The following is a 57,253-nucleotide window of genomic DNA, read 5'->3' as shown; positions in this document are numbered from 1 at the left end:
TCATTCACAACACCGACGTGACCCATCACATTTCTTGCCCACGTTGCTCGAGCCATTCAGTCTCCTTAGATGCTGTTCCTTAAATATCATTTCAATTCTACCATTCTGTTTTTCAGACCTACTCACCTCCTCCTCGTCACCACTATGACCTCCGTGATGTCCAAGGAGACTCATCCAAAGGTTTCCATCAACCTCCTGCCGGCTCCGCTCCACCACCATCAGCATCTAGACCCCAGGGGGATCCTGACCTCTCTGCTATCTTCATAACAGCCTTCGCTTTATGAAGATGATTCACATCGATGGGGTCTTTCTGTCACTAACATCAATAAATGTTATACACTTCCAATTGATCTCTCCCGATTGAAATTTGTACACATGTAACCTTTATTTAATTAGGTAATCTCTCTGAGATCAAGACACACAGCCAGACGATCTAAAGCACATTCAGCATCATTTATTCAAGTACTGCACTTAAACCCTGAAAGCATGTGAGAAGTTTAGAGGGAAAAATCACTATTTGGTGGAGCTGTTAACAGCTCATAGACATGTGAAATGTGACCCCGACTACGCACTGCTTTTTGTAAGACGTCAAAAACCAAAAAAAGGTTGGAAACCACTGGTTTCATCTTTAACAATGTGTTGTATTTATAAAGCTTGTTATATTATCCATTGTGTCAAATCTTCATCTGAAAAGTAACTAAAGCTGTCAAATAAATGTAGTGGAGTGGAAGTATAAAGTAGCATCACATGGAAATACTCAAGTACAAGTCACTCAACATTGTACTTAAGTACAGTACTTGAATAAATGTACTTAGTTACAAATATGTAATATGTAATAATATATACAAATCGTGGGTTTTATACGAATATTTGTTTCATACAAATATTTTTAAAATTATTTGTTTTCCGAAAGAAAAAAAAAACATGTTAAATACCAGCACACAGGTTGGTTACATCACTATCTCTCCTCTCTGACGTCTATCAGCAGGTCTCAACGAGGGGAGTCACATCCACCTGCTACATGACGCACATTTCCTTATTTGGACATCACTCCCAGAGTTGGGGGTGTTCCCCTGAGATAAAGCTGAACTACTGACACACATGAAGTGCTCCCAAAAGACTCCCCATAACCTGTTGTTCCCCTTCTCCTTTCCACAAAGTTAGGTTGTAAAAAATAGCAGTTGTCTATGATCTGGGAGACTCCAGTTCAAGACCCAGTGTGGGGACCTCCTTCATAAGGTAGTTTATTCATGAACACTTGTAACATTGTAACACTTTAATTTTCTAAAATTAAAAGTCTAATTAAAACAAAAACAGGATTTTTAAGCCTCTTTCCACTTTTATTCGAATACAAATACGGATACAAATAATTTTACTGCCTCAACAAATACAGATACAAATACAAATACTGGGATCTCTGTACATCCCTATTAGTTACTTTCCACCACTGTTTGCTCCTCTGTTCCTGTTTGAGATGCTCAGAATCAGGTTCATCGCTAAATGATGAAAGCGTTTGAAGCACTTTGCATTTTGAGAAGTTACTTTAAAAAACACAGAAATCATGCTGAAAACCTCGGAGTCCATTTAGGGTCAAGATCTATCGACGAGGTAGAAGTAGCCTGTCTTATTATGCAGCTGAAGACGCCTCAGATCTGACTCACTTGTGTCTGCTGCAGGATTCAATACAACTCAAAGCTGTGGAGTCTCTTTATATTCAGCACAGCAACTCTCTGCTACATTTTGTTTCTGTTAGAAAGCAAAGTGGTTGTTGTTTATTTATTCATTGCTACACACCTGCAAATCCAGAAGATACACATGTTTAGTCAATCTATGGTTGCAGGGCTGAAGAAAAGTAACATTTTAAAACAAAATCTTCAGAGATGATATATTATGACATATATTTTAGAGCTGCAACTAACTATTATCTTCATTATCTATAAATCTGTTGATTAGTATCCATAAAATGTCAGAAAATGGTGAAAAATGTGGATCAGTGTTTCCCAAAGCCCAACATGACATCCTCAAATGTCTTGTTTTGTCCACAACACTAAGATATTAAGTTTACTGTCATAGAGACTAAAGAAACCAGAAAATATTCACATTTAAGAAGCTGGAATCAGAGAATTTGGACTCATTTTTTCTGACTCAAAAAATGACTCAAAATGATTAATTATCAAAATAGCTGGCAATTAATTTAATAGTTAATCAATTAATTATTGCAGCTCTAATATGGTGATTTGTTGTTGTGGAAAACTGAAGAGTTGTGTTTTAATAAATAAATATTATATTTTCAATTTTATGTGAATAACCTTTATCAATGGATATAGCTATAGTTCAGATTTTAATATTCTGAGATGATCGTTACTGTTTGTTATATGAAAATCGAACAAATGTCAAAGACTGACAGCGAGCATCTCTCTCTCGGTATGTTCGGTGACCTAAATCTGCAGCTATGAGGCTGAGTTCAGGTCTGTTGTGCATTAAAAGGTGTCGACACAGAACGACGAGCTGCTGCTGTTAACGTCGCTGTGGTTTGCGGCGTGTAAAAGGTCACAGGGAGCAGTGATTTATGGGAGTCTGAGAAACGTCGATGTTGTTGTCACCGTGTTCTGTCACCTCACCGCTCGTCTCGTAAGAGTCTGTCACTGTTTTTACATAACCAGAATCATCTTTAACCAACATGTTTCAAAGACGATGTTCCTGGTTTATATGGAGCTATGTGTTACATGCTTCACTGTCAGTTTATCTGTTAGGACAAAAGCACTTCATAATCGATTTTAAAGAGGCTTTTATGTAGATCCAATGTGTTCAATTGTAATTTAAATGAATAAATACGATATTAACATACACTACATTTATTTGACAGCTTTAGTTACTTTTCAGATGAAGATTTGACACAATGGATAATATAACAAGCTTTTAAAATACAACACATTGTTAAAGATGAAACCAGTGGTTTCCAACCTTTTTGGCTTTTGACGTCTTACAAAAAGCAGTGTGTAGTCGGGGTCACATTTCACATGTCTATGAGTTGTTAACAGCTCCACCAAATAGTGATTTTTCCCTCTAAACTTCTCACATGCTCTCAGGGTTTAAGTGCAGTACTTGACACTGAGTCAATAATTTAAATTACTGGATTTAATGATCCACAGTAGCGAGCCTGGAGATTTCTTCTTATTCCTTTTGTTCACCTGTGGCAGCAACTTAAGATTTTAACAAAGGTGTCTAATGTTACTCGATGTCTCATAAGAATGTTAACCATGAAACCACCCACAGAGGAGATGTGAAGACCATGTAAACACGCTGAGAGCTTTGACATCAGTATATCAGAGCAGGAAGTGTTTGTATGTGGCGCCCTCTGCTGGTAGGAGCTCAACAGTGACGTTCACTGGTTCACAGATGAAGGAAGATATACTAAAATGATGTCTGGTGATATTCTAAAATGTTCTTCATGTTTGGATCCAAACCAACAATGAACTGATCTACTAACAAGTATTGTGTGTGTATCCAAAGCCTGATATATCTTATTCCTCCGTTGTTGTTCAGAAACTATTAAAAACACGTCAGTGAGTCACACCACTGCATTGGATGACATGTTCCTTCATCACCATGAACACACACTGTAGTCTCTGCTTTCAGCTTCTTAAATGTGAATATTTGAATATCTATGAAGGTAAACTAAACGTCTTTGGGTTTTATACTGTTGGTTAGATAAATCAAGTCATTTGAATATGTTATTAAAGTCATTTTTTAATCATTTTCTTACATTTTTATCCTAAATGATTAATAAAAATGGAGGAAATACTCGTCAGAGTGATAAATAGATCATGAAAATAATTGTACTACTATTCTGGAATAATAACACCTCGCCCCAGGTTTCCTGTGTGTCGGGTACTTTCAGGAATCAGGAATCATCATCATTTGATAAAACATGAAATATAAACACACATGACCACAACATACAATAAAATATTAAAGGTCTTAAAACCAAAAGAACCTTTCATACACTGTCCCTCTACTACCAGCTGATGGGAGCATTTGATCCAGCCTTGTGGAAGTGGATTCATCTGCTGCTGAAAATAGTCCCCAAAAAACGCATTATTTACTGTTTGTTTGCTAAAAAACTACAGTTACCAGCTGGAAGTTACTGACACTTTTTTAAACATGAAACTACATATTTGTGAGCTGTGTTTAAAGATCTTCAGCAGAACATTTTCAAATTTACACATTTTATAGCAAACATCACTTAAAGAACAACTGTGTTCATGATAAGATTATAGACTTAAAAATGAAGAAAAAACAATGAAAACTTGTAGTTTTTGGTTCCTTCTGCAGCTTCTTAAGATGCTCTGAACCTCCTACGAGTGTTTAGGAGTCACTCGTTAATCTACCATCATTTCAAAGAGTCTTCAGTTATGCTTTTGGGAAACATCTCTTAAGTTTAAAATGGATTTTACTGTCATCTTAACCTTAAAGGACGGGTTCACAACTTTTCAAGTCTGCCTTAAAAACAGCAGTCAGGAGTTTTTCTTGCTGTAATGATTCCTCCTGTACACACTGATGATCTATTAATATCCAGTATGAACAGGAGGAATCATTACAGCGATGAAAACCTCTTTCACTGTTCACATGGACACCTGACTGCTGGTTTAATACACACTTGTAAAATCATGAACCCGTCACATTCAGCTAAAATATTTTTATAAGATGTTACCAACAAGAAAAATGCTAGATATGCAAGATATGGAGAATAACCGATGATAACATCTGTAGATTTTGTGGTGATGAGGAGGAGGATATTATGCATTTATTTTGGTATTGTCCAGTGGTTTCATCCTTTTGGCAGCAGGTAGCAAATTGGTTATCTGAACAAGCAATCCTTTTACCCTGATCAAGATGAAAAAAATATGTTATTGGATATTATTGTGTTGCTTGGCAAGCTTTATATATTTGATTCTCCAAAAAAGCTGGTTTTGACTTCCTTCATATTATTTTGAAAACATTACTATTTGCAGGTCAAAGATTTGTAGGTCAAAGTCTCGTGACTCATTTAAAGTTCAAATGAAGTTCGTATCTAAAACTATGTGGAAGCAGTAAATGTTCAAAAAGGTGTGGGTTTGCTCACACTCTCCATTCAAATATATGAGTATTTTTCTGTGTCCAGCTGCAGTTACTTATTGTCTCTGACAGTACACATGTCAATCAAACTTTCAAAATAATCATGAACCCGTCTTTTAAGATGCTTTTAGGAACTGAAGCCCTGATCTCTGCCGTGCTGCAGATATTCTCTGGATTCAATCTTACTGCCGACCAGACAGACGAGTATCGGTAAGTAAAACCCACTGACAGCAGATACATTTCAGTTAAAGACTTTATTATTTCAATAAGAGGAGTAAGTGGACCGAGTGTAACGTTGTACAGTACATACTACAATGTAAACTGCAGCTGAATGGAAATGTTTCAAAATGTTGTGTCCCAAACCACATCTGTTCCCCGTGTAAATGTAACCAACAGGTCACGTAAAGCAAAGACTGATGAGGTTAGCAGGTAGATCAAGTATACTGACACAGAACAAGACGAAGAACAATCAGACGTTTAAGCTAAGACCAGGAAGTAGACTGATCCCGTGATAAATAATCTTCCCGGAGACTGAAAAGATAAACATGGCGGTCTGATCCTTCTTCAGCTGGTTCTGAAGGAATATTTCATAGAGAAGCTGACAGAGTGCAGACGCACAGCGGTGTGACAGATGTCTGGAATAACAGGAGGGATGTAGGAGTTAGTGGGGGAGCTCATGGTGCACCAGTTTGTAGTGGGAACCACAGGACGGGCAGCGCTGGGCCTCGCCCTCATGAAGCCAGAACCAAACCACGGCTGTGTTGTCTTCTTCACCTGCACGGAGGAGAGAAGACGATCAGTCCATTTTGTCATTTTTCAAAGTAAAAAAAAGTGAACATTTTACGTTTTTCATTTTCATATTTGACAGTTTAATTGAACATCTCAACATTTTAGACCGTCAGTCAGACAAAACAAGCAAATTAAAGACATCACTATAACCTCTGAGAACTTGTGAACACCATTTTTTTAACATCTCATAGACTAAACAGTTAATCAATTATCCAGAAAATAACTGAGAGATTAATAGATAATGAAAGTAATCGTTAGTAGCAGCTTTACAAACAACCTCTGAGATAACTGGACAGAAATGAAACAATTAAAACAAACCAGGCGTTAAATTAAAGATAAAACTGTGTGTGAAACCCAGACTGGATCTTTGAGGCTCTTACTGATGTTGATGCTTTAATTTGACGAGGTTCCCTTAAATTAGTTTATTGAACTGTTGGACGCAGTGAAATATAAACTATAAACTAAACAATCAGGACGTATTTGTCTTCATATGTATTAACAAGATTATGTTTCATTTTAAACAACTATATAGACAACAGAGTTGAACTGAATACACTCTTTGTTCTGTGTATTTTGTTACTGAATGTATTTCTAATTGACTTTATTTATCTCTAAATATGAATGACTGTTAAAATGACTCAAATACTGTAGAAACAAGTGTGTCATTAATATCTGACGCTGCTGCTGTGATCGTGTGCTGATGAAGCTGAAGAGAAAGATAAATGTAAATGATTACTGTTAAGATGATGAAGCATTAAGTAGAAGTGTGTTGAATTGATCACTGTATTGAATATATACTTCACAGAAAACTTGTGATCACTATATGAACACAGAGTATGTTAAAGGTAATCACACTCAGAGCACCAGACAAAAGTACAAGTGTGTTTATATTAAACTTCACTTTTTAAAAAAAAAAAAACTTTGAGAAAGGATCAAGAAATAAAGGTGTAAAATGTCAAAGCCAGGAGAAGAGTCGCCCTGAACAGCTGTAAAAAAAAATAAAAGAGCATAACTGGATGAAACTGGATGTGCCAAAAATATCCAGTTCTGTCCAAAACCTATTCCTGATGATGTAAAGAAATGATAACGGTGTAACTGGCTGGTATAAAAGAGGTCGGACAAAAGGTGTGACCTCTGTAGACCCAGATGGTATAAAAGACGACGTCCTGAGCCGAGAAACTCTCCTCTGCTCTCTTTAAAGTACAGTTTGCTGCTCAGACCTCTGACTCCTGATGATTCTTTTATTTTTTGAACATCAAAGAGAAGTTTTGTCCCTGAGCTGGTCTGAAACTTTTTTCCCAACTGGGACCCAAAGATTTACACGATATCACATCGCAACAAACAGCCAAATGTTGTTAAACAGGTAACTTACAGACGCATCCCACAATCCTCTTGTTTGTGATGGAGGGAACCAGATGGGGGTCGGCCTTGGAGCCGGTGTACTCCTTCGGCTTCATCATGTTGTAGGGATCCTGAAACACACAGAGAGAAGAACCGGGTCAGAAATGATCATCTTCTGTGTGAACAACACAAGTCGATATAAAACTGAATCTGTTTCATATATTTATATTATGTGATGCATCTTTTTATTCAGGCAGCTGGGAGAGACCTCAGATTACATCATTATTATGCTGTTTAGATACTGAACATATAACACAAGTTTACACTGTTATTGTTGCAATATTTCACTTTATTTACATGTTATTTCATTATTAGTGACATCATGTTACTGACTAACAGTAAAAAAAACAACAATATTTGTCGTTTGTCAATCGATTCAGAAGCGAAGATGATAAAAATCAGCTGGAATTATCTAAAATTTGGCATTTTTGCTGCAAAAACAACTGAAAACAATTAATCAAATTATTAAAATAGTTGGCAGGTTTCTCCTGCAGAGAGGAAGAGGTTTTATTCGGCTCCAAAATAATAAGAATTGAGAATAAAAACAGTAATTCAAATCCTCTCCAAATGTGTTTAACAGCAATTTATCAAACAAGTGTTGAAGAAACTTCCAGCAGTAACTCGGCTCTCATCTACAGCAGCTGCTGGATAAACGTTGTTTTGTCTGAACGCTCCGCCGTGAAGCTAATGCTAACGCTAACGCTAACAGGAGAGAGGACTTCCTGTCATTTCTCATAAAATAAAAGCGTTTTTTATTTCTGGTAAAAAAAACATCTTAAAAACGTTGAATTACAACCGCAGCGTACTTTTTTTGCGTCATGTCAGTGTTTCCAGTTTGTGAGAGACCTGATTCTCTTCTTCTTCTTCTTCTGGATTTCATGTAAAAACGACTGCGGACGTCTGTCAGAAAGCCTTAAAATCTGATCACCTCAGTTTCAGATAACATTCAGCTTATTTTCTATGTATTAATATGAGTAGATGTATACAGTTTTGTTAAGTACAGTTTCATTTATTGAAGCAATAATAGACATTTTTGTTTATCAAATGTTTAAAACAGGAAAATAAGGTAACAGACTCTTTGCCTCGATCACGCTCGCTGTCGAGCGTAGTCGCCCCCCAAAGATCCATCCTGAGCCACAAAACACTCGATTAATCAACTAATCATTGCAGCTCTGGTCCAGTATAACTGCTGGTCTCCAGTACAAACAAAGCATTAATTAACACATGACCTGCTAATACTACTTCCTGCTTTCATACAGCGCGGACGCTTTTCTGCTTGCTCTCACCTCTGCTTACATTTTTCTGCTGATATTCTTGTTTTCTTCTGGAGACTTATAAATCACTGGGACTCCATTTTTTTTTTTTTTTTTAGATATAGCAGGCTATTAGCTATGTTTCAACATTTTTATAACCTCCTCAGTACGACGTGAGTGAGGCCTACCAGTGACTGGAAACGTGGCACTTAGCTAAAGCTAATTAGCAGCAAGATGCCTTCCTTCTCCACGGACGACCACCACTAACTTCTACAGAAGATTGATTGCAGTGCTGGAAAACAAAATATACCGTTTAGAAGTGAACGTGGAAGTGAATGACACCACCTTAACATGGACTCAAAGCAGTGGACAAGAGCACGCTAATACACGGCTGTATCACTATTAAACAACATTTTCTTGCAACCAACAGTCAGAAATGTTTTTCTTTTAAAAATTTTAGACATTTAAACTTGTGGAGGTTTTTTTGAACAGAGTTACCAGATACGTGAGGAGGAAACTTTCTTTTATCCGGTTCAATCTGGATTAACCTCTTATTGTAATTAATACAACAGTAAAGCAGAGAGAGACCGTCACCACGGCGACAATCCAAGTTCATTATGTGCTCAGAGACCTCCCGCTGAAAACACTATTATTAAAACACCAAACATCTGAGATAACCGAGTTCATTTCCCAGTTTGTCCCACACCAAGCCTGCTGGGAGCAGATAACAGAGTCTGATTTAAGGATGTTTCTTATCTACTCAAAGACTAATTACTTAAAACTGGAGATGCTGCCGTTCGATCTCTCGGCTGAAGAATAGCGAAGCAAGAGATTTTTATCAGCACGTTGTTTCTACAGGCGACCGTGAGGGAGTCCTTCCATCTGTTTATCTGCAGCCTGTCTGAGTCCAGGTCGCTGAAGGGGGCTCAGGAGGAAGAGCCCACTAGTTGGAAGATCGGCGGTTCGATCCCCGGCTCCTCCAAGTGTCCTTGAGCAAATGACTGAACCCCAACCTGCCCCTGATGGCTGCAGCAGCGATGTGTGAATGTGTGTGTGAGACTATTCCGCACTCCCATAGAGCTGCAACAATTAATCAATTAGTTGTCAACTATTTTGATAATCAATTAATCGTTTTGTCATTTTTTTAAGAGGAAAAAAGTCAGAATTCTCTGATTTCAGCTTCTTAAATGTGAATATTTTCTGGTTTCTTTAGTCTTCTATGACAGTAAACTGAATATTTTTCTGTTGTGGTCAAAACAAGACATTTGAGCTGCAACTTAAGTTTATTTAATTATCAATTAATCAGCAGATTATTAGAAAACAAGTCTTCAGATATCTTCAAATTAAAGCCAAAAATATTCAGTTTCTGAGGATATAAAACAGAAGATCTCAGCAGCTTTTAATTGATAAATGTCACAAGTTATTCAACAATTATTTAAATAGCTGCAGATTAATTTACAATCCGCTGATTAGTCAAGTAAATGTTTCAGCTCTAATTATGTCTGACATTCAATTTACTGTCATATGAAACAAAGACAAGCATCAAATATCCACATTTGAGAAGCTGGAATCAGCCAATGACTAAAATTATTGATCAGTTATTGCCGATTTATTTTCTTTCAACCAACTATTTACTTCCAATAATCGACTAATCACTGTAGTTGTAAGTCTTTCTGCATATATTGCCCTTATCAGCTGTGATCGATATAATCAAAGGACACCACCCAAACACACACACTATCATTGCAGACAAATGCTTATTGATAGAAATGATCGGTACCGTTCCCTCCTTCATGGCCTTCATGATGATCTTCTCCAGGCCTGTGGCTTGTTCCTCGTCAGTGGGAATCCCTGCAAACAAAACAACCAAATCAAGTCAGAGAAAAAGGACAAAAGCAGCAGGTGAGACGTCATTTTCAGTCGCCTTTACTAATCATAGAAGTGACCACAGCTGCACATTAGACAGATTAGAAAAGACTGACTCTATAAAGATATTGAGTGATTGAATTTCAGAAGGTAAAAATAACTTCTCTACCTTTATTTTAAAGCGAGAAAGAGAAGCTCTACATGGACATGACCGACTAAAATGGAGAAATGTAGAATTTCTAACCACAAGATCAGAGAAGTCGTGTGTTAAATGAGTCTCTGCGGTCTCCTTGGTAACCTAGTCCAGATTCGACAGGTCTAAATATAACATTAGCTGGAGATATATCAGTGAAATCGCCCTTTTTCCGGTTTCAAGTGGGTTTAAACAATGTTAAGGATTTTGCTACGATGTCTAACACTTTTACATAATTGTGAGTGGTGAAACATCAGAGATTCAGTCGATAAATATATTTATTCTTCTTAATGTTTCCCTTAAACTCCGTATCGGAAGCTAACGTTATCTTCAGATAGGTTGTGCTTGGTCCCGCTAACATTAGCAGAGCGATTTTTCATGAATATATCTCATTTACGTGAGATGTCCTCTACTGTACGACATCAAATAACAACAGAAACACACTTGAATTGAGCTTGTTTATAGGAACCATCAACTTTTTGATTTAAATAGTTGAAAATAACGTTTGACCTCTTACAGATAGCGGTGCGTCGCTGCTAATGCTAACATTAACCGGCTAACGCGCTGCGGTCAAACCGCCTCTTTTAGCTCATATTTCAGCGGTGTTTCTGTCTTTCTGTCTCGGTATAAATGTCGTCCTCACCTCCAGCAGCCATGCCGCGGGTCAGGGCGGGGACCCGGGCAGCCCGGCAGGTTGTTGCGGCTCTGTACGCCGAGCGGAGCAGTAACCTTGCAGCCATTCTTCCTCCTTCACTGTCAAGAATTGGTCGCGCGGTGATGACGTGGCGGGTTTGTTGACCTGTCGCTCGTTTTTGACGTCAAATATAGTTTTAGTACAAAGTTCAAACACTTAAATAGAAAAGTCCCGAAAGGTGATACACTTTATTTATACATTGTGCGAGCAAGATAATTTACTATAAATCCATGTGTGAAACATTTAACCCTTTATTAACAGTTCATAATCATTTATAACTGCAGGACTCATCAGTAAATGTGACTATTAAGAAATTATTTACTATTTACAACACGGGAACTTACTAGAATTTACTAAATCTTCTTTTGGGTGAAGCTAGAAGACGAGAAGGCAAAACAGCACACTGGATATTTCAGTAGGATTAAGTAAAACATCTGTAATAGTACCAGTTTAGTATTTAGTATATATTTATTTAGTATAGTATATATAGTATATATTTAGTATAGAGTTTTTTTAAACAGGCTACATTCACACTGGAGGCTTTGTGTTTGTCCCTGAACACACGACCACGTAGACCATCAGGATGTTTAGAGCCGATCCAAAACTTTAATGATTATGAATCATTAATAGAGGATTCATCAGGTCTGCAGTTATACTTATTAGGTAATTAATTAAAATAATTAAAGTCTGCAGTTCTAAATGTGTCTTTCTTTCTTCCTTTATGTGCAAGAGCAGCAAGAATTTCATTGTATGACATTCTGATGTGAAAATAAAACTTGATTATGTGCACAAGATAATAACTTGTGTACACAAAATAAAATGTAGTAATAAAAAATACAGTCAATTAATAAATTGCTGTACGACTTTTTGAGGAGTTAAAGGTTGATTAAATTACGTTCATAAATAAGCTTCCAGTATCGCCGTACTTCTCCATGAAAACAAGAACGTTTGACTGGTAACTTTCAAAAATCACAACTATATTTGAGTGTCTGTGATCTAATGTTTACTCTCATTGATCTAAAGGGTGGAGAAAATATTAGAGCTGCAACGATTAGTTGATTAGTTATCAAATCAATCGCTAACTATTTCGATAATCGATTAATCATTTTAATTAATTTTTTCAGAAAGAACGCCTGAATTCTCTGATTCCAGCTTCTTAAATGTGAATATTTTCTGGTTTCTTTAGTCTCTATGACAGTAAACTGAATATCTTTGAGTTGTGGACATTTTATAGACCAAATGACTAATCCATCAATCGAGAAAATAAACAACAGATTAATCAATAATGAAAATAATCCTACAAAACATCACAAACATACAACAGCAGCACAAACTACAGCCTGTAAAACGACTGTAAACTTGTATCAACAGCACTCAGTTTAAACAAAAACCTTCTTGAAGCCTCCAAAAATGAGCTCAATTACTATAGTGTGTAAAATATTAATATTTTCTCTCTGTTAATGAATAAAACCATCATCCAACCTCTTCTCCCGTGTTGTAGATTTCAATTTCAACAAACCCAACTAAATAAATAAAGCTTCTAAGATGTTTAGGTGAGGCATGAAAGAAAGAGTCCAAAGAGTCAAAGACGTCAATAAATAGGAGTTCAGGAAGTTTATTATTTCAATAAGAGGAGTAAGTGGACCGAGTGTAACGTTGTACAGTACATACTACAATGTAAACTGCAGCTGAATGGAAATGTTTCAAAATGTTGTGTCCCAAACCACATCTGTTCCCCGTGTAAATGTAACCAACAGGTCACGTAAAGCAAAGACTGATGAGGTTAGCAGGTAGATCAAGTATACTGACACAGAACAAGACGAAGAACAATCAGACGTTTAAGCTAAGACCAGGAAGTAGACTGATCCCGTGATAAATAATCTTCCCGGAGACTGAAAAGATAAACATGGCGGTCTGATCCTTCTTCAGCCGGTTCTGAAGGAATATTTCATAGAGAAGCTGACAGAGTGCAGACGCACAGCGGTGTGACAGATGTCTGGAATAACAGGAGGGATGTAGGAGTTAGTGGGGGAGCTCATGGTGCACCAGTTTGTAGTGGGAACCACAGGACGGGCAGCGCTGGGCCTCGCCCTCATGAAGCCAGAACCAAACCACGGCTGTGTTGTCTTCTTCACCTGCACGGAGGAGAGAGAGCAGTTTAGAAAGAATAAACTGACAAATTAACCTTTTAAACTTACAGGACTGTTGTTTTAAGACTCGAAACGCTGTGAACGTTTCCTTCATATTTATGCTGCTTCAGACGTTTTGTAATAGTCACGAAAAAACAGTCTGACTTTCTTCACAAGGGGAGAAACACTGCAGCGATTAGCTGATTAGTCAATCGACAGAAAATTCATCAGCAATCATCTTGATAACTGATTAATTATTATAGTTATTTCTCAAGAAAAAAAGCCACATACTCACTAGTACAAACTTCTTAAATGTGATGATTTTATGCTTTTCTTTGTCATATATGATAGTAAACTGAACATTTTGGGGTTTTGAACTGTTGGTTGAATGGAACAAGCTGTTTGAATGCATTACTTTTACACATTTTTCACTATTTTCTGACATTTTAAAGACAATTTATTGATAAAATTACTTGCAGATTGACCGATAATGAAAATAACTGTTTGTCTGAATAACTTTGGAGTTTGGAACATGTCATCCAGTGCAGTGTTGTGGCTCACCGATGTGTTTTTAATAGTTTTTGAACAACAACGGAGGAATAAGATATATCAGGCTTTGGATACGCACACAATACTTGTCAGTAGATCAGTTCATTGTTCTGATTCATTGACAATAATAAAAATATAGAAAAATCACCAGTTTGATCCTTTAAGAATCACTGTTTTAAAGGGTCAGTTCACCTCTCATAGTGATACTGGTTGTAGTCTAACAAGTTCAAGTTACTCCTAAGCAGACTGTAGTTTGCCAAATTTGACGATAAATAGATTAAACTTTTATCTTAAAAAGGTTTAAAAAGTGAACTTTTTTAGGCCACATTAACTTACAGACACATCCCACAATCCTCTTGTTTGTGATGGAGGGAACCAGATGGGGGTCGGCCTTGGAGCCGGTGTACTCCTTTGGCTTCATCATGTTGTAGGGATCCTGAAAACACAGAGAGAAGGATTTGGTCGGGTTTACCACTCATTAAAACAGGTTCATTAATCTGTTTTTAAAATCATTTTCATACATAGAAGACCGCCTGACTTAAGCTTCATAATCTACTGACTTATGTTAAAGGGTAAAGTTTATCATGGATGTCGTCCAGCCAGTTATTTTTAGATTCATACCGTTCCTTCCTTCATGGCCTTCATAATGATCTTCTCCAGTCCTGTAGCTTGCTCCTCATCGGTGGGAATCCCTGCCGTCAAACCAACAACGTTAAGTCATAAATAAACTGACAACATCATCAATACAAAGCAAAAACAAATCTGCAAACTTGTTAACGGTAGTGCGGTGGTATCACTTTATCAGAAAACTAATAAATCACATTAGAGAAGGAAGTTACAAGAGACATTAAAGATGATGACACGTCATTTGGCTGCAACTATTAACTGACAATTACTTTCATTATTGATTTTTTTAGTTGTTTCGTCAAAAAAAAAATAGTGAAAAATGTTGATCAGTGTTTCCCAAAGTCAAAGTTCACGTCCTCAAATGTCTTGTTTTGTCTACAACTCAAAGACATTCAGTTTACTGTCATAGAGACTAAAGAACCCAGAAAATATTCACATTTAAGAAGCTGGAATCAGAGAATTTAGACTTTTTTTTCTTAAAAACATCGGGGATTCAGCCTTACGCTCCCAAAATCTGGAAAACCTTACCAGCAAAAATGAAAGAGGTGACCTCAGTGAGCTTTTAAAAGCAAAGTAAAAACTTAGATATACAAACTGGCCTTTAATTCACTTCCTCACCAACATCTACCTGTATGTTTATTCTACTTTAATGTCTAATTGTTAATATATTTTCATATTTTATTCTTTTATCTTTTGTTAGTTTTAAAATGTATTTTCATGTTTTTTCTTATGAGCACGGCACACTGAGTTACAACTAATGTATGAAAAGTTCTATACAAATAAATAAACTTAAAACTTTAAAATGACACAAAACGATTAATCGATTATCTAAATAGTTGGCGATTAATTTACTAGTTGGATTAAACATGGTTGCACATGGTTATTTCAGTCTTAAGTCTGGTGAGAACATGAAGAACAGAAGAAGAAAAAATATGAACATTTATTTAAATTAAAATAGTTTTTCGTACTTTCAATTTGAGCCGAATTCAAGAACATTTGAGTCTAAATCTACTGTGTAAAATTTCTTTCAGTTTTACGAAATATAATTTACACGATACACGATTTCTTAATAAATTGTTATATTTTTAAACGACGTCCGGCCTGACTCATCAGCAGCATTATCTGCCCTTGTCGCGGATATTTCAGCGGTGTTTCTGTCGTCATGTCTCGGTGTAGATGTCGTCCTCACCTCCAGCCGCCATGCCGCGGGTCAGAGCGGGGACCGGGGCAGAGACCCGGGCAGAAACCGGGGCAGCCCGGCAGGTTGTTGCGGCTCTGAAAGCCGAGCGGAGCAGTAACCTTGCAGCCATTCTTCCTCCTTCACTGATCACACGTCTGGTCGCAAGGTAATGATGACGTAATGACGTAAGGTACCTTCTTCTTCTTCTTCGTTTTTGGGGTGTGACGGCAGCTTGGTGTTGCATTACCGCCATCTCCTGGAGGCAGTCAACTACTACAGTTTGTCAGATTTTTCCTATCAATCCTGTTCTCTTAAGAAGGCTAGAGGTAACAAATGCGTGAACTAGTTTTTCTGCATCTTTTTGGGACAGGATGTGCCTGATTTTTGCGATATTACATAAGTGAAAAAAGGCAGTCCTTGAGATTTGATTTATGTGGGAGTTAAAGGACATATCCTGATCAAAGATAACTCCCAGATTCCTTACGGTGGTGCTGGAGGCCAGGGTAATGCCATCCAGAGTAGCTATATCATTAGATAATGTGTTTCTAAGGTGTTTAGGGCCAAGCACAATAACTTCAGTTTTATCTGAATTTAGTAGTAGAAAATTGCAGGTCATCCAGGTCTTTATGTCCTTAAGGCATGCTTGGAGTTTGTTTAACTGATTGGGTTCATCTGGCTTCATTGATAAATATAATTGGGTGTCATCTGCATAACAATGGAAATTTATGGAGTGTTTCCTAATAATATTACCTAAAGGAAGCATATACAAGGTGAATAGAATTGGTCCAAATACAGAACCTTGTGGAACTCCGTGTCTAACCCTTGCCTTCATGGAGGATTCACCATTAACATGTACAAACTGAAATCGGTCTGATAAATAGGACTTAAACCAGCTTAATGCAGTTCCTTTAATGCCAATTAAATGTTCCAGTCTCTGCAAAAGGATTTGATGGTTGAAATAAACCGAACAAGTGTTAGCAGCAGCTCAGCTAACAGCCCGTACCAGACGTCCGGTGGTCACCGTACATCGTCGGAGAAACACTGATTTTTTAGGTGAAACAGCTTTATTCAGTGTTTTTACCTGTAATCTCCGGGTCCGTTTGTTCTGGAGAGGAGGAGACCTCTGCGGGTAATTCGGCTCCCGGTAAAAACATCCCGAATGATTAACATTGGGGTAATCCTATCCCGGTGAAGCTGGTTATTTAACGATGAAGACAACAACTCCCATGATCCCTTGCTACTTCACACTGTCATCACACTCCGTCTTTTGTTATTGTTTTGATTGAGAGAGCCCTAGGCTGAAATTACACATCGTGTGTTTAAGTAAAGGTATAGAAGTAACTCCAGCTAAATATACTTAAAAGTACTATAGTAAAAGTATTTGTTTTGCACAAAATTGGGTTGTGACTGATATATTAAATATATTTAACAGTTAATGTACAAGCAACAATTTATTATCATAGCTGGTCCAGGTGGAGCTAGTTTGAACTGCTATAAGGGTCACAAGATAAATCTGAGGGGTGTTAAGTTGATAGATTTGGTAGGAAAGAAGAAAAAACATAGCTCTGCTACATAAATTTGGATTCATTTATTAAAAATGTTTCTTTAATCTTTATGTTTTTGAGAAATATTGGAGAGTTTTACCTCTTTGGGCCTCAAATTGTTATTTATTTGAAACCATGTGAACTGCTAACAACTCTGACATCTGAAAAACGACAAGATATATCTACACAATGATTTTTTTGTAAGGGGCTACCATTCAAGAAGTTTGGGAACTAATCTTCAACAATGCAGTGTAATTTATAAGCTCATCATTATGTTATTTTATGTAATTTTTTAATCTAAGTAACTAGTAACTAAAGCTGTCAATAAATGTAGTGGAGTAGAAAGTATAATATTTCCCTCTGAAATGTAGTGGAGTGGAAGTATAAAGTAGCATCACATGGAAATACTCAAGTAAAGTACAAGTACCTCAAAATTGTATTTAAGTACAGTACTTGAGTAAATGTGCTTAGTTACTTCATGGGGGAATTAGGAATTATTATTGTGTACAACTTCCACATGAAATTATTCATCCAGTGACATATTAGAGTAGGTATAATAATAGGTAAATAGTCCTCCTTGTTGGCCACACAAGAGAGGTCAATGAGAATTATGATTGTTATTGATCTTAATTATGATTTTGCAAGGGTACAGGTCTTTTAAGGTTAAATGACTGAGATGCAAGCACAAGAACACACAAACAAGTCCACTTTACACATACACATTTTTTAATAATACTACAGCTACAAGTACTAAAAACTACATTTTACAGACAAGACACAAAAGGGAAAGGGAAACCGGTACACAAGGTTGTGGCTAGTGAATGATTGAAATGCATGATGCAGAGTTATCTGTTGTGCAGTTGACCTGATAAACGGATGAGATGACTGTTACCGGAGAAGCAGCGAGTCAAATCAACGGTACAACAGCTTCATTCTGAATTGCCAATTGAAATTACAAATCATGAAAGCACCAGGGTTCAAGCAGTTTGATGAAGGTTTTGTACAAATACTTGCTTGCTCCCTGGGGTGGCTTCTTGTGGAGAATGGAGGAGCTGGAGTCTGGATCTTGTAATGATGAGTGAGTTGGCCTGCCCGGACTTGAAAAGTTTCCATCGTAAGAGAGCTCCTGATTTATGCTCTCCTAGGCTTGATCCTCAACTCATGACTCTAGACTTCACCTCCTGTTGCTCTGAGTCACATCTTCAGACTAGCCAAATGCAAGCTTTCCACCGTCATGGCAGAGAGTAAGAAAACAAAGTCAAAAGCAAGAAGAACCAGCAAACCTTGCCAATCCCAGGGGTTGCAGAGTTCTGGGGGAGCAGAGTCAGTCCTTTCCTGATCATGGACAGGCGGGTTCAACTCCTGAATACGGTTTCTCCATTAATCAAAGTATTTACAATTTAGCAATTGCGTGATTCTTAATTTTGCATTTTTGATAGTAGCTTTAGAGTTCTCACAGTGAAACAAGCAGAATGGTACTAAACATCATAGTGTTATCATGGATGATGGGATCATGTTAGTGGTACACTTCTTGACTTAAAGGCAGTAGAATAAAAGTCCAAAGTACATAACACACATACTAACATACAATATTATTGTCCTTAGACAAAATCTAAAACTACATTTGTAAGTCCATGGGTTTGGGTCAGTGGTCTGGTTTGGTGACTATGCTGGAGATGGGGGTTCCCTATCTGATTCTCTCTGTTTGCAGCAGGTTGTTTAGATGGTCTGGTCAGAGAGAAGTTTGGGACTCTCACTTATATATTATTGGCCAGCATTCCTGGAGTGTTGAAGAAAGAGCTGTTGTTTGAGGCTTGTGCTGTCTGCCTTCAAAACATGCAGGGACCACACAGGTTACTGTGTCCTATTCGTAGTCTGGTCATTATTTCCTTCTCTTTTCTATTTCCTCCCCTGTTTCTCTCCACGTTTGTATGTAGTTGTCTTCGTCTTGTCTCCTGATCTCAGTGCTGCTGCCGCTCTTTAATGTTTTTTCCACACACAATACCCTTTCCCTCTGATTTTGAAAGTGTAATTCGGGCGTCTACGTTTTCTTTTTTTTACAGCTTGTTTGGCTATCTTGTCCACTCTCTCATTACCCATAATGCCCATGTGCACAGCAACCCAAATGAGTATGACCATAGCGCACGTGAGTTACTTATTATGTCACTCAGTTTTAACGTTGTTTTTCCCTCTATTATCTGGATGCTTATGTGTGCGCAAATAAAGTAAAAATGAATAGAAAATTAAATAAAATAATAGAATTACTAATTTTATGTTTTTATCATGAAAAATGTATTTAATAATGTGTGTTACTGAGACAAGGATTTGATATTTATTGTGATTTTTCCAACAGTGTATTAATCCAGTCAGTGATGTTAAACAGTGAGAGATTTTGACAGAAACAAACCTTTAATATGACAAAGACAAGACAAACAGGTCCATGTAAAAGAAGTCATCTTCATCCATTCCCTGCAATGGAAACAAATCTAGAGAAGCTCAACGTAATTGGCGGGAAACATGCCGTAGTGTCCGTCAGGTCCGTAACCTCTCCACCAGCCCTCGTCCACCATGTCTATCTGTGTGATGATGTCATCGGGGTCAAAGGTGATCTCAGTGTCATCAGCTGTGGAAGACAGGTGATGGTGAGGTCATCAGCATACAGTAATATGTGTGTGTGTGTGTGTGTGTGTGTGTGTGTACGTACCAGCCTGGTAGTCATACAGAGCTCTGGCAGAGATGTTCTGTCCACTGCTCTCTGTGTTAACGTCTCCAGTCTGAAATTTTAAAGCAGATATAAAAACATTTCACTGTTATTTTTGTCCTTTTGAGCTCCTCTAAACTCCTCCTGCATCCCATTTATGTTTAAAGGGATAGTTTGACACTTTTGGCAGCAAACTGGTTAGCCAGGTTTCCATCCAAACACAAATTTTAACCAAATTAATGCATGTTTCTACTCCTGTTGTGTGAATATTAGCAGATAAACTTATTCTCCAGTCGGTGCCATGAAACCACACAACGAGATGACATCATTGAGAGAGCGACAGTCAAAGCTCTAATGGTGGAAAACATGATGGAAATATGACATTCCTGTTAGTTTCATGTATTGATGTGAGGAAGGTTACGGTCTCCTCATCATCGCTCCACACAGATCTGATGTTTTCAGCTCTTCATTGACGTTTAAGTCACATGATTCACGTACGTCATCATTTATTCACTCAGTCTGTTTATATTTTTATCCACAGAGCTGCTGTTACATCTCAGACAGGAAAGACTTTCTTAAAATTTGACTTTTCCTTCTTGAATTTCTGAAGTTTTTTAGGCACAGATTGAAAATATGTGTAAAAACAAGTGGATGGAAACACACTTTGTAATGATACAAACGTAAGATGATTATTAAATGTCTGAAATCTTAATTTACTCCTCATAGGAGGGTTAGTGAACACATATATAACGAATGTGTGACCAGAATATATAACGAGTGAATATATAGTGTGTATAGTGAGGTTTTGTAGAAGGAATATAGTAAAAAATGTGAACTTGTCTTAGTAATTATGATGTTTTTGGCCACAATAATGGCACAATGACATTTTCATATAGCATATTAACATCTCTGTAGCACATGTCTGATGATGCTGACAGAAGATGGTCTTAATAAACTGAACTCCAGAAACTAAACGCTGCTACTGTATAATATGAATATAATATAATATGAAGTTGGACTGACTGTTGGTGTTTGTTCGTAGACATTTTCATACAGATCCTCCTCTATCACCGCTGATTGTGGTGCTTCATACACATCTTCTTCAGCTGGGAATTCATCTGTAGATTGGATGAAACATTGATAAGATCTCACAGTGTAAAAATATTGTTAAATTATATCAAATAAAAATAATTCTTGTTCATTTAAATCATCAGTTCAGTTCATCATACCTTGTGTCGCTTCATCAGCTTCATCATCAAACTCATCTGACCACTCCTCCTCTTCTGTGTAAGCAGCATCTGAGTGTGTTAAAGACAGAAAGAGAGACATTATGCTACTTAATCACCATTTTGATCTTATTGTCAGGATATTAAATCAGGATATGAAAGCAGACAAGCCGCCATCACTGCAGTAGTGAGCTGTAGAAGTAGCCTCACCAGCTTGTTGACTTTTTACTACATTTTACATTGTAAATAACTTCAGTACAAAGTCCAGAGATTGTGATCTGTAGCACAACAAGCTAGTGAAGCTGTAAACAGAACCACGTTCCTGCACATGCTCAGTAGCGTCTGCCTTACACAGAACTACTCTCTGGAGACTGAAAATGTGATGCTGTTATTAGTCTTTGGAGCCGTTTCTAAACAAACTAACGTGACCAAACATGGTGAAGGAACATGTCACCCAGTGCAGCGGTGTGGCTCACTGACGTGTTTTTAATAGTTTCTGGACAACAACGGAGGAATAAGACATATCAGGCTTTAGATACACCGGTAATACTTGTTAGTAGATCAGTTCATTGTTGGTTTGGATCCAAATATGAGATTTGTTGACAAGAAAAAAAATATAGAAAATTGCCAGAGTTAACCTTTAAATTAAATTTTATCTCTTTGTTGTAACAAACTTGGTGCCACTTGATTTTACTCAATGAAACTCTCACACTGGAGTCAAACAAATCAAACTGATCAAACTCCAAAATTCTGCTTAATAACATGTTTTTAAATTAAAACCCTTAAAAACCCAGAAGGAATGAAAGCTCATGATTGACTGTGTTGTTGTGTTTATTAACTTATTTTGGAGCAAAAACCTAAATTAAATCAAGCAGCAACCTCCGGGGCTGTAAAATGAAGCCAATGTGTAAGTGCCAAAAACTGCAGTTCCTTGAACGGCCACTTGAGGCTCCAAAAGCGAGTCAATTTTAACAACCCCCATGTTAAAATGCCCAACTTTACAGCAGAAATAAACATGTTTACAGCCTGGTACAAAAAACGGTTTTGGTCTCTGTAGCTAATTTCCTCTTTCATGACAACTGTACGGGGGGTGAATTATTTTATAACTCACCCGTTTAAGTTTTATTAAGCCGTAAAGTTATGCAGAATGAAGGACATGGCTGCTTTGAGTGACAGGTCCGCCAGCCGCTAGGTGGCTTGTTTCAGCCACCTTGTTTCGGCCCGCCTCTTTTCCCATTTTTGATTGGCTGGGAGTTAGGCAGCTTCACGCACTGCCAAGATGACCACGGCTGGAGCGGCTCACTTTGAGCTTCAAAACCGCTCTTCAGAAACCAACGAGTGACGTCACGATAACTACGTCCATATTTTTATACAGTCTATGAATTAAATACAGCAATGAAAATGTCTGTAGCTCTTGAACCACAGTGACTATATTCATAAATAAGGTCTTTTTGGACAGGAACCCTCCCAGAGTTTCATGTGAAAGTGTCAGACGCACTCGATTTGTTACAGAAACAGCGAGTATTTGAAGTCAGTAAAATTTAAAAAATAAAAATGTGTTTTCAGTCTAAATAACTGCCTGTGTCTTTGCCTGTAAAGGTTGAGGACAATTTGGGTCTGTTCACTAAATACCTGCCTCACATTTAAGGAAGATAGCTCATAGTATGTCAATTCTACAGTGTTTTTTTATTCGTGAAAAGGTCCAGGCAGATTTCCAAAAAGGAAATTTGGAGACTCCATATTTTTGTAAACACAAAATCTTCCTGATTACAGCAAAAAAACACAAAACTACTGGACGACTGGTGGACGTTGATGAGGTTAACAAACAGGCTGCAGTATTAGCTGTGAGTCTGACCTGCAGCTGGAACGGGTGAGGCTGCCGTCTCTGCTGGTGTAGGTGAGACAGCTGCAGCAGGTGAGTGAGACAGCTCAGGTGAGGCAGGTGAGACGGGTGAGGCGGGTAAGACGGGTGAGACGGGTGAGGCGGGTAAGACGGGCGTCAGGGGGGTCACAGCTGGAGCGTTGGAGGCCGGATACTGAGGCTGCAGCGGGGTTTCTCCCTCAAAGGATTTCTGAGACAAAAACGGACTCTGCAGCTTCCCTGAGAGACAGAGAGACAACGTCGGTATAAATCGTCAGTTCAGGTGTTGTCACGTGTTGTTTATTTGTGTTGTTTATTTGTGTTGTTTACCGGGTCTGGACGCAGCAGGAGACTGTCTGTTGACCTCAGAGTTCTGCTCTCGCTGCTTGAAGACGTCTCTGGGATTGAATGATCTCTGAGATATCAGTGATTTGGCCTCCTGAGTTTCATTAAAAAAAAGGCAAGAAACATGTTAATATAATTATAATTTAATGTGATCATATAATTCTTTATTTACAGATAAAACGTTGGTGCATCTTTCATGCTCACGTTTGCTTTCTGCACAGATGCAGCAGAGTTGATGCCGGTTTTCTTGTTTTCTTTTTCTTGCTGGTTCTAAAAGAAACACGTGATTTTATTTTTATTTGTTAACACATTTCATCCATTCATGTGCTTTGTTCTCCATCATACAAACTCATCATAACTCATCATAACATAAACATCATATAAATCCAATATCAATAATTTTAAATCAAAAGAAAAAAAAAGAATAATAATATAATAAAATAAATAATAATAAATTCAAAAGTGAATGAAAGCTGATTGCAACAGTAATAGACAAAAGGGACTATATGTCATAATAGTTCCCTTAAGTCAGCATAACACTTAGAAATTAAACTTTCTGAAGGACCAAAGAAGAAGAAGAAAAAAACACCTTAGAAGCAAACATCTTAAAGGAGGTTTATGACCAGTATCATCAACTGGGCAAAGTGGGCAGCTGAGCAGGATCCCCAGTCTAGAGTTGACTAATCGATAAGTCGATTTGAAAATGAATCTATTTATTAATCTATTATCTATTAATCTAAACTATTTCAAGCAAAAACCAAACATTTAATAGTTCAAGCTTCTCAAATATGAAGATTTGCTGTTTTCTCTTTAATTGAATATCTGAACATTTTAGACAAAACAAGCAGTTTAAAGACTTCAGTGTGGTTTCTGAGAAGATGTGAATGCAATTGTTTAAATAACATTTCATAGATCAAATAATTAATTGACTTAACGTGAAAACAGTCAGCATATTAATCGATAATGAAAATGTCTTTATCATGGTAACCAGAGAGGTATTACGTAATAAGGAAATACAGCTTCTTCTCGTTATAACAGGAAATGTTTTCTTGTTATAACGAGAAATGCGAACGTGCTGCTGTACACACATATTATACTTTGATTGATGATAAGAAAAGTATATAAAACCACCAGACTTGTACTGTAAGAAAAGTGTTTGTCTGTTCAGTTACTCACCAGTCGCTGCTGCTCTTTCTCTCTTTCTTCTTCTTCTCTCTGCTTCTGATAAATCCTGACACACAAACACACAACAGTAGCTTTGATTCTTGGGTAATGTGTGTGTGTGTGTGTGTGTGTGTGTGTGTGTGTGTGTGCGTGTTCTTTGACTCACTTGTCCTGTTCAATCTGCAGAGCTCTCTCCTTCGCTCTCTTCTCCCTCTCCTTCGTCTGCTTCTCCTCCATCTCCCTCCTCTCCCTCTCCAGCGTTTGCCTCTCCAGCTCCGCTCGCTTGCTCTCCTCCTGTCGACGAACCTCCTCGTCCCTCTGAGGAAGACGTTTTATTTTAAATGAAATGAAGCTGAATACTCTGGTTTTGTGGTCAGTGATTAGCAGTGGTGGAAAGTAACTAAGTACATTTATTCCATTACATTTATTTGACAGCTTTAGTTACTTTTCAGATGAAGATTTGACACAATGGATAATATAACAAGCTTTTAAAATACAACACATTGTTAAAGATGAAACCAGTGGTTTCCAACCTTTTTGGCTTTTGACGTCTTACAAAAAGCAGTGTGTAGTCGGGGTCACATTTCACATGTCTATGAGTTGTTAACAGCTCCACCAAATAGTGATTTTTCCCTCTAAACTTCTCACATGCTTTCATTTCAATAAATTGAAATGAATGCTTTGTATATACTATATTCTGTTTTTTATATATTGTTATATTTGAGTAAGTTAATTTAGTAATGGTATATATTTTAGCCTTTTTACTTACTCACTTTTTTGCAGCAGCCACTTGATTTATGTCAAGTAATTTCCCCCTGCCAGTGATAAAGTACTCCAGCTATATATACATCTATACATGTTCCTCTGTCTCCCCCCTGTGGCATTTTATATTATATTGTTAAAAACTTTGTTATGAATAAAGGTTATGACAAAAAATGTATTAAAAAAATCCATGCAGTTCACTTTTTGTAGGCGGATGCTTCATTTTCTCACCCTCGATCACACCCTGTTTGTTGTCATTCAGGTCACACACACATAAGTAAGTCAAAGTGTTTACATAATGCAATAAAACATTAGGAAGCGTGAGAACCTAAACATGCAAATTAAATGAATAGACAAGTTTTTGAAAGGATATTAAAAAGTTAAAAATAGAGACATAAATCCAGTGGAAGTAATAGGTTAGAAACACAGTTTTAGTGCAGTAAGAAGTTCCCCAAAATGCTACAAAGGAAATAAAAGTGCAGCAGAGAAACCGATCAATCAGTGGCCCAGGAGAACACACCCCAGGATAAAATGAATAAGGTGTATGCTCTCTTTCAGATACTTTACTCTCCTGCTGCTGATGAATGAACGAGGTGAGTATTTCTCTGAGAATGTGGTCGATCTGGTTTTTTATCTGCTCCCAAAACTGGTCTGACACATCAGAGTGAAGCAAAAATCTTCTCTGGAAGTCACAATAAATCAGAGCTGCAGTCGTTCAGCTCTGATACTGTGGAGCTTTTTATACAAAGACGGAGATTGTAGGATCATTTTTTATATATATATATATACATTTGGATTTTCCAGAAAGCTGTGCAGTTGTTTTCTCGTTCCTCCTCCTGAGTCTGTTGGTGTGAGTTTGTGTGGGATTAATATCAGCTTGTTTGAATCTGTGAATGAAGAAACCTGAAAGAAAATGGCAGTGAATCTGAGTAAGAACGGTCCTGCACTCATAGCTGCTTATAAAGAAGTGGTGGACGGCAAGTCAAACACAAACTGGTGAGTTATCTCTGAGTTAGAAAAGTTGTTACATATTTCACTTCCTTGTTGAGTGTAATCTGTGATCAGCACACCCATCAGTGGTGGAAAGTAACTAAGTACATTTACTCAAGTACTGTACTTAAGTGCAACTTTAATGTACTTGTACTTTACTTGAGTATTTCCATGTGATGCTACTTTCTACATTTCAGAGGGAAATATTGTACTTTCTACTCCACTACATTTATTTAACAGCTTTAGTTACTTTTCAGATGAAGATTTGACACAATGGATAATATAACAAGCTTTTAAAATACAACACATTGTTAAAGATGAAACCAGTGGTTTCCAACCTTTTTGTCTTTTGACGTCTTACAAAAAGCAGTGTGTAGTCGGGGTCACATTTCACATGTCTATGAGTTGTTAACAGCTCCACCAAATAGTGATTTTTCCCTCTAAACTTCTCACATGCTTTCATTTCAATAAATGTTCAAATGATCCAATATTTCAGCAAAAATCAAAGATTAGAGAAAAAGTCCAAAAAACTGAAAACAGATTTGTGTATCAGAACTTTGTTTTTTCTTCTTTCCTCTCCCATTAATCATCTCACCACCCCTCAGATTTATCTGCTGACCCTTTGGAGGGGCCCGACCCCTAGGTTGGGAACCACTGGACTAAACTAGCTAACTGTATATAAAGTAGTGTAAACTAGCTCCACCTCCAGCAGCTACAACAGTAACATGCTGCTCTAACACTGATGCTTCACTATTAATAATCTAATGATGTCATATATAATAATATATCAGTCAGAGGGACCAAACCACTACTTTTACTGCAATACTTTAACTACATCAAGCTCATAATACTTATGTACTTTTACTGCAATACTTTAACTACATCAAGCTCATAATACTTATGTACTTTTACTGCAATACTTTAACTACATCAAGCTCATAATACTTATGGTATTGGTACTTTTTACTGCAGTAAAGGATCTGGATACTTCTTCTACTGCTGATTAGATTAATGATACCTGAGCTTTGACCCAGAAGTCGTCTTTGTTGATTTGTTGAATTTCCTCCACAGCGTTGACTTTCCGATAGACTGAACCCTGTTATATCAGCAGAGGAAAAAGGCTGTGAGATTATAAATGATGCTCAAAGGTCCATATTTTAGTTTGTGGTCTGCAGGTCGTCTCACCACAGGTCCTCTGGGTGCGTCTCTGTATTCTTGTGTTTGTTTGTGGAAGTTAAAGTTGGCTCCAGACGCTTTGGCCACCTTTGACAAGATGGTCTCCGGCTCCACGTCCTGCTCTCCCCGGGCGTTTATAGTCACATGGGCTCCCTGCGATCACAGACATGTTAGTGATCATCAATGAGCCTGGATCATACTACACAGCTGCATCCACAAAACAGCCACAAATCAGCATTTTTTTTGGAAATGTTGCTTAAATTTAAACAAAGATGAGATTTGAAAAGAAATCAGTTACACATCAGTTAACATGACTAAAGGAGATATTAACTCAGCCTGTCACCATCAGGCACAAACTTTTGCATCACAACTATTGTTTAATTTAATTTAGAGTGGTATTTACTGGTGAGATTAAAAATGTAAATGAGTTGCAGTTCGTCTGATTTAAAGAGCTGCTAAGTGAGATCTGATGTTGGACTGTTTTGATGTGAGTCTGTAAAGACATAAAGCGTAAACAGAAAGTGTTTTCTGCTGCTGAATACTGGTGGAAGAGAACTGCATGAATGTATTGATCCAGCATGAGGAACATGAACGTATTTGAGGAAATATGAGCTAAATAACTTCATGTTGTCAGCTCAACAAACAGATTGAATGAGTTATGAAACATCAGTGGGAGATTTTTGCTCGAACTTCCTTTGACAAGATTGTGTCTGTAAACAGATAATATAACAGTTAATAACTATAATTGTCTGTTTCAGTCACATCACGCTGGAGCTGCTGTCAGTCAGGAATAATGTGCAGGAGAGAAACTGCAAGATAAACTAACTTTATAACATTTAAAACTGTGTCGCTCTCTGTTTCTGTCTGCTATAGTCAATTCAAGTCAAATAGCTTTATTAGCATGACCATAACAAAATACAGTACTGCCAAAGTTCTGTACCGATAATGACTGTTGACAACATTTAAAAGAGGAATCTATACACACACATTTATATATATAAATACATATATACAGTCTCTCTGTTTCGCTGTGATAAAACAGAGCTGCAGACTCAGTTTCCTGCTGCAGAGGTCGGTCTGTGCTGAGAAATCAGATGCAGCAGATGTTTGTATGAATTTACATTCTCTCCTCCTGTATTTTGCACCTCTAGGAACATACATGTTACATTAGACTAACATGCAATTTTCAGTGGTGCCACTTCTATTATTTTTAACCAGTGCTAAGTATGTCCTTTAGTAAATAAGTACGAACCCAATTTGGCTTTTCTGTGCTCAAACAAGCACCACAAATCTGTAATAAATATCCCTCTAATTGATGCTGTGCTGCAGCAGTGAACTAATGATAATCCTGACATGCTGATGTTCACCAGGTATAATGTTCACTCAAGAGGCAACCTCTGTAAAATGAAGCCAATGCAGAAGTGCTAAAAATTGCAGTTCCTTGAACGGCCACTTGAGGCTCCAAAAGCGAGTCAATCCCCATAGACCCCCATGTTAAAATGCCCAACTTTAGGCAGCGTCACGCACTGCCAAGATGGCGACGGCCGGAGCGGCTCACTTTGAGCTTCGAAACCGCTCTTCAGAAACCAACGGGTGACATCAAGGTAATTACGTCCGTATTTTTATACAGTCTGTGTGAGTGTTCACCTTGTTAGCTTAGCATAAAAGCATGCTAACATTTGCTAATTAGCATTAAACACAAAGTACAGCTGAGGCTGATGGGAATAGTTTTGCACATATTTTCATAAATAAAAGTATTGGATAAACAGAAATTTTGGAGTGATGAAGGATCAGTTATTACATTTCATCCTCTGAGGAACATGAACGTCTGAACCTCATTTTATAACAATCCATTTAATAGTTGCTGAGATATTTCAGTCTTGTCTTGAGGCCATTTTGCTAGCCGTGTCGCTAGTGTGGCTAAAACACTGATGAAAATCTGCTGCTGTAAAAAAGAAGCAATATTAGAGGAATATTACAAAGTCAGACTCACTTTTAGGAAGTTGGCTATTGAGCTCACATGATTGGCACATAATCCTTTCCGAGAGTCCTTCACACCTTCACCTGTCTGTTGAGTGTATACATACATACAATATATGACACATACATTTATAAATACCAGTATACCAGCAGCAGTGTTGCCAGACTGGACAGTTTTCCTCCCAGCTGGACTCTTTTTTTATTAAACTGGACGAGTTGGGGCAGTTTGTGATGATTTGGGCTACTTTTTGTAGCTTTAGGTTAAACTATAATTCAAACCAAAACTAAAATAATGTCATTTCAGTTCATTACAACTAAGATGAAACTTTATTTTCCTATTCAAATTATAATTCTGTTATAATTCTGTAATAAAACACGTCATATGAGTGAGAACTTTCAACATTTAATGCAACATTATTTATTCTATTCTATCTATTCTATTTTAATTTCTATTATATATTTTCTGTATTATAATTATAGTAACTGTGGTTTTAAGTTTGCACAATTACAGTATACTGATAAAAGGAAATACAGTGTATTTTATTTCTTTCCCCAACTAAACTAAACTAAGTGGAGGAACCAGTAGAGAACCTCTGAAGAACCATACAGGGGCTTAAAAGGTTCTATGTATGGCAGCAGTGCTATTTAGCACCTCAACCACCCCAAAGAACTGCTGAGGAACCACCTTTTTTATATAAACAGTATATATACTGTATATATAAGTTTTTGATCCCACGTGTCAGTCACTAAGACTTGATGATGTGCAAGAACTTTGCTGATATTAAGATCTAAATTAAAATTAAAAATTGGGGTATTTTAATGATGATTGGGCAAGTTCTCTGTACCTGTAACTCATGAAGGAATATCTGTATATTTGCTTGTCTTGCATGTTGCGTGTGTTCATGTGTGTTCGTGCGTCTCACCCAGTTTATGAGGACATATTTGGGCAGACCAGAATTGGGGTCCTGGACGCGACAGAAGGCGTACATCACCTTCCCGCTGCTCAACTCCTCCACCATCTCCTCTAATCCACCGTCTGCACACACAGGATCATATTATTCAAGACAAAGAGTAAAAGAATCACTCATCTGTTCACTCTGTTTTACACCCATCAGATCTTACCTCCTTTTTCTGCCAGACGGATATCATTACTGTTCCCTTCATAAGTAAACAGCGCCCTGAAAACACACAAATGTATAAAAAACAAAATGATATAAAACTATCATGATGTCAACTCAGATCATAAAGTATTGCAGTAAAAGTACATAAGTATTATGAGCTTGATGTAGTTAAAGTATTGCAGTAAAAGTAGTGGTTTGGTCCCTCTGACTGATATATTATTATATATGACATCATTAGATTATTAATAGTGAAGCATCAGTGTTAGAGCAGCATGTTACTGTTGTAGCTGCTGGAGGTGGAGCTAGTTTACACTACTTTATATACAGTTAGCTAGTTTAGTCCAGTGGTTCCCAACCTAGGGGTCGGGCCCCTCCAAAGGGTCAGCAGATAAATCTGAGGGGTGGTGAGATGATTAATGGGAGAGGAAAGAAGAAAAAACAAAGTTCTGATACACAAATCTGTTTTCAGTTTTTTGGACTTTTTCTCTAATCTTTGATTTTTGCTGAAATATTGGATCATTTGAACATTTATTGAAATGAAAGCATGTGAGAAGTTTAGAGGGAAAAATCACTATTTGGTGGAGCTGTTAACAACTCATAGACATGTGAAATGTGACCCCGACTACACACTGCTTTTTGTAAGACGTCAAAAGACAAAAAGGTTGGAAACCACTGGTTTCATCTTTAACAATGTGTTGTATTTTAAAAGCTTGTTATATTATCCATTGTGTCAAATCTTCATCTGAAAAGTAACTAAAGCTGTTAAATAAATGTAGTGGAGTAGAAAGTACAATATTTCCCTCTGAAATGTAGAAAGTAGCATCACATGGAAATACTCAAGTAAAGTACAAGTACATTAAAGTTGCACTTAAGTACAGTACTTGAGTAAATGTACTTAGTTACTTTCCACCACTGATGGGTGTGCTGATCACAGATTACACTCAACAAGGAAGTGAAATATGTAACAACTTTTCTAACTCAGAGATAACTCACCAGTTTGTGTTTGACTTGCCGTCCACCACTTCTTTATAAGCAGCTATGAGTGCAGGACCGTTCTTACTCAGATTCACTGCCATTTTCTTTCAGGTTTCTTCATTCACAGATTCAAACAAGCTGATATTAATCCCACACAAACTCACACCAACAGACTCAGGAGGAGGAACGAGAAAACAACTGCACAGCTTTCTGGAAAATCCAAATGTATATATATATATATAAAAAATGATCCTACAATCTCCGTCTTTGTATAAAAAGCTCCACAGTATCAGAGCTGAACGACTGCAGCTCTGATTTATTGTGACTTCCAGAGAAGATTTTTGCTTCACTCTGATGTGTCAGACCAGTTTTGGGAGCAGATAAAAAACCAGATCGACCACATTCTCAGAGAAATACTCACCTCGTTCATTCATCAGCAGCAGGAGAGTAAAGTATCTGAAAGAGAGCATACACCTTATTCATTTTATCCTGGGGTGTGTTCTCCTGGGCCACTGATTGATCGGTTTCTCTGCTGCACTTTTATTTCCTTTGTAGCATTTTGGGGAACTTCTTACTGCACTAAAACTGTGTTTCTAACCTATTACTTCCACTGGATTTATGTCTCTATTTTTAACTTTTTAATATCCTTTCAAAAACTTGTCTATTCATTTAATTTGCATGTTTAGGTTCTCACGCTTCCTAATGTTTTATTGCATTATGTAAACACTTTGACTTACTTATGTGTGTGTGACCTGAATGACAACAAACAGGGTGTGATCGAGGGTGAGAAAATGAAGCATCCGCCTACAAAAAGTGAACTGCATGGATTTTTTTAATACATTTTTTGTCATAACCTTTATTCATAACAAAGTTTTTAACAATATAATATAAAATGCCACAGGGGGGAGACAGAGGAACATGTATAGATGTATATATAGCTGGAGTACTTTATCACTGGCAGGGGGAAATTACTTGACATAAATCAAGTGGCTGCTGCAAAAAAGTGAGTAAGTAAAAAGGCTAAAATATATACCATTACTAAATTAACTTACTCAAATATAACAATATATAAAAAACAGAATATAGTATATACAAAGCAAAGGACATAAAATTAAAAAGAAAAGTAAAGATAGGGGGAAAACTGCCTCAAATAAACTCTCATTTTAGTTTCATCTTTCCTCCAGAAGCTTTGAATGATTATGTAAATCTTCATTATTGATTATGTAAAGCTTCAGATTGTTCACACATCCAATCAGTAAAGTCTGTTAAATGACTCTTGTTCAATGATTTCATGTTCAGATTCACTTCATCCACACAATCAGTTAGTTTAACCCAGAATGTCAGCTATGTACAAGAATATAATAAATGATCTCCTCATTGATTATCATCATGATAATTACAGTTTGATTGTACATTTCTATATGAATTTACAAAGTGATGAGAACAAAATATCTATGATGAAGGAAGATCTGCTGTTTTCTCAGTTTAAGAAATAAAAGCACACAAATACATCAATACAAACATGAAACTAACATTTAGAACAAAGAGAAGTTTATATTTTCATCTGAAGTCAGTGAAGGTTAAAAACATCATCATGAGCAGCGATAGCCTCCATGGATAAAAACACACAGGAAAAAGTGACATTTAAAGAAACTCAAAACATCAACAAAACAACAAATGTAAAGAAAAAAGTGTTGATAATCCCAGTTTGATTGACAGCTGATCTCTGTGCAATTCAGAAACACCACAGCAACGAGCTCTCAGAAACAATGGAGACAAAAACATGAAGAATTACAACAGAATCTGACACATGAAGTCTGAAATGACTTCTGTCTATTTGAGTTTACACAACTCAGCTGTGTCTCCAATAGAATAATTAAGATAAAATCCAGCATAGAGAGGCTGAGTGAATGTGGTCTGGACTCTGTGGAGGAGAGTCATGGTTTCAGAGACGCTGTAGAAGGACAGAATACCTGCTCTGTGATCCAGGTACACTCCTACTCTGGAGGAACCAGGACCTGAGACGCGAGTTGAGATACTGTTGAACCTGAATGAAGAACTGTTAGTGCCACAATATAATATCCAAGATTTGTCATTGCCTCCAAATAGACATTCCTGCAGGTTTCCTGCTCTGCTGATATTCTTGTATGCGACTGCTACACGAACTCCTCTCCCTCTCCACTCCACCTCCCAGTAACAACGTCCAGTCAGACTCTCTCTACTCAGGACCTGATAAAATCCAGTGAATCTGTCTGGGTGATTAGAATAAGACTGTTGTTGACTCATTACTTCTACTTTTCTGTTCCCCTCAGATAATAACAGCAGTGGGTATGCTGTGTTTGGATCTAGTGTGATTTCATGTGAATATTTTAAGAATCCAGCTCTGGTCTTGGGTTCTGGTTGTGGCAGTAAAACGTCCACTTTATTCACTGTCAGTGAGATGTTTGTCCATTTCTCCCTCAGGATGTCCTGTAGTTGATCTCTGAGCTCTGACACAGCTGCTGTCACATCCTCAAAGTGTCTAAGAGGACGGATATTGATGCTGGATGAGTCTGTAGATGCACTAAGTTGTGACAGTGAGAGGTAGTTGTGTAGAAACTGGTTTTGATCCTCTGTGTGTGAGAGTTTCTTCAGTTCAGTGTCTTTCCTCTTCAGCTCAGTGATCTCCTGCTTCAGCTTCTCCTGAAGCTCTTTGACTCGACTCACTTCAGTTTCCTGCTGGGATCTGATCTGCTGCTTCACATCAGAGCTTCTTTTCTGGATGAGATGGATCAGCTCAGTGAAGATCTTCTCACTGTCCTTCACTGCTTTATCAGCATGGCGCTTGACAGCCTTTATCTTCTGTTGAAGCAGCTTCACATCTTTCTGTCTGTCCTGGATTCTCTGCTGGATTTGTTGTCGACTCACCTCGAGCTCTCTCTGCCTCTCAGTCCTTTCTGCTGCAGCTGAGACTGTGTCGTGGCCTTTATGTTCATCCACAGAACAGAGATAACAGATAATCTGCTGATCAGTACGGCAGAACATCTTCATCACCTCATCATGACGAGAGCAGATGTTCTCCTGGAGCTTCTCCGAGGGGTCGACCAGTTTGTGTTTCTTTAATGGAGGTGCATCATAATGAGGCTGGAGGTGATTCTCGCAGTAAGAGGCCGGACAAGCCAGACAGGACTTGATGGCTTTCCGCTTCCTCCCAGTGCAGACATCACAGGCCACATCTTCAGGTCCAGCATAGCAGTGATCAGCAGGAGCAGCTTGGAGTCCAGTCTTCTTCAGCTGCTCCACTAAAGCTGCTAATATGGTGCTTTTCACCAGGACAGGTCTTGATGTGAAGGTCTGTCTGCACTGAGGGCAGCTGTAGATCTTCCTCTGATCCTCTTCATCCCAGATGCCTTTAATACAGCTCATGCAGTAGCTGTGTCCACAGGGAATAGTCACCGGATCCTTCAGTAGATCCAGACAGATCGTACAAGAGAAGGTTTCTCGGTCCAGCTGATCTCCTTTCTGCTCCATTTCAGCTCTCAGTGGCAACGACCTTCTGAGTTTCACTTTCTGAGTTGAAGAAGTTTGAGCTCTGACCTGAACAACATGTGTTTCTGCAGTGAATGCAGCCTGCAGCTCTTGTACTACATTACATGTTGCTTACACCCATCTTCAAACTGTAGATCTGAAGGGGAGGGAGCAAGGAAACACAGTATGAGCACAGGGTGGAGCTTGTTGTGTTTGAGAGCAGAAGAGGGAGGAGTTATCAATGATTCATTTCAGGAAGAGGAGCCGTTTTAAAGACATACTGTGTGTCATTTCTCACTTTAAAACACTGCTGACCTCTGCTTTCTGGTGCCAAAGTGTTCTTGGGATCTGAGATGACTCCCCAGTGCACAGAGAGCTTGTTGTGTTGAAAGAACAGGGAAGGTTATCAGGATGAGGAGCGATACTGTGAATTAAAACTGTGTTTCTTCATTTACAATGAAGTCTCAGTTAAAACCTGCTCACCATTTGAAAACATTTTTGTATTTAGCTGTAAAATACTTGTTGTCATGTCAGGGTTTGTTGATGGCTCCATATTTCTGTAACTCTTCCTAAAAATCAGATCAATTTATAACAATAAATTGTCATAAAGTTAAAAAAAAAAAAAAAAAGCAAAACATGCTGTGAAAAGAATGATCTTGGATTGGATAATAATTCCACTTTATTGTAATATTTGGTAGTTCTGTCCATCATTTCTATCAGTAGTGCTCTGCAGCTAAAACACAGGACTACATGTGTTATTACTGTTTAAGGTGAACATGATAAACATCAATGACAATAAATTCTACCTTGAATCTTGAACTACAGCACAACAAAATGCAGTTTAGTATCTGATCAGAAACTTCAAAAAGTACAGATACAAATAAATGAATGTACAGAATGAATATATTAACCAATGGCTGATGTCCTCAGATGTCTGGTTTTGTCCGACCAACAGCCCAAAACTCAAAAGTTTTCACTTTACAAAGATATAAAACAGAGAAAAGCAGAAAATATTCACACTGGAGAAACATCAAACAGATAAAGGCTGCTGTTTTTAACAAGTAATTTACTGCTGATCAACTAATTGATTAATCTACACTCCAATAATTGGAAACTTTTCAACTTGAACCTGAGCTCTGGTTTTCATCTGTAAGCAGATCATCCTGCACCGAGCACCTGACGTTGACCTGAAGGTGGTGCTGTTGCATCATGTCTGGGGTGAAAAGCACTGACTGGACTTTGTGTTGTTGTGTCATCAGTCAGTAGTCTGGCAAACATCACTGAAAGATGCTAAAACAACATTTGAGATTAAAAATTAAATGTTAATATACAACACCTTATTTCCTTATTTTGGCACATTTAACTTTTTTGTGGAAAAACCTTATCAGACACAGATTAGTAGTCAAATAAGTCCCTTTGTTCAACCATGGGACAGTTCTGTCACTGTAATTTCTACAATATTTTTTATTTCTATGAATTAATTTAAGAATATACTGTAACTGATCGATGAAACTGTTTCTTTGAGGACTGTATCCAACAGCAAACATCATTTTTCTCATTAGTAAGAGAGGAACAACAGAATTAGAGCAACTTATATTAATACAAATTTGGCAAAAATGTCCCTTAGATGAAAATGTGTTGCTCTGTGTTGCTCTATCAGCTACAGATGTAAAAGCAGATTTGCTTTCTACTGATAGTTGGTTTGTGCAGCTTTCTTCAGGGGCCAAATGTTTTTGCTGGAGGGCCAGATTTGGCCCACGGGCCGTTGTTTGCCTACCACTGCTTTAGAGGATCTTTAAGCATTACATTTAAAATTTCTGCAATGAATAAAAAATAAAAAAGATACATTTCTCTGTACTGTATTTCTACTTGTTTTTTCGAATGGCAATATTTAAATTTCATATGACTATGGATGTTCATTATTGACCTTTGGAAACAATATCTGATGGAGAGAATATTACTATTAGAATATTACTACTGCTGGCATCAGAGCTGTTCACTGTCAGATATGATTGAAAGCTCCGGTGCTAGTAAGTGGACCTTTAGGCTGAGATTGTCTCCATCAAAAATTTTAGTTTAATGGTTTTGAAAAATCAAACAAACTGTGAAAAACTTTGATTCTCGATTACTGATAATTAGAAAAGTCAGATTTACATGCTGTACTGCACCTGAATGCACCATTTTACAAGACTTCTCCATCAGTCTTAAATACATTTCCAGGCAGAACATAAGAATAATAACAAGCATTAAATAAAATATACATATACATATACATATACATATACATATACGTATGTATGTATGTATATATATATATGTATGTACAAGAATTTTCCAGCAAATATACATATTTGCACGGACCATCATGCACCTATAAAGTCTACACAGGAAACACTGCAGTGTACTTCCCATCACTCTCTGTGTTAATCCAATTCTCTAGTGTTACACTACTTTGTTGACATTAATTTAATTACACAGTGTTTTCCCTTTACACACACACACACACACACACACACACACACACACACACACACACACACACACACACACAGCTGGCAGACGATCCTGTTAGTAAATGAATGGGTGATTGATGGACTGAAGCTGAAGAGTAAATTGCCCCCTGGGGCTAATCTCCCATCTCCCTCCCCCCTTTTTTCCCCCTCATCCCCTCTTCCCCTATTTAGCAACCCCACCCTCCATCCCTCCCCTTCACACACCTCCTCCCCCACCCCACCCCTCACACACACACACACACACACACACACACACTCTCTCTCTCCTCACCCGCTCTGCTTATCGGCTCTTCCTGTCACAGGTACCATTAACATTCTCCTTCACACCTCTCTCTTTATCTGTGGGAGGTTTTTTAGAGTCTGTACAAACATCGACACTCATACACAACTCATCTGGTGGTATCAGCCCAGACAGTATACCTAGGAATAGTGCTCAAAAGCATTGTGGGTAATGTAGGCACCACGTTTTGACAAGGAAGAATGTGTGGAATGAAAAAAATGACATCTCTGAATCTGCAGGATTGATTTGATCTTTTTTTTAAAAAAAACTGTCCACTGTGAGTCAGACAATGTTATAGGAGTAAAATGATGAATCTGTAGAGGACTCCTTTTAATGAACGCATCTGCAAAACTTCCACTGACGGCATATTTCATTAGTTTTCCTATAATATCTTTCTGCATATGGCAACAAAAGCATAAAACATCATTTTACTCTCAGAGTTAGCAGTATGCTACAGGTACATATATATAAATATAAATATATATATATATATATATATATATATATATATATATATATACATATATATTTGACACAGCCTGTTGCACAAAGAAACATTAAGGGGAAACACGCTTGCTGACAGTTAGATGAGAAGCTACATCAATTTGAAAAAAAAAGTTCATTGTGAGTCTTAGGAGTGAAATGATGAATCTGTGGAGGACTCTTTTAAGGGTGTGGAGGTCATGGTGATGGATGGCCATGTAGAACATCTGGCTCTCATGCAGGAGACTGGAGTTCACAACCATAATCTTTCTAGAATTATAAACACACTTCGGATTTCCAACAAGGTGGGACAACCCATCGTACAGAGCAGCTCTGACTGATCATAAACCGACCCTAAGTTGGTGTTCACACAGAAAACACCACTGCAATACAAAAATGCAGCAAGCAACAGGCAACGTTAATGTGAGTGAGTTGTTATTTATAATATATAATATATTTAAAATGTGTTTTTACATCTGCAGCAACTTGCCAGATGATGTTGCACTGTTTTGCTGAAGTCCCCTGCGTTGGTACTAGTCTCATTTAAACGAATGAGTATCTTTTTGAAATATACCTTTATTTCAACGACCTTAATCATCCCGTATTTGTCATGCGCACATATTGTAGGAAGTGAACATTTTAAAAGGGACATATCATGCTTTTTGTGGTTTTCTGTTATTTATATGCTGTTCTGATGTTGGATGTTAAACATGGTCAAAGATCCAAAACTTGTATGTAGAAACGCTGCCTGCAAGTCAAAAGTCAGGGCTTCAACCTGCTCTGAATGCTTCGTTTGTGATGGTTTTTTTTCTACCTCGCTGATGTCGGCTAGTCGCATACGCTCATAAACAGCCCTAAAGTGTTTCCATGTGTTGTCCACTCTGATATTTCAGATGTGGTTCAGCTCCAACATGTACAGATGGATTTGAGAGGTTGACATTTGGAGTAAATAAGGAGATAAATAAGTGAAAGCATCCTGAAGCTGGGCTCATCGGGAGGCGGGGCCTTAAAGAGACAGGAACTAAAACGGCCTGTTTCAGACAGAGGCTGAACTGAGGGGCTGCATAAAGGGTCAGTATAAGATAAATAAGGAGTTTTTAGCTGTAAATCATGCAAAGATTATCCAGTAGAGCCCCTGAATATAAATATAGACCTGGAAATGTGCAGGATACAGCCTCTTTACAAACCTTGTCAGTGATGGTAATCCAGGTAAATCTCAACGTTCTTCTCTGGCGACAGATAGGTTTGGATAATTTATAATCCTATAAATCTATAGATTTAGAAAACTAAAACAAACTTTCCATTATATGTGATGAGCTGACGTTTTGGAAGATGTTAATGCCGATTTCCAGGTGCAGACAATCAGAGCCTCTTCGAGCAGCTGTCTCTCTCCAGCAATAACCTTTCACTACAGCTGCGATGACCTCACTCCTGAAGCATTTCATTTTACATACATGCATGTGTCCTTGCACTAAAACGCATTACTGCACAGAAGAAGTAAACAAAAGCCAGAGCCATGCATATCCCGTGACAGAGAGTGAACTTCAGAAACCACAAAGAAAGAAGATGTTTTCTAATTTCGGAGAAAAGGTTGTAAATGAGCTGCAGTTCTCACCCGGTGGGGGGGGGTTAACAGTGAGAGTTTGGCTTTTACAGTGTCTCATTTCCTCTCTGTTTCTGAGCTGTAATGAGCTTTGAGCTGTATAAACATGCAGCCTCACACACACACACACACACACACACACACACACACACACACACACACACACACACATAAGCCACTGTGTTGTTCTCAGCCTGAAGCTAAATTTCATCATTCCCTCTGTGTCCTTGCTGAAATCTCTATGCTGACTTGTTCCTCGTGTCATTTCGGCCCTGCGAGGACAGAGCTCATTGTTTCATCAGCTTGTAGCTTGTAAGTGGCTCCACTCATCAGAAGTAATGTGATAGCATGAAAACCAGTACCGGTTAGAATGGCTGAGACTGGTATAAAACCGTTTCTGCAAAGACCTTTAAAGCTATAATATGTAATTATTCCACATTAAAATGTCTAAAAACAACTAGACCTATGTTATATATGTTGTTGAGTTGTGTACTTACATTATCCCAAATGTTTCCAACAATGTTCAAACCCAGAGAAATCTGTAATTTAATCAAAGTAACGGACCGTTTCATTTGGTCGCCTGTCAATGGCGTCATACCTCCTCTACCAAAGAGTAAACACGCACAAGATGCATACGGTGGCGCTGTGTTTGTCCGCTACAATGGCGTCTACCAAAGAGTAACTTACACACATACAAAATAATACATCGGTGTTGTGGTTGTTCCACAGAAACTGTTATAAATGGACTTTTATTCAGTTTTAAGCCACATTTTCATGATAAATTTAGGTCGCTTTTAACTAAATCTTTTAGCTGGAAGAAGGATTTTAGTCACGTCTGGATCTTAAGTTATCAGAGAAATAAACTGGGCAAACGTTAGCAGCAGCTCGGCTAACAGTCCCTCCAGGAAGTCCGGTGGTCACCAAACATCGTCGAAGAAATATTGATTTTTTAGGTGAAACAGCTTTAATTAGTATTTTTAATGATTTTAATCTGCGTGTGTGTTTGTTTCTGGAGAGGAGGAGACCTCTGCGGATAATTCGGCTCCCGGGAGAAACCTGCCGAATGTCTGGATCTAAAGTTATAAGAGAAATAAACCGAACAAGTGTTAGCAGCAGCTCGGCTAACAGCCCGTACCGGACGTCCGGTGGTCGCCGTACATCATCGGAGAAACACTGTTTTTTTAGGTGAAGCATCTTGATTCAGTGTTTTTACCTGTAATCGCCGGGTCCGTTTGTTCTGAAGAGGAGGAGACCTCTGCGGATAATTCGGCTCCCGGTAAAAACATCCCGAATGATGAACACTGGAGTAATCATATCCCGGTGAAGCTGGTTATTTAACAACGAAGACAACAACTCCCATGATCCCTTGCTACTTCACACCATCATCACACTCTGTCTTTTGTTATTGTTTTGAATGAGACCCCTAATGGCTGAAATTACATATTGTACGTTTAATGACAACGAAGAGCCTGATTTTGAAACAGCAGTATCTGTTTGTCTCTCCACCACTTTGGTCCAGACTGAAATATCTCAACAACTGTCGGATGGGTTACTATGAAATTTGGTTCAGACGTTCATGTTCTCCAGAGGATGAATTCTGCTGACTTTGGTGATCCTCTGACTTTTCCTCTAGTGCCACCATGAGGTTTTTGTTCTTTATTCAGATATCATGACAACTATTGGATGGATTGAAATTTGGATCGCACGTTCATGTTCCCCAGAAGATGAATTGTAATAACTTTGATCCTCTGACTTCTCATCAAGCATCATCATCAGGTGATAGATGTTATTTGTCCAATACTTTGGTTTATGATCAAATATAATATGTGAATATTAGGAGATAAACAGTAGTTAGTGCTAATTCTCCAGTCGGTGCCATTAAACCGTTACAGAAGAAGAGGACACAACGAGATGACATCATTAAAACAGCGACAGTCAAAGCTCAAATGATGGAAAACATGAAGGAAATATGACATTTCTGTTTGTTTCATGTATTGATGAGAGGAACGTTACAGTCTCCTCATCGCTCCACACAGATCTGATGTTTTCAGGTCTTCAGTGACGTTTAAGTCACATGATTCATGTATGTCATCATTTATTCATCAGTCTGTTTACATTTGCTTTTTATCCACACAGTTACTGTTACACCTCAGGCAACAGGAAACTCTTCTTTAAAAGATATTTTCACTTGTCACTTCAGTCCCAGTAGATGCTGGTGTTACTCCTCAGTAAACACTGAGGCTGCTGTCAATCGAACACAGACACCGACACGCCCCTCCAGCTGCTGTCAATCAAACACAGACACCGACACGCCCCTCCAGCTGCTGTCAATCAAACACAGACACCGACACACCCCTCCAGCTGCTGTCAATCAAACACAGACACTGACACGCCCCTCCAGCTGCTGTCAATCAAACACAGACACAGACACGCCCCTCCAGTCACATTTTCTATATTTCTCCAACATTTTACACTTCTTTTACACCTCAGACAACAGGACACAATTCTTTGTAATATTTCAGAATTTTTTTCAAATTTTTGTTGTTTCCACTCAGGTTTTTTTTTTATGTGCAAATTGAAAATGTGAATAAAAACAGGTGAACGGAAATGCACCTATTGTGAGCATTAGCTTCCTGATGTTAGCCTTTGGCTTAAGTATGACTGCAGACTCTTGTTTATAGAAGAATTGTGTCTACGCATTTGGAAGTGATTCATTCATCATATGGTGCTTTCATCAACACCGGAAGAGCTACATTACTCAAGGCCCTAAAGACTATCAAGGATCGGACACTTACTGACACAAATATAAGCTCTGTTCCAGTCAAAATATACAAATCATTGTCGTATAGTATTCTTATTAAACGCATCATTGTAAGAAACTGCGGACATAAAGGGATCCCACACTTGTGGACTACGAAGATGAATGGAAGATGGATATTTTGCCAATATGAAAACAAAATTGTACATAAGAAGCTAAAAATTCAAACTGGAAGTTGATTATTTTTATTCAAATTACTTAACTTTTATAATATAAAGATGTAAAATATTATAACATGTACAAAAACGCACCTGTTTAAGGAATTATAAATGTTCAATGTGCTTCCAGCTGCAGTTTGACACTTCAGTATCATTCACTTCCCTAACCAACATTTCCTAACCTCAATTTTTCACGTCTTTGACCTTTTTCAAGCCCTTTTCACTTCTTCTTTTCTTTACCACTCATGCCCTTTAACTAAAACTCCCCAAACTGTATCTGATGATCACACTGCTATATGTGGACAAAAGCGAGAAAGCCAACAGCTCAGAAAGTTCATATCTTTGCAAATAGCATTTCAGTTGTATTTTGTGTGAACGCACATGTACAGTTGCATCAAATCATCACCACAGCACACATGTAGTCCTGTGTTTTAGCTGCAGAGCACAATAAAGGTCAGCCACAGGTCACAGCCATGACCAGCTGTAACAACCATGGAAGGAACACATGTGTTATATCCATCAGTATGACTGCATGCCTTTACAATTAACACTGAACCTCCCAGACTGACAAAGAGAGTCAATTAGAGGAGAGAGAAACCAGAGACATGCTAGCAGCTCTGTGAGGCTGTAGTTTAGCTAAATGCTAACATCAGCATGCTAACAAGTTCACAATAACAGTACTCATATGTTGATGTTCACCATCTTAGTTTGGCGCCAGATGAAAAGTCAGAGAATCACCAAGGTTATTACAGTTCATCCTGAGGGAACCCTCCTGAACTGTAAACTTATTTCGTATTGGGGGATGTATTGAAACAGGCCATTTTAGCGCTTGTCTCTTTAAAGGCGCAGTTTGTAGAATTCAGTGGCATCTAACAGATCATACTTGGCAGAAATGGAATATAATATTCATAAGTATGTTTTAATTAGTGTATAATCACCTGAAAACAAGAATGGTTGGGTTTCCGTTACCTTAGAATGAGCCCTTAATATCTACAGAGGGAGCGGGTCCTCTTCCATGGAGCCCGCCATGTTGCACTGCCATGTTTCTACAGTAGCCCAGAGCGGACAAACCAAACTGTGGCTCTAGAGACGGCTTTTTCGTGAATATCGCAGCCACCGTAGGTTCTCTAACGCGTTTGGAAGGGGACGGCTGCCACTAAATCCTACATACTGGTCCTTTAAGGCCTCTCTCCTGATGAGTACACTCTGTTCTGATTGGCCAGCTACAGGAAACTTCCTCTGGTTACGGAGGCTACATAAATAAACTATAGGAGCAGGATTTCACTTCTTCTTCTCCTTCTTTACTCCAAATGTCAACTTCTTCTTCCATCCTTACGTGTTGGAGCTGAATGAGATCTGAAATATGAGAGTGGACAACACATGTAAACACCTTAGCAACCATCTTAGAAACAGCCATAGCGACCAAGGCTACAGAACGGATGGCTGTTTATGAGCGTGCATGACAAGCCGACGTCCGCTAGTCAACAAGGTAGAAAAAAGCGTTGCAAATGAAGCGATCAGAGCAGATTGAAACCCTGGCTTTTGACTTGCAGGCAGCATTTCTACATACGTTCATCTCAAATTTTGGAACTTTGACCATGTTTAAATTCTGACAAGAAAGTCATGATGAAAAGTAAGGACTTCAAGTTATGAGGTGAAACATGAATGTCTGAACAAAACTTGTCACCAATCCATCAAGTAGATGTTGAGATATTTTCCTTGAATAAGAATAATAAAACTTTGGCCAGAGTCAGTAGGATTCATCCTCTGGGGAACATAAATGTCTGTTCTGAATGTTGTGCCAATCCCTCTGGTAAATGTTGAGATATTTCACAGGATAAGTGGAAATTTTGACCTGTTGGTGATTCTACAGGGAAAGTCAGAGAATCACCAGAGTTATTAGGATTCACATTCTCAGCACCATGAATATCTGTATTATATTTCTTAGCAATCCATCGAAAACAGTTAATTGAAATCCCAACATGTCAACGTCATGGTGGCACTAGATGAAAAATCGCTTACAGTTCATCTGGAGTTAAACCTCCCTGTATGTTCTGTATGTCAAACCCAAAACCCATCATCCAACAGCATCGGAGCAGGATGCACTCTCGCTTTAAATCTTTTACGAGTCAGATATGGAGGGTTTTACTAAATATTAGAGTGTAGCTTTCTATCTGTGTGACCTACGCATGTTCAGAAACACATATTTTATAGATAGTCACTGTTATGTAAGGACTGATTCACTCAAATAATAACAATTAAAAAAACATATTCATCTCTCTGGCTGTGGTGGAGGAAGTATTCAGATCCTAAGGTCACAAAATAAATCTAGGGTTAGAAAAAATAAGTAATTTGGCTGCACAAATATCTTTTTTTCTGTGAAATATTTTATCGGCCTGAAACAGTTAATTTAAAGCATCTGAGAGGTTTAGAGGGAAGACGTAGACGTATTAAATGTGACAAGTGGCCCCAATGAGGCACTGATTATCTTTACTAATATTTTGTATTTTATATGCATATAGTGTTTTTTTTTAACGTAAAGTCTGCTTTTAATGTGTGATTAACATCCTGCGCTACCTTGGGATTTTGTTTTTTAGTTACTTAGGATCTTTTTAACTTTAACCAAAGTCTTAGAGCATCTTGAAAAGCACTATATAAATTAAATGTATTATGTATTATTTTAAAATCTTGTTCTGAAATGTAGTGGAGTAGAAGTATAAATTAGCTTAAAATGAAATAATCAGGTAAAGTAACTCAAATTATACTTAAGTATAGTAGTTGAGTAAATGTCGTAGTTACTTTCCACCTCTGCTCGTTTGTGGTTTCAACTTCTGTAGTGTAAATATTCCCTATAAAGCATCTGGTTGTTGGTCATTAAATAGCTCCGATGTGTAAGCTAACTGCCTCTAACGTCTCCAACAAGTCCTCCATTAAAGGACAAACACTGCGGTCGGTCCGTGAAGTCTAGAACAACACCCAGAAGTCTTTTCTGATCTGACGCCCCGATCAGCAGGATGTCATCATCTGTCTGTGCCTTCCAAACCTGTCACACATCACTGTTGCAGAATAAATACGCTTTATGATGTGACAGCACATAACTTTCATGTTAAAGTCTGATGTTTTGTTGATCCATCCATCCAGCTTTACCTCCTCTCTACGTGGGGTTTTTCCATACACGTGTTGGCTTGGTTCGACTCGGTTTGACTCGGCGCTTCAGCCCAGCATGGCAGGGATTTGCATCTCCATTACAACAGGGCTGCCCGCTTGAAGGTGTGTCTTTAACTGATACTGTGCTTGTCTTGAGTCGATGATGTTTAAAAGCAGCGCCCTCTTTAGTTCTGTTTACTCAAGCCCCCAACGCATATCATGTAGCAAATGAATTCTGATCAAATTGATTATCATGCAAGACAGAAAACTCAAATCACAATTTCAAATGTCAACGATGAAACATTTAAATAAAGTTTTGTTTCCATCTTTACCACAAACAGTGCTGTGTACTGTTATCTTTGAATGATGATCAGTTCTATCATGTTTTTAGGGGAATTATCTATTAATAAAAACAGATTAAATTATTTGTCAAAGCATCTATAATGTATATTTTTTTATATTAACACAGTCTGATCTGTCAGTGTGTAATGTGTTTGGTTCATAGTGATGAACCTACAGAGGATTATCAGAGACTCTGCAGCTCCTCTCGGCTTTATGGAGCTTTATAGTGAGTTTCAGCTCATTGTTTATCTGTCTGGCTGCAACTTTTACTGTTTTGGTTCACTCTCAGCATCTCATAGTGTCGTTTTGGGCCGCAGCAGGCAGCTGTTTTCAGAGAAAAAGCTGTAAAAAGCCACTGTACACTACCTGCTCAGCACCAAACGGCAAACAGACACAGTTAGCTGTAGACTAGCTGGTGAACATAGTGGAGCATTTAGCAGCTAAAGAGCCAGATATTTCCCTCAGGAGTTGGTAGAGAGCAAAAACAGAGCTAGGAGAGAGTGAATATTGGACTTATATTCACCAGGTGGACAGAAACACGACTCCACATGAATGATAATGTTGCTCCGTAACTGCTGGATGTGGAAACAAGCAACTGTTTGCTAACAAGTTCAACATATCAACTTAAAAGTTGATGATATGTCAGTGTTGTGTTCATTGCTTGTTTCTGCTGAAAACTAGTGGACAAAACATCAGTTAATGCAGGTTTATGTTATTACTTTTTAATATTAGCTACATCTACTAGTTCACTATTTGTACCTGTAGACAGTAGACTAGTAGTTTTGTTGGACTGTCTCAAATGTATTCTTTGTGCTCTAGTCAGCAGAGATGAAAATTGAGTGAAAGAGTGAATTACCACATCTGGAGTCAGGAATACGCCCAGGTCTCCAGTTTCATTTCCACCATTACAAGCAGGAAAAGGGGTTACAGACCTGAAACCTGCAAGTGTTCAGAGTGGGTTTGTGTTACTGGAGGGTTCAGTATGTTTCCCACTTTGTGATGGAGCTAAAAAAAAAATCCATCACATTCCTGATGGGCCTCTTCAACCCTGTCAGGCAGATTGAGATATGACCGGTCTGCTGGAGGGGAAGAATGAAAAAAAAAGAAAACACAAACTGTGGCTAGACACTGAAACAGCCATTGTAAGCTGCACACACCAGCAGCTGTGTATATCAGCAGGAGGGGATTACAGAGAGGGTTCAGTCTTTGGCTCAGGGCCAGACAGTGAAGATCCTCTCCCCCAAAGCTATGCAGGACCTGGGGGGGAAGAGGGGAGAGGCTAAGGGGGTATCATTGCATACCTCTGCTCAGTCGTAACCCCCAAATCTGCCTCCTACAGTAGGACGTTGGATGTAGCCGACCCTGACCACAGTGTGTGCACATAAGCAGAAAGCACTGTGCTGGTACAGTGTGTGTTCAAGGGTGGGTGTTGAGGTTTCAGAGTCTGTCGGTGTCGATGGGGAGGAAATCCCTCTTTTGTTTCCAAGGAAGTCAAGTGTTCGCTTTGTGTGTTTAATGGAGGAAACTCAAAGACGGTACAAGCGGAAGGATGAATATGTGGTTCACTCAGTCATGACAGCTGTAGGGAACCAGACAGAAAGAGAAAGTCATACAGAGCCAGGTCTCCTAGAAATTATGTTTATATGCTACTAATTTATGTCCACAAAAAAATTTGCAAAGAACGTTGCTTCATCAAGGTACTAAAGTTAAAAAGCCTTTATGACAGTGGCAATGATAACGTATAAAATAGCTTAATTAATAAATGATACAATTAAATTGTACTACACTTTTCATTTATAATGAAACTCAAAGGGCTACAGTATCAATAATATAGAACATACAACATAAAGAAAATAGTAGTTGCAAAAGTCTTTCTGAATAGAAAGGTTTTTAGGCCTTTTTTTAAAAGACTCTAGGGTCTGTGCTGCCCACAGATGGTTAGGTTCCACAAGCGTGGTGCAGCAGAGCAGAAGGCTCAATCCCCCATGGAGCTTAGCACTGGGGGCCCGGAAGAGCAAGCTGCTGGCAGATCTGATGGTGCGTTGGAGGTTTGTGGTATGATCACTTCCTGTAGATAGGGAGGCACATGTCTGTTGATGGATTTGTATGTGAGTAGCAGGACTTTGTAGTCAATCCTGAAGGAGACAAGGAGCCAGTGCAATGAAAAGAGAATTGGTGTTAAATGGTTTGTGTTTTCACAGTCTCATCAGGATCCTGGCAGCGCTGCTCTGAATGTACTGGAGCTTCTGGATGCTCCTGCCAGGGATCCCTGTGAAGAGCACATTGCAGTGGTTCAGTCTTGAGGAGATAAAGGCATGAACGAGTTTCTCTGCATCTGACAGGGTTAGAGAGAGGCAGAGTTCAGAGATACTTTTGAGATGGTAGAAAGAGGTTTTGCATAGATGTCTTATATGGTTATGAAAAGTCAGCTAAGGGTCAAACCTAACACCCACATTAGTGATGGAAGAGGAAAGAGGGATGTCCTGGCCGTCAAAGGTGAGATGGGATATGGGGGGGGGGGGGGGGGGATCTGGTGTGGAGTGCCAATAAAGAGAGTTTCAGTTTTTGCTGTTTTACTGGATCAAATTTGTGCTAATCCAGTCCTTTATCTCCTCAAGACAGGTGCTGAGGTGTGACATGGCTGCAGAGGGGCTTGGGGCAGTTTTGTTGTACAACTGGGTATCATCAGCATAGCAATGAAAAGACATCACATGTCTGCTTATGACACATCTGAGGAAGAGCACGTAGAGAGTAAACAGGATGGGACCGGCATCCTCCCAGTGAGACCTACCAGAAAGCTAGGACTGAAACCACTTAAGTGCAAAGTCTGACAGTCTAATGGTGGTGTGGAGGCGCTCTAAAAGGATAGTGTGATCCACAGTGTCAACACACAGCGCTCAGGTTGAGGAGAATCAGGAGAGAAAGGGAGCCTGCATCAGCTGCCATCAGCAGGTTATTCACAACATTGAGCAGAACTGTTTCAGTGTTGTGTGCTGAACAAAAACCAAAATAGGTTGTTGTGTTTAAGGTGGTCCTGAAGCTCAGAAGCAACCACCTTCTCCAACACCTTGGACAGGAAAGGGAGGTTGGAGATAGGTCTGTAGCTGGCAAAAACCTCTGGGTCCAGAGTGGGCTTCTTGAGGAGGATGACAGTGATCTGGACAGAAGATGAAACTCTACTAGTTTGAAGGAAGAGGAGTGACAGTTGGGAGATCAGGGGGCTGAGAATGGGGATGTATGATTTGAACAGAGCTGTGGGAATGGGGTCCACGGCACAAGTACAGGGTTTCATCTTCCTGAGGATTTCCTCAATGTGGCTCTGCCTGACACCGGTAAAAATGGAGTAGAGACACCGAGCTCCTATACAGAGGAATGATGACAGGAGGAGGCAGAGAGGAAGAGCTGGACATCAGAGAGCGGATGTTGTTGACCTTGGCTCTGAAAAAGTCAGTGAAGCTGTTACATCACTCTTCTATATAGCCTCAGTTGGGGATGATGATTGCGGCTTCAGACGATTTATGGTAGAAAAAAAAGATGCTTTGGGTTGCCAGGATTGTTATTAATTAGGTTGGAGTAGAACTGTAAGCGAGCATCTTTAATGGACTTTGAGTAAGTCTTTTGATGTTCATGGAAGGCCAGTTGTATGAAGCGTTGTTCGAGGAGCAGGGTTAGTAGGGGAGGTCGTGTATCTCTGGGAGGAAAGATAAGTTTGGTTTTGGGGGGGCGGTAGATGAGAGTATGGAGGTTTTACATTTTAGAGCAAAGTATTCAATAGAAGAAAGATGAGGCATTGGCAGGGGAGACAGTTTCAGTTCAGCCTTGTGTATCATTGCTAAACCACCACCATGGCCGTGTAACTATAGCCAAGAGGGCAGGCCTCATTAAGCACAGAGTAGTCCCCTGGTTATTCTTCCAGCTTATACACTAAGCTGTGCAAACACTGAGCAATTTTTTTTTATTAATCTTGTTTGTTGTGTTAACTCACACTGCACGTTTTAATCTTCCTTTCTGCATGGTGATTTTATGCTCACACTGTAGGGATCAATGTTGTGCAATTCTACTTTCATAAAGTAAGAAGAAAAACAGAAATATCTGGAGCCACAGATGCAACAACCTGATGTGAAGTTCAGTTCTCTACAACATGTCAAATATCCTTCAATCACATTAAAACAAGCTCATTAAAGTTTATAACAGCAGCAATGTTGGGAATCTGATTTCGGCTTTCTGCAATTAATAAATCAGATGTTTTGTGACCTCAAACTGCGTGTCAAGTGATAACTGATCTGGCAGAAATTCAGCCCCAATCCTAAAATTCAGGTTTAAAATTGAGCTTAAAGGACAGCTTCACAATTTTAAAATAACCCTAACCCTAATCCTGAAGCCTCATATAAGCTTCACATCAACTTTTACATGACTGTGTGGACACACTGTGGATTTTGGCCTCCATCACTTACATTGAAAACACATTTGAAGGATCTTTTAATATCCAGTATGAACAGGAGGAATGATTACAGCGAGGAAAAAAAACCTCTTTCACTGGAAAACTGGAAAAAATTGGAAAAACTGTGAACCTATCCTTTAAGTTTCTTTGCTTTTTCAAACTAGCACAATATAAATGTAATTTGTAGGAGGCAAGGTTGAACAAAAGAGAGTGCAGAACGATCTTGAAATAAAGGAGAAAACAAACAAAAAGACTCAGAGGGTGGGTTACGAGGCAATGGATCTTAATTGCCACCAGGTTGTTCTCCACAGGGGACCCACAATTGAGTTGCGAGTGGGAGCTGTAATGTGTGTGTTTAAGTGTGTGCGCATGTGTGTGTGGCTTCCTTTGTTATACATTACACTCCTCAGCATAGCATGTTTTAACTGTTTTTATATTTTCAGGTTTTATGCCGCTCAAACTCCTCGTACAGTATTAAGAGTTTAACCCTCGAGTGTTTAAAGGTAGGTAGGAACTTGGAAAGTAAAACCAAACTAAAGGACTAAATTCAGCTTATTAAGAGTTTATATTAAAATGTGTGTCAGATTAAGAGATGACTGAAGTATTTTAAGCCCTTTCATGGTGATTCAGAACCATGCTAATGATTTACTGTATCACATTTAAGACCTACATTACTGAGTTGTGAGCTTTCAATCATTCATCCACTTTATCCTTGGAGATTTATTCACTTAAGTACTTAATTACTGATTTAAGGTACTTTCACTTGAATATGTCCATTTTGTGCTACTTTACACTTTTAATTCATTATGTTTCACCATAAAATATTGTGCTTTTTACTCCACTAAAACTTATTTGACAGCTATAGTCACCAGTTACTTTTCAGACTAAGATTTTACATAAAAAAACAAACTGTAAAGTAGTTGAAATTAGCTCCACGTCAAACAGCTACTACATTAAAATGCTATTTACATGTTAATACATCAATATTAACAATCCTATAATATAACAAACATAATAATATAAGTAAGTATACAACAATCAAAGGCATAAACATATCAGTAAAAGATCACTCTGAAAGGGGCTCATACATACATAATGAATACTTTTACATTTGATACTTTAAGTACATTTTACTGAAATTTTGAATGCAGAACTTTTACTTGTAATGGAGTATTTTTACAGGGTAGTATCGGTAGTTTTACTAGTAGTACTCAAGTAAAGGATCTGAGTTCTTCTGCAAACAGCAAGAAACAGAATTAGATTGAAAAATTTTGACCTAATTTCCACATGGCGTCATGTGATAAGAAAAGTACGGAGGCCCATGACCGCCAGGGGAAAAAAAACAGTTAGTCATGATAAAATAAAGTCAATATTATGAGATAATTAAATTTCAGTCAAAATTCTGTCTTAACATTATGAGATAAAACTTGGTTTAATAAGTGAAAATGATGAGATATTAAGTCAACATTTTGACTTACTATCTCATGATTTTGTCTTTTTTTTTTTTTTTTTTATCTCTGTTGACTTAGTAAATCAAAAATGTGACCTTTTTTTTGTCTTTTTTTCCCCTCATAATTTTGTCTTTTCATCTTATAATGTTTTCTCTTTTTGCTCATAGTTTATTAACTTACCATCTCATAATAAAGAGTATGGTCTAGATCTGCTCTGTGTGATAAGTGCCCTGAGGTAACTTTTATTATGATTTGGTGCTATATAAATAAAACTGAATTGAACTGAATTGAATAAAGTGTCTTTTTGTCTCATTAAGTTGTCTTTTTATCTTACAATTTTAACTTTTTTCTTATAGTTTTCTGACTTATTATCTCATAATTGTGTCTTTTAATCTCACAACTTTGATTTAGTAAGTCGAACTTCTGACTTCTTTACATAACTTTGTCTTTTATGTCATAATTTTGACTTTTTATCTAAATTTTGACTATTTATCTCATAACTTTGGCTTAGTGAATCAAAATTTTGAATTTTTTTCTCCTGATGTTGACTTTTTATCTAATAATTTTGCATTTTTTTGAAATCATGACTTTTCCTTTTACTGTTGGAAATGTCTATCTGCTCCTTTAAACTCTAAAAGTGTGTTTTTTCTGTCTTTACTCCTCCCTCCCTCCTCTTTGTGCCTCCTCTGCAAACAACTGGGATCAACCTGTTGTGGCTGGTTCAGGATCAGCTCAGCTCACTGACATCGACCATGGTAATGTGCTGCTGCTAAACTGAATTACCATCTCAATTCTGACTGTTTATCTCATAACTTAAACCAAGCAACTCATAACTTTTACTTATTATCTATAATTTTGTCTTTTTATCTCATAATTCTGACTTTTTAAACTTGCTTTTCTGATAACTTTGATTTTAATTGTCTTTTTATCTCATAATTTTGTCTTTTCATGTCATAATTTTGACTTTTTATCTCATAATTTTGACTTACTATCTCAATTTTGACTGTATAACGTTGGCTTAGTGAGTCAAAATTTCCCATAAGCATTTTTATTTTTAATTTTCCTTTTACTGCTGGAAATGGACTTCCAGAGAAAAGAGTCTATCTGCTCCTTTAAACTCTAAAACTGTGTTTTTTCTGTCTTTACTCCTCCCTCCCTCCTCTTTGTGCCTCCTCTGCAAACAAATGGGAACAACCTGTTGTGGCTGGTTCAGGATCAGCTCAGCTCACTGACATCGACCATGGTAATGTGCTGCTGCTTAACTGAATTACCATCTCAATTCTGACTGTTTATCTTTTATAACTTTTACTTATTATCTATAATTTTGTCTTTTTATCTCATAATTTTGACTTTTTAAACTTGCTTTTCTGATAACTTTGATTTTAATTGTCTTTTTATCTCATAATTTTGTCTTTTCATGTCATAATTTTGTCTTTATATCACATAATTTTCTTTTTATTTCATAACGTTGCCTTTATATCTCACAATTTTGCCTTTTTATCTCATAATTTTTACTTTTTATCTCATAATTTTGACTTACTATCTCAATTTTGACTGTATGACGTTGGCTTAGTGAGTCAAAATTTACCATAAGCATTTTCTTTTTAATTTTCCTTTTACTGCTGGAAATGGACTTCCAGAGAAAAGAGTCTATCTGCTCCTTTAAACTCTAAAACTGTGTTTTTTCTGTTTTTACTCCTCCCTCCCTCCTCTTTGTGCCTTCTCTGCAAACAAATGGGATCAACCTGTTGTGCCTGGTCCAGGATCAGCTCAGCTCACTGACTGTGCAGTGAAACCATGGCAACCTGCTGCCGTTAAACTGACCCGGGGTCAGTAAAGATGCCCGGTCCTGCCCCGACAGTCAGTCGCTGTATTCCGACAGTCTGTTCCTTCCACTCCACTTCAGAAACACCGAGCTGTCCGTCGGTGTCTCACGACTTCAGAAAAAGGTTTTGAATCAGCAAAGAATGTAACATGCGGAAATGGACACTTTACATCGACTGCGGAGGACATTATTTACGGTTTAAACTGTATTAACGATGTAGGAATTTAACGAAAAAAGGGCGGATACTGTTTTCTCCGCTGGAGTAACTGCATCGAAGGGGACGTAAACTTTTCAGACGGTGCGGACGACTCGGTTTCTACAATGTCAACGGTGCTAAACTGGCTATGAATGTTTGTATTTTTTATTTTTAAACCAGTTGGAGCTTTTCCTGTCAATGCACTGCATCTTTTCGACTCTTTTCTTGGTGCAGACAAGCTCACGGAGTTCTTCCACACCTCAGGAATTCAGCGTCCGTGAACGCCGCAGGTAGCTAGCTGGCTAGCTGGTTAGCTAGTTTCTAAGCTAGTTTTTTAACACGCAGAAAAACAACTCTACGTAACGTTAACGCTGTTTTTCATGTGTTCAGCACACAGCTAACGTTAGATGTTTTTTCTTTCTCCGAGGTTTTTCAGTCTTGTTTTGTTTTTGACAAACTGTAGCTATCAACTTGGTCTAAACTCAACCCGTAGCCGCTGCAGCTAACGTCCAAACATGCCGCAGCTAACCGGGGGAGACGGAGACGACTTGGGAGCAAACGATGAACTGATCGCTTTCAAAGACGAAGGAGAGCAGGAGGAGAAGAGGAATGTGTCTGCTGGACGGGATCTGGACGATGTCAAGTCCTCTCTGGTCAACGAGTCCGAGACCAACAGTAGCTCAGACTCGGAGGTGAGTCAAATGATAAGTTCACTTCAAAGTGTATCTTTAAACAACCGTCAGGAGCCCAAATGAACAGTGAAACATGTTTTTCTTGCTGTAATCATTCCTCCTGTTCATACTGACCATTAGAAGATCCCTTCATAATGCACTTACAATGGAAGTGATGGAGGACAAAATCCACAGTCCTCCTTCTGTGCAAAAAATGTATCTAAAAGTTTATCTGAAGCTAATATGAAGCTTCAGCGTCCAAATGAGTCAAATCAAGTAGATATCTTTCAACGTTACAGTCTTTTTAGTGCTAAAGTCCCTCTTTTTGTTACTATACTTCCACCGCAGCTTAACAGGGAAACACTGTCCGAGGAAACACAAAGAGGGAATTTGATGCTAAAAAGACTGTAAATGTGTCAGATATCCACTGGTCATATGGACGCTTGACTGTTGTTTTAAGACAGTGGTTCGCAACCTGGGGGTCGGGACCCCTGCTAGGGGTCATGGGATAATAGAAAAATAGAAAGAAACATATTTTTGATACAAGCTGTTGTCTAATTTTTGCTTTTATTTCCTGTGGATTACTGTATTTACTTCCCTAGGACTCTAAACATCATTTAAATAAAACTAAATAAGCCATCTTTATTTTAACTGGTAGACAGTGCTTTGTGTGTAGAGGGGTCGCAGGTAGACCAGGCTTTATTTTAAGGGGCCACAAGACAAAAAGGTTTGAACCGTTGATTTAAGACACACTTGAAAGTTTGTGAACCTGTCCTATAACTGGGGGACAGTAACGTTATTAGCTTTTCTTTAGTGGATCCATCACATCACGTCTCCCCTGTGGAGCTTTGTTTGTATGCCTTTTCGTGGTCTGGCTTTGTTTACGTTTCTGTGTGTGTGGTTTCTTTGCAGGCAGACAGACGCCCTAAACCCAATCCAGATCTGGAGAGCAGGGCCAGACAGAGTCTGCTGTTTGAAGAAGGTAATACTCTCAAGACTCGATCACTGCATTTATTTATTTATTTATTTATTTATAGGGGACACTGCATGTTAATCATCACTGACATTTTAATAGTAACACTGTCATGTGTTTGTTTAGAAAGTGAGTTTCAATGTGGAAGCTCCAGTTTGAGACCAACTTGTAACACGATAGCAGAAGTGGATGCATCGTACGGGATCCTGTTGATGTGACGTCTCTCAGACTAACTGCACAAATAACGTCAACATGCACGTTGAGAGTTAAACAGGATTTATCAACTATTTCGTCTATTTTAAACATGTTTTTTTAAGCAAAGATGCAAAAAAAATGTTGTAATATCAGTCTGTCAAATGTGATGATTTCATGCTTTTGCATGCTTTGTCATACATGATAGTCAACTGGTTAGTTTGGGTTTTTGGACTGCCCGAAATGGCCGAAATATGACATTTCAACCAGGGCTGCAACTAATGATTATTTTCATTATTGATCAATCTTGGGATTAGTTTTTTCTGTTAATTGTTTTGGTCCATAAATCATAATAAAACATAATAAAAAAATATCATCTTTTGTGCGACAAATGGTCCAAAATTGAAAGATATTCAGTTTATTATGATGTATGAAGAGGAAAAGCAGCAAAATCTCATATTTGAGAGCCTGAAACCATAAAATATTTTGCATTTTTTTGCTGAAAAAAAGACTCAAATGGTGAATTGATTATCAAAATAGACTGACTAATCATTGCAGCTCTAATTTCAAGACATAACTTATTGCGACAGGTACTTTATTTGATATTTTATGGACAAAAACGATAAATAATCAGCAGATTATACTTAATGTTGTTTTCACTTTCAACAATCAGTATTGGCTTCATAAAGTCGGGGAAACTTGCAAGAGACAGATTAAACAAAGAAAGCTTCAAATCTGCACAGCTGTGGACTTTGAGTCCATCGTGTGCAAAGATGCAGGATCCTACATGTCCCATAATGCAACTCAGCAACATGTTCCCTACTTGTTAAATCCTCTCATCTTTCAAACTTCATCCCTGAGTTTATAACGCAGGCTTTGTGTCAAATATTTGAGGTCTTAAGCTCAACTGAAGGTCGAAAATAACCCTGATGATGTTATGGGAGACTTAATTAACTTCCTCCAGATCCTCAGAAGACATTACGCAACAGTTGTGACAGACTGAGCAGGA

At 38.1% G+C, this 57,253-nt stretch overlaps 5 protein-coding genes across 7 annotated transcripts in view; 1 reads left to right on the top strand and 4 right to left on the bottom strand.

Moving 5' to 3' along the window:
- Nucleotides 1-5,353: 5,353 nt before the first annotated feature.
- On the bottom strand, nt 5,354-11,396 carry LOC121886076 (cytochrome c oxidase subunit 5B, mitochondrial-like). Its single transcript, XM_042395988.1, has 4 exons — nt 11,264-11,396; nt 10,342-10,412; nt 7,280-7,379; nt 5,354-5,892 (listed from the first exon to the last, which is right to left on the bottom strand). The coding sequence occupies exons 1-4, from the start codon at nt 11,358-11,360 to the stop codon at nt 5,780-5,782; spliced, it is 381 nt and encodes a 126-aa protein (XP_042251922.1). The 5' UTR covers nt 11,361-11,396; the 3' UTR covers nt 5,354-5,779.
- Nucleotides 11,397-12,905: 1,509 nt separating this feature from the next.
- LOC121886075 (cytochrome c oxidase subunit 5B, mitochondrial-like) lies at nt 12,906-15,981 on the bottom strand. Its single transcript, XM_042395987.1, has 4 exons — nt 15,809-15,981; nt 14,614-14,684; nt 14,329-14,428; nt 12,906-13,449 (listed from the first exon to the last, which is right to left on the bottom strand). Exons 1-4 carry the CDS (start codon nt 15,927-15,929, stop codon nt 13,337-13,339), a joined length of 405 nt encoding a protein of 134 aa, XP_042251921.1. The 5' UTR covers nt 15,930-15,981; the 3' UTR covers nt 12,906-13,336.
- A 3,649-nt stretch (nt 15,982-19,630) lies between these two features.
- dbnla (drebrin-like a) lies at nt 19,631-32,276 on the bottom strand. The gene is made up of 16 exons (XM_042394340.1): nt 32,066-32,276; nt 31,663-31,854; nt 30,671-30,726; nt 30,472-30,584; nt 29,562-29,636; nt 27,578-27,721; nt 27,411-27,488; nt 24,807-24,958; nt 24,653-24,707; nt 23,681-23,746; nt 23,462-23,570; nt 23,126-23,371; nt 21,274-21,342; nt 21,068-21,162; nt 20,048-20,117; nt 19,631-19,966 (listed from the first exon to the last, which is right to left on the bottom strand). Exons 2-16 carry the CDS (start codon nt 31,743-31,745, stop codon nt 19,830-19,832), a joined length of 1,548 nt encoding a protein of 515 aa, XP_042250274.1. The 5' UTR covers nt 31,746-31,854; nt 32,066-32,276; the 3' UTR covers nt 19,631-19,829.
- A 1,145-nt stretch (nt 32,277-33,421) lies between these two features.
- On the bottom strand, nt 33,422-35,546 carry LOC121885153 (tripartite motif-containing protein 16-like). The gene is made up of 2 exons (XM_042394339.1): nt 35,467-35,546; nt 33,422-35,308 (listed from the first exon to the last, which is right to left on the bottom strand). The coding sequence occupies exon 2, from the start codon at nt 35,152-35,154 to the stop codon at nt 33,478-33,480; it is 1,677 nt and encodes a 558-aa protein (XP_042250273.1). The 5' UTR covers nt 35,155-35,308; nt 35,467-35,546; the 3' UTR covers nt 33,422-33,477.
- Nucleotides 35,547-54,130: 18,584 nt separating this feature from the next.
- LOC121885883 (transcription factor 7-like 1-B) overlaps nt 54,131-57,253 on the top strand; it is a 21,493-nt gene continuing 18,370 nt past the window's right edge. The window contains exons 1-3 of one of the 3 annotated variants that reach the window (XM_042395681.1): nt 54,185-54,698; nt 54,872-55,100; nt 55,992-56,061. In XM_042395681.1, the coding sequence (XP_042251615.1) occupies nt 54,924-55,100; nt 55,992-56,061 (247 nt within the window). In that variant the 5' untranslated portion in view covers nt 54,185-54,698; nt 54,872-54,923. Of the gene's footprint in view, nt 55,101-55,991; nt 56,062-57,253 lie in introns of all 3 variants that reach the window. The other 2 variants (XM_042395683.1, XM_042395682.1) reach the window with 2 other exon arrangements.

The sequence above is a fragment of the Thunnus maccoyii genome, chromosome 19 (genome assembly GCF_910596095.1).
Source record: "Thunnus maccoyii chromosome 19, fThuMac1.1, whole genome shotgun sequence".
In the NCBI taxonomy this organism is placed as follows: domain Eukaryota; kingdom Metazoa; phylum Chordata; class Actinopteri; order Scombriformes; family Scombridae; genus Thunnus; species Thunnus maccoyii.
This window is presented reverse-complemented; position numbering and strand designations above follow the sequence as displayed.

What these genes read in the sequence shown, in the direction of transcription:
- LOC121886076 (XM_042395988.1), bottom strand. Translation starts at nt 11,360, where the DNA reads ATGGCTGCAAGGTTACTGCTCCGCTCGGCGTACAGAGCCGCAACAACC. An exon ending in CCGCGGCATGGCTGCTGGAG is followed by an intron (nt 10,413 to 11,263) that starts GTGAGGACGACA and finishes TTTTGTTTGCAG; the next exon opens with GGATTCCCACTGACGAGGAA. An exon ending in GAGGATTGTGGGATGCGTCT is followed by an intron (nt 5,893 to 7,279) that starts GTAAGTTACCTG and finishes TCCTCCGTGCAG; the next exon opens with GTGAAGAAGACAACACAGCC.
- LOC121886075 (XM_042395987.1), bottom strand. Translation starts at nt 15,929, where the DNA reads ATGGCTGCAAGGTTACTGCTCCGCTCGGCTTTCAGAGCCGCAACAACC. An exon ending in CCGCGGCATGGCGGCTGGAG is followed by an intron (nt 14,685 to 15,808) that starts GTGAGGACGACA and finishes GTTTGACGGCAG; the next exon opens with GGATTCCCACCGATGAGGAG. An exon ending in GAGGATTGTGGGATGTGTCT is followed by an intron (nt 13,450 to 14,328) that starts GTAAGTTAATGT and finishes TCCTCCGTGCAG; the next exon opens with GTGAAGAAGACAACACAGCC.
- dbnla (XM_042394340.1), bottom strand. Translation starts at nt 31,745, where the DNA reads ATGGCAGTGAATCTGAGTAAGAACGGTCCTGCACTCATAGCTGCTTAT. An exon ending in ACTTCTGGGTCAAAGCTCAG is followed by an intron (nt 24,959 to 27,410) that starts GTATCATTAATC and finishes CGTCTTCCTCAG; the next exon opens with AGGGACGAGGAGGTTCGTCG. An exon ending in CATCTGTGCAGAAAGCAAAC is followed by an intron (nt 23,571 to 23,680) that starts GTGAGCATGAAA and finishes AATGAAACTCAG; the next exon opens with GAGGCCAAATCACTGATATC.
- LOC121885153 (XM_042394339.1), bottom strand. Translation starts at nt 35,154, where the DNA reads ATGGAGCAGAAAGGAGATCAGCTGGACCGAGAAACCTTCTCTTGTACG.